General features: G+C 41.5%; 3 protein-coding genes across 3 annotated transcripts; 2 read left to right on the forward strand and 1 right to left on the reverse strand.

Moving 5' to 3' along the window:
- The first annotated feature begins 10,662 nt into the window (after positions 1–10,662).
- LOC100769061 (speckle-type POZ protein-like) lies at positions 10,663–11,754 on the forward strand. Its single transcript, XM_027399168.1, has one exon. The coding sequence runs from the start codon at positions 10,663–10,665 to the stop codon at positions 11,752–11,754; it is 1,092 nt and encodes a 363-aa protein (XP_027254969.1).
- A 21,620-nt stretch (positions 11,755–33,374) lies between these two features.
- LOC113833825 (speckle-type POZ protein-like) lies at positions 33,375–34,466 on the forward strand. Its single transcript, XM_035438920.1, has one exon. The coding sequence runs from the start codon at positions 33,375–33,377 to the stop codon at positions 34,464–34,466; it is 1,092 nt and encodes a 363-aa protein (XP_035294811.1).
- Positions 34,467–54,809: 20,343 nt separating this feature from the next.
- On the reverse strand, positions 54,810–55,582 carry LOC100769351 (speckle-type POZ protein-like). Its single transcript, XM_035438650.1, is given in 2 exon segments — positions 54,810–55,498; positions 55,501–55,582. Coding segments are annotated over 2 exon segments (771 nt in total).
- Between the last annotated feature and the right edge of the window lie 16,507 nt (positions 55,583–72,089).

Here is a 72,089-nt window from a genome sequence, read left to right on the forward strand (position 1 = left end):
ATCTCAATTATCTATTTTTCTAGTCCTAGGGAAAACTAAACCCTCTTATGGACTCCTCTGGTATATGGAATACAATTTCTACACAAACATCAATGCAAAGAGCATTTAAATAAATAAATAAAATTTAAAAGGAAGTACAACAGTCTTTTTGAGCTGTTTGCACATCTTTGAAAAGCCAAGTGTCCAGTGGATAGCTTATAGTAGGAGGGTAGTTAGCTTTTTCTAGGTTTGTCCCTGGTTCTAGGATGGTTACACACATGTGTATAAAGACATCACACACTGGACTCTGCCATTAAAAGAGTAAAATAAAAGAAGACATGAAGTTAAAAGAAGGTGGGGTACCTTGGCGGTGTTGAGAAGGAATAGGAATAGGATCAAGATTCATTGCATGCTTGAGTGAAATTCTCAAAGAATTAATAAGAATAGTATAGGGAAAAATAGTAATCAAAATAAACGAATGAGACTCCAACATGATGTTATGGTTAAATTGTCCTCATTCACTGCCTGCTACCATGTTGTCAACTCCTCTGTAAGTCATGGTGCTGACTACTCATCACAGGTGAGCACAGGTGATTCAGAGCTGTGGTTGGCTGTGGGATGAGAAACCTTATGGGCAGAGCCCATGGTTCTTCTCAGATGGACTCAGTTTCCCTGTGAGGGGCATCTTCCTGACACAACTCTCCAGGAGCTCAAGGGAGCACTGGGCTCACCCTTTAGCCATCTCTGTTGCAAATGGAGTGTCTGGAAGTGGTCAAACACAGATTTTTCAAATAACAGATTTGAGGTAGGAGGGACCTGAATGAACCTAACCCACCTGGTGAAGAGACTCAGATGACACTTTTCAGCCACCTTCAGGAAATCTAGGTAGAGAAACAAAACTGAATAACTCAAAACCAACTGATAGATGAATAGTTCTGAGGAATGAGCCAGAGTTATGGAGGGCTGCTTTGGCAATTTCTGAGCTGACTGAATCATTTATCATATATGAGGGTTTTCTAGGCATAGAGAGTCTCACAAAGACAAGAAGAAAGAGATGAAAGATGTGGGAACCATTTTACTATTCACTTTCTAGAAGGGGAAACATCCCTAAGCCTCTTATTTGATATCTAGAGGCTGTCCTGTACTGCCTGTACCGATCAGGCTGGCCTGGAACTCACTGAGATCCACCTGCCTCTGACTCCCAAATGTTCGGACTAAAGGTGTGCACAGCTACCACCTGGCTCATTCTGATCCTGAAGCCAGAAGACACACATTTAATTAGGCCACGCTTTCTTCTGAAAGCTTATAAAGGACACTGAAGAAGGAAGCTGTTGGTCTCTGCCTGTTTGCCCTCACTTTGCAGCAAGTCAATTTCTTCAGTGGAATTAGAGAAACTTCTTGGGGATTGCAGCAGATACCGAAGAGCAGGTGACAGGTCAAATCTCCTTGACTGATTAAATACTGAATTATTGAACTTTTACTTCACAGTTACACATTGTGGGATCAGCAGGACTGCAGCCATAAGTCATTCTAGTGAGTCTCCTTTCTTCATATATAGATTCATTTTATCTGTTATGTTACTCTAAAGAAACCTAGTACATTTTATATGAGTGTATAAAAGGTCCCAAATGATTCCACAGTTGTGTGTAATTGTCAAAACAGTTACCCATTGACCTAACATTCAATCTTGAAAAAAATGGAATAATGTAACTGTCCCAAATAGTGTAGACTGTCTTCTTTGAAACTAATACTGAAATATTAGAAAGAGAATTTCAGAGAGACTCATAGAAGCGAGAACAGAGGGGAAAACAGATACTAAATATCTAAAATGTGTCTGATTGTGTCCCACAGGGCAAAGAGAAAACAAATCCTAGTTCTTCATTTTGGATCCTGTCCAACATCCAAACTGCTACCTGCAAAAATGTCAGGGTCCAGGCAGTCAAAACTGAAAGAGATTCTCCTACAGTTGGGCCATCAGCCACTTCCTTTTTTCTCTGGAGGATATTCAGGATGCCATTAAAAGTCCAACTTTCTCATCAGGAGTCAATCACAAACTGAAATGGTATTTGAGAGTACACCTGAAGTGGTAGACAAAGAAAGCACAGGTTACCTGCCAGTTTACCTAGTGTTGCTCAGTTCTCCAGAGTGTTATGTTTGGGCAAAGTTCCAGTTCTGGATCATAAGCACCTAAGGAGAGAAAACCCGAAGTGTGATGAATCCAAGAGTCTTTAGGTCCTTTCCAGACTAACAGTGGGTATTCAGAAAAGTTCATCCTTCCAGATTTCCTCTTTTCCTATGCACATTGGCTTCATCCAGGTAATGAGCTTACCCTCCTCTACAAGAGGAACATGGTCCTGCATTTTTGGACTGAAAATGTCACCCAGATCATGGTTTCAAGTTGCTCGGCAGCAGATGAGCTAGCTGTGCTGTGGGAGAATTTCCTCTGCACAGAGTGCTGCCCTGTGGTAGCTGGCCAGGAATTCCAGGCACACCATGCCATCTTAGCAGCTCACTCTCTAGTTTTCAGAGCCATGTTTGAACATGACAAAGAGGAGAACATAAAGAACTGAGTTGAGATTCATGACCTGGAACTGAAAGGCTTCAAGGCAATGATGGGCTTCATTTACACTGGGAAGGCACCAGACCTCCATAGCATGGCAGATGCTGTCCTGCCAGCTGCTGACAAGTATGGCCTGGAGCATTTGAAGGTCATGTGTGAGGATGCCATCTGCAGGGTCCGCTCTGAGGAGAATGCTGCCCACCCACTCATCCTGGCTGACATCCACAATGCAGAGTATCTTAAAGCATAGTTACTGGATTTTATTACAGCTCATGCTTCTGAGGTCTCTGAGATCCATAGTGTACATTAACGGCTGGGTGACATCCTCACTTGCTATCAGAACCATACTGTTCCCTGGCATCTGGAGAAGTCTTGCCAGTGAACCTGTAATAGTGGCTATACCCCTTTGGGCAGGCAGGAAGCAGAAAGAGGGAAGCTTGAGGTGTGGCTTCTTTTCCTTCTTTTTTCGTCCTTCTGCTTAAATCAATGCCCTAAGGGATGTGGCCACCATTACAGGTTTACTGGGCAAACCCCTATAGGCATCTTCATTAGACCCTCTTCTGGATCTTCCTTTCAAATGTTTGAAGAGGTCCTAAAACCCTGGTTAGCTGTGGTCTATAGTTGGTTGGTTTTACACTTTGGTCTTTGTTTTTTGGGATTCTCCCACTCACACCCCAAATACGTGTAGTCGTATTCTTACTTATGAATGCCTGGGCTTAGCTTGGCTGGTTCCTAGCCAACTCTCATTAACTACCCATCCACTTTTTGCCTTTGGGCTTTTGTCTTTATTCTATATACCTTTCTTTACATATTACTCCATGGCTTGCTTTGTAGATGGGTGGAAGTACCCTGAGGTCCTCTCTCCTTTTCTCTTTCTTCTCTTCCCAGATTTCTCCTACTCTCTATTTTCTCTGCCTGACAGTCCTCCCTATTTCTCTTTCTGCCTAGGTATTGACCATTTAGCTCTTTTGTAGTCCAATCAGGTGTTTTAGACAGGTAAAGTATCACATCTTCACAGAGTTAAACAAATGTAATATTAAAGAATGCAACACATCTTTGCCTCATTAAACAATGTTTCACAGCAAAAACAAATGCAACAATCTTCAACTAAGATGTCATCTGCAACAGTGACCTTATATCTTCCAGAAGAACCAGCCAGTGTTTTTACCAATGACTCCTGGTAGGAAAGGGATCTCTGGATTGTATACACCAAATCTGGGGAAATTAATTATGGTTGTTCAGGCATGAATACAACTGTAAATGAATTATAATGGGGTTGGAGAAGAGGGCTGGGCTTAACTCTGCCGTAGTCAAACTAAAGTATACAAAACTCTACCCAAACTCATAAGAAATGAATAAAAAGTTTAAATCAGTTTATGGATTCCAGTAGTGTTTCTGTTTACAGAACCCTATTTTTGTCCTTCCATCTCTGTTAAGCTGTGCATGTGTGTGCAGACTCCTAACTGCCACACCAGCATCAGACAGCCTCTCTTCCTTCTTAGCACTTAATATTGGCAGAGTGCAACACACCCCATCACGTTCTTAAGAAAACTGAGAAGAGCATCTAAAAGTGGAGAGATCATACACCATCTGACATAGAGGAGGTTTTGGTCCAAGCTTGCCAAAGTCTCATTTGTAGTGAAAATGTTGCAGGGGATTGAGTGATGAATAATCCACAATCTCTAGACCAGAGGTCCTCAACCTTCCTAATGCTGGGATCCTTTAATAGAGATGCTCATTTCAGGTGACCCTAACATTATTTTCTTGCTATGTAGAAGTATAATTTTGCTACCATTGTGAAACATAAGGTAAATATCTGATATGTAGAATATGTAATATTCCATAAGAAAGCATTCTTAGATCCCCAATGTGCCGCAACCCACAGGTAAAAACCACAGCTCTAGACCATGCCTGCCAGAGGACATGGAGAGGTTTCTGCAGATCTTCCCTTCTCCCTGGGTTCCCTCAGCTTCAATGCCCAGTCCTACTCCCAGCTCTGTAATACAACACCAGCTGTGCCCTTCATTCCCTTGCCCCCCACCCAATCTCCTGTGGATTCCACAGACCATCCCCTTCTAAATTCCCTCCTCCTCTTTAGGAGGCACTCTTATGATAAATCTTTCCGCCAAAAGCCATGGAGCCCTCCTGCCACGTGGGAGCTTTATGCCAGCCGCCTGCCCGAGTTACATCCAAATGAATACACAGAAACTTGTATTAGGTACAATGCTGCTTGGCCAATGACTAGGATTCTCATCTGCTAGCTCAGTCTTCATTATCATAAATCTACATATTTTATAAGACTATTTTATCGGATGCCTTATTGATGTCCCTCCATGTCTGTGGATCACATCATGCCACTGGAACAGGAGCCCAGGGGAAAAGAGGGCCCTTCCTGTTTCTCCTTTGCTTCAATATGAGTTTCCTTGCTATGTCACTTCCTGTCTGGATCATTACTTCTCTACTACATTTCCCAGAATCCTATTTGACTCCTAGTCCTGCCTAACTTGCTATTCATTGGCCAAACCATATTTTATTTACTAGTCAATAAGTTAACATACACAGTACATTCCTCATCATCTCCTCTTTTTTTGTCTAAATAAAAAGAAAGATAATTATTTTTTACAATAACTGAGGAAAACTATAACCAAAACTATCTTCAACTCTATCAAAGACCATAGAAGGATAATATATAAACTCTAGAATTGACAGAGACTTCTCTCTACCTGGACAGTCACCCAAAGTTCCTCTTTAATGTTTGAGCATCTATCTTCAGCCTATAGGTCACAGTGTGTCTAGCACACTTCTCCATTTTAACTGGAACCCTTCAGTACTGTCTTGTTTTGTAAGTTCAGCAGTTATTTTCTTGTGGGTCCTGCATGTCCAGTTTATACAGCAACAAACAGTCCAGGCAAGAGCAGTTTCTTGCTCATATGGCTAATCTTGACATGTTGAAAGCAAACTCTATAATGAGTTTCTTCGATGCCCATCCTCCTTTCTGATGTAATTGGTGTGCCAGAAGCAGTTGTGTCTCACTGCCAAGAAAAACCCTAAACCATTTAAATGCCATATTTCTGCAGGTCTTTGAAATGTTTGAAGAATACCTATCATCTCAAATATATCTCTGTATATCTAGAAATCCTAACTAATCTAATTGTAAGTTTTGACTATTATTGGTAAAATATCTGTATAAACACAATACCTAAACAAGAGGAGACATATCACAAACTCCCTGATAGTCCAGATTAACCAATCCTGCCAGGGATGCAAGCAAACTTTCTACAGATTTCACCTTCTCCTTCTGTTCCTCTAGATCCAACCACAGTCTCATCTGCAATGCTATAGCAGACCTTCTGGGGCTATCTCTCTTCACTGTATCTTCCTATTCCAAGGAGACAAAATAAGCAGATTCTGGTACAACAGTGCTCTACTCCCTCCTATGATTCCTTCAGACCTCTATCCCAAGTCCATTTCTATGTGTCAGATGCCAATACTCAGAAACACTTTTTACCTAGAAGTCCAAGTTGCCAAAACTATCAAGTCCAAAGAGAAACTCCTACCAGAGAGCATAGAGCAATCAATCACACGCTTGCCAGAGAGAAAATGAACACCAACAGTCAGAACAGCTCTGCAACATGACAACTCCAGAAGCCAGTACCTAGACCTATAATCCCCGAAATCCCAACATCCCAGATGCCAGTGTAAAAGCAAAGCAAAGCATAAGAAAACTACACCCAGCCCCCAAAACCCGAAACAAAACTCAATAACAACCAGGTCATTGTGTCTTCACTAGAGGCTGATATTACACTACAGCAAGCTCTGACTATTCCAACACAGCTGAAGCACAAGTAAAAGTCCTTACAACCAACTTTATGACAATAGAGTCCCTTAACAAGAGGTACATAAATTCTTTAAAGAAACCAAGGATAAAGCAAACAAAAATAAAGTACATTAATAAATCCCATTTAAAAGACCTGAAAACAAACATTTGAAAGAATGAAATCAAAATGGTCCAAGACGTGAAAATGTAAGTAGAAAAAATAAAGTAAACAAAAAGGGAAGGAATGAAAAAAGTCAAAAATCTAGGTAAGCAAGCAAGTTTCATCAAGAGAATAAAAGAGACTCCTAACAATGAGAGCAGGGGATGTCTCTGCTCTGTTGCCAGCCTATGTGACTCTTTCTCCAGAATGTATCCCGAGTGCACAAATGGACATCAGGAGCCCATTTCCCATGGAGGGATACTCTCTTAGCCCAGAAACAAGGGGGGGCTTGACAGATTTTATGATTCCCTCATTGAAGGCCTCACTCTCCCTGGGGAGTGGATGGGGTATGGGATGGGGGGGGTCGGTGAGGGTAATTGCAGAATGGGAGGGAGATGAAACTGGGATTCATAGGTAAAATAAGATTGTTTCTAATTTATATAAAATTTGGAGAATTGCTTATGTACAGGAAGGGTTTTTGAACACGAATTCACTAGAAATGTGTCAAAATAAGTATGTTTTCTCTCTATATGTAATAAATGTGATATTCTAAGCACCCCTTGCTGACCTAGGCCTGCATTGGGAAACTGAGGTGGCAGAAATCTACTTAGTTTGATAGCTGTGTCTTTGGATACTAAATGAGATTCCCTCTACAAAACAAAGACAATCTCAATCAACCCCTAACCCAATGTCAACTCCTTCAAATATGACCCTGTCCCCAAAGGAGAGATTCTGAAGCAGGAAACACTGGTGTCCTGCTGTAAATTATATTCAGGACATAAAAGCAATCTTCAGTGGCTGCCTGGAATACTCAGGGAGTTTAAGTGGATCAAGGGAATCACTTATTTGAGATGAGGCTGATTTTTCTTTGAGTGACTTAATCTCTAAACACTAAAACAAACAAAAAATAAATAAAAGAAAAAGCACAATTTCAGTTTTGCATAATTTTTAGTCATAGTTGAGCAGAGACATGCTCATCAAGAGGAATATGTAGGTAATGAATAATGTGTAATAATTAATAAAATTCAGGGCCGAAGTAAAGTTGTCCTCCCAGCCTCTAGATCAACATTAAGAGTGTGTGTTTTCTTCCCTTAAAAGTAACCATTTCAAGTGGATCTGTTTACTTCAACTTAAGCAATGATTTCTCACAGGTGTGCTCTGCATTTTTGAGTATTGTTATTCCAGACATTGCCAAGTTGAGAACCAAGAATACCCATCTCAAGTGGGTTTACAATGAGTGCTGCTATAAACAGCATCAGGGAAGAAGGATTCTCCTGAGTAAGTCAGTGGTCTTAGTTTTCACAGTGTTGACATCAGATAAAGTGCCCATATATGGTGAGGGTGAAGCAGAACCAGGAAGTCCTTATGGTGGCTTTCCTCTTTCTTACCCTATATACTATCCAGAACGACAGTCCCCGGATGACTCCAACAAACTGTAGTGGTGGTCTTTTCCCTGCCTCTCAGATGATCATGCCTAAAAAAAGTATTTCAGCCCCATCTATGAGAGTCGTTAATGAATATCCTAAATCCTTCTCCTGTCAATCACTTACATTGAGTCTCAGTAGGTCATATACTCCCTTGTGGAGTGGAAGATTCTGTCCTGTTCAACCACAGAACTTCCATGCTTATTTTTTGGCCCCTAAAGTGAGAGATTATTCTAGTTTCCATGAAACGCAGACTCTATTCAACAGAAACGATGGAGGGAGGGGATTTAGATGGATTTCCTATTGTAGCATGTTGATCAAAATTCTCTGTACTTTTGATGTCTCTCCAGTTATCTTATCTTGGAGAGTATCTCTAAGCCTAGACTATAGGGAAATAGGTTCATTGATTGAATCAGCACAGCCATTCCCAGTCTGACTCTCTGTAAATCTGGCTACAACTCTACTTATCTGTCAGTAGAAGATAATTCAATCAATTGGTTTTGATTGTTTATTTTTTTAATTTGGTAGAATTATAGCAGGTGGTAATTTAATAACATAGGTGATTTTTCACTAGGTGGATTCAGAGTCAGGGTAATAGATATTCCATCTCAGAAAACATTCCTTTGAAGGGATTATATTTGTTAATTTCAAGACTCCATATTTGAAGGAAGAGGCAGTTCAGTAACTGTTGAATATATTCTGAACCCCTTGCAAACCAGAATGCTTTTACAATTTTAAGTCTAGCAGAGTAAACCTGGGAGGTCAAAGATTGAAGAAGACAGACTTACAAGTGAGGGATGAAAATTATGAGGTAATGAGAAGCTTTGTTCTGGTAACAAGCATGAGCAAAATAAGTGGCCTTTAGGGACTTCTGATAGCACACACTTAAGTGGATCAGAATTTGTGTTCAAGGAGGATTAACAGAAGAGGAAGGGCAAGACCACCAGTGAAATTTGGTGGAGCCATCCCTGGGACAGTGAGTTTGGATGGAATGAAAGGTAGAAAAGGTGACAGCCATTTTCACAGGATCCTGCTTGTCTCTGATGAATGCCCACCATAAATGGATTCTTCCATCCTGAGCTCCATATTGTGAACACTGACAGAAAAAAAGTCCTCTTCCTGGATCATGTTCATGGTAAGATTACTTTTTTCACAAACAGGGATTTCTGTGTAACAGCTCTGGTGGCTGTAGAACTATCTCTGGATACCAAGTTGTCCTTGAACTAACAGAGAAATGCCTACCTGTGACTCCTAAGTGATGGGATTAAAGGTATATGCCACCACAGTGGGACGGTAGGAATATTTAACAACATGAGAAGAGTAAATAACAACTGTGTAGGAAGTGAAATCATTTCTTTATTCATAGAAGAATAATTCGGTCAGGCAAAATGCACTTGTCATGGTTATACTTGCTTCCCAAATAGACCACCCCTGGAATTAACTAAAAAGTCCTAAAATGGATGGCATAACTGTGAGGAAAGTTTTGCATGAGTTAGAGTAGGAGATCCATTTGAAATACTGAATTTGAAGGTAGAAAACACAAGCATAAGAACAGAAGCATCAGGCCTAAAGACACACACCTTTATTCCAGATCTTAGGCTAGGAAACACACCCTAAATTGGGATACACCTTCTCCTAGAAGCATATAAAAGACATGCTAGAAGGAAGTTGCAGCACTCTGTCGTCTTGCACTCACCTTTCAGCAAGTCCATTGCTTCACTCCCATTAGAGAATGCTTATTTGAATTTCAGCATATACTGAAGATCACCAGACACGTACAATCTCCTGGACTGAGTAAGTAGTGGATTCTTATACTTTTCCTTCACAACTGACATTGTGGGATTAAAAGGAATGCAGCCCTAAGTCATTCTAGTGAATCTCCTTTCTTCACACAGAGAAGTTCATTCCGTATATTCTGTTGCTGTAGAGAACCCTGGTACAACACTTTTGGATACAAGTGTGTAAGATGTTCCATATAATTCAACATTTGAGTAAAATTGTCAACATAGTTACCTGTTGACGTAAGATTCAATCTATAAAAGAAATCTGAGTTATGTAACTTTCCATAGTAACCTAAACTCTCTTCTTTGAAACTAATTTTGAAATCTTAATGGAAAGTTTCAAAGAGATATCCAAGATTCCAGCCCCATAGACATGGGAACAGAGGGGAAAACAGAAATAAAAGACTAAAAGCTCTCTCTGGCAGTATAGATATAGCTTACAATTTCTGAAGCCACTGGAGATCAAAATAGGAAAGTACCCATATTAGTTACCCAGAGAAACCACACAGACACCTTTCTTCTGAGGACTCAGGAGACAAAGACAGATGGTTCTCTTTGTGTTCAAGTATACCCAGGACTACATGAGATTAAACCAAATTAAAGAAGTAACAGAGCTAATGTCTTTTATCCCAGCACTAGAGTATAATAAATTATGAGTGGCATCTTCAGTAGTCAGTCCTAGGGTTATCTCCAGTTAAGCTGAGGAGAGGCAGCAGTGTGATGTTTGTTGAGAGCTCATGGAGTCTGATGAGGAGGCAAGAGCTAGTGGCTTGACTGCTTTGCCTCGCTGTTCTTCATCTTAACGCTTGAACCCCAATATGAGTCTCTCAGGATTTGTTTTCCTTGTTACAGATCTCTGCAATTGTGACCCCAGGTTGAAGAAGAAAAAGTCCTATTTCTTCAGTTGGATCCAGGTTCACTTTCAAACTACCTCAGTAGGTATGATAGAAGACAGGGCAGCCGAAAGATGGGGCTACACAGAGATCAGTGTGCAGAAATTTTCCTACAGTTGGACCATAAGCAACTTCAGATTCTTGCTTCAGGAAATAGGAGAAGCCATTAAAAGTCCAACCTTCTCTTCTGGATCCAGTGTCAACGACAAATGGTGTTTGAAAGTACGGACAAACGGGATCGAGGAAGACAGCCAAGATTACTTGTCAGTTCACCTAACATTGCTCAGCTGCCCAAAGAGTCCAGTACGGGCAAGGCTCCAGTTTTGGATCAGGAGTGTCGACGGAGAGAAAACCAATGGTATGATAACCCCAGGTTTCCTCAAGTTCACGCCAAATCAACACTGGGGATTCACAAAGTTCATCCATCGAGATTTGCTCTTGAGTCTGGAGTCTTGGCTTCTCCCAGACAATGAACTCACTGTCTTATGCGATGTGGACCTGGCAGTCCAAGACTCCCTCATCAACTCCAAGGCTAGCAAGGTCCCAGGTATCCTGGTTCCCAGGAGCACGGTGGCAGATGACCTAGGACAGCTGTGGGAGAATTCTGTCTTCACAGACTGCAGCCTAGTGGTAGCTGGCCAGGAATTCGGGGCTCACAAGGCCATCTTAGCAGCTCGCTCTCCAGTTTTCAGAGCTATGTTTGAAAAGGACATGGAGGAGAGCAGAAAAAACCGCGTTGAGATCCTGGATCTGGAGCCGCAAGTTTTCAAGGCCATGATGGAATTCATTTACACCGGGAAGGCATCAGACCTCCACAGCATGGCAGATGCTGTCCTGGCAGCTGCTGACAAGTATGGCCTGGAGCATTTGAAGGTCATGTGTGAGGATGCCCTCGGCAGGGATCTCTCTGTGGAGAATGCAGCCCACACGCTCATCCTAGCTGACCTCCACAGTGCAGGGCAGTTGAAAACCAAGGCACTGGATTTCATCACTGCTCATGCTTCTGAGGTTCCTGAGACCTCAAGCTGGAAGAAAATGGTGGGCTCCCATCCCCACTTGTTGGCTGAAGCATTCAGCTCCTTGGCATCTGCTCACAGCTCTTTACTGGAGCCCCCTCCCAAACGCTTCAAGCAATCATAGGATTCTCTCAGCTGTGACCTACAGGTGTATTCCAGAAGCAGCAGCCAGCCAGGTTACCAAGGCCACCTGGGTAGACTGCAGAACCTCATTAGTGTATACAGAGTATCTGGGGAAAGACAGCATGGGGTCTCAGCCCTTTAATTTCCCTCTAAATGAGTTGAATCATGGGGATCAATGGATTCCCAGATACTGTCCCCAGTAACTGGACTGGTTTGCTTATTATCCATTGAATTGGATACTGAGATTCCATTCAGTTTCTTGCCCCAAGGACTTCCCTGCAGGGTTTCTTTGAGGAACCTGTCTGGACAAGACTGAGCAGATTATATGATGAAGGATTGAGAGCCAAGGATGAAACAGACATGCATGTTTGCTTACAAGAGACAGAGAAGAGAAAGGAGACAGTTTTTTTTCCAAACTCAGTGTGTGGGGACTGGAGGGTTGACTTTGATGGCCAAAGCAATTGGTGCTCCTGCAGGGGATCATTTCTTGAGTTCAGCTCTCTGCATCCATGGGTGAATTCTCAAACATCTGTAACTGGAGATCTGGAGGATTGAAGTCCTCCTCTTGTGTCTATGGGTGTATCCATCTCTGTTAACCAAAAGCAATATGAAGTGAATAAAAATTTCACATTCAGTTTGTGGATTCCATGGTTTTTCTGTTTGCAGTACCCAATTTTGTCCATCGAGCTTTGCTTGGTTGTGGAAGTATAGACAGAATTCTCAGGGCCACTCTTTTCTCAAGAGCTTTTCTGTTAGCCAGTGCTTTTTATAGGTGAGTAAATACCATTAATATTGAGGGATATTAATGAACATTGATTGTTCATTCTATTTTGCTTTGGATGTGTTGTTGGTTTGGAATTGTGTGTGAATTTCTACCCCATTTATCTTTTGGCTGTTGGTAAGCTGGGATTATCTCTTGCATATGTTTTTCTGGTTGTAGTTAAATTCCTTGGGTTTGAGTTTTCCTTCCAATATATTCTGTAGGACTAAATTAGTGGGTATGTATTGTTTAAATCTGCTTATATCATAGATTATTTTGTTTTCTGCATCTGTATTGATTGAAAATTCTGCTGGGTACAGTTATCTGGGTTGGCATCCGGGGTCTCCTATAGTTGTTCGAATATCTATCCAGGGCCTACTGACTTTCAGTGTTTTCAGGGAATAGTCAGTTATAACTCTAATAGGTTTGCCTTTATATGTTACTTGATGTCTTTCGTATTTGCTATTTATATTGCTTCTATGTTCTGTGTGTTTGGAGTTTTAATTATTGTGTGGCAATGGAAATTTTGTTTTCACTCTTTTTGGTGTGCTGTAGAGTTCCTGTACTTTCATTGACATGTCTTTCTTTAGGTTGGGCAAGTTTTCTTCTATGATACTGTTGAATCTGTTTTCTGCATTTTGAGTTGGGTCTTTTCCCTTTCTTCTATACCTATTATTTTTAGGTTTGGCCTTTTCACGTTGTCCCATATTTCCTGGATATTTTTTGTTATCGATTGTTGCTTAAACATTTTCTTTGATCAATGAGTCTATTTCTCTTAGTGTGTATTCAATGCCCGAGATTCTCTCTTCCATGTGTTTTATTCTGTGGTTTTACTTGCATCTATAGTTCGTGATCTTATACACAGCTTTTCTATTTTACTTCAGCCCTTGTTTTGCTTATTGTCTGCATTTAATTTTTCATGTTTGAACTATTTCCTTCATATGTTTGATTATTTTTCTTGGTTTTCTTTAAGAGAATTGTTTGTTTCTATTCTTTGGATTGTTTTTTTCTTCAATTTCATTAAGGAATTTTCCCATATTCTCTATGAGGGCTTCTATCATTTTCATGCAGTTGTTTTTACGGCCATTCTCTTCTGCTTCATCTGTGTTTGGATATTCAGGTCTTGTTAGTGTGGAGTCCCTAGACTCTGGTGCTGTCTTATTGCTTTTTCTGTTGTTGATTGTGTTTTTATATTGTGTTCTTCCCATCCCTTCTTCGATTGGGTGTAGAATGGGTCTAAGCCTCTCCTTGTGGATTAGCGAGCAATGTTTCTTCCAGTGGGTGCAAACATGTCCAATATTCTGATGTATTATGAGCCTATTGGGAGCATTGGAGGAAGGGGAATGGATCTAGGAGAATGAGAAGGAGAGTAGAGGTGGGGTGAGTAGGATATGAGCGAGCAGAAAGTTGAGTTTGGGGAAGAATAGAAGAAAACAAGAAAGGAGATACCATAATAGAGGGAGACATTTTAGGGTTACAGAGAAATCAGGCACTAGTGAAACTTTGGGAGATCTACAAAGATGGTTCTGGTTTTAGATGTTGGGAAAAAGATTTGGGATTATCTTGATTTTGCTTTTCTTTCTTCCCCTCTCTTTGAGAATTCAGTCTTTTGTGCAAACAGACTAATGGGTAGGTATCTACTCCTCACTTGTTCCCCTTTCACTCAATCCCTTTGCTCTCTTTTCCCCACTCCAATTTTCCAAATTAGTCTACAAGTGTAGAGTTTGGGGTTGAACCTCAGATAACAAGGAACAGCCAAGCTCCCCATTGTGTTAAGGACAAAGACCTGACACTGTGTGCTTGGTAGCTGGCTTTCGGTCATGTCACATGCAGTTTATAGAAATAAATAGACTTTCCTGGTTACTTTTCCTTTGTTTGTATATTATTTTGGGAAACATTGAGATTTGTTTGTGACAGTTAACTAACATAAATGAACCAATAGAAACAGAAACAAAAAGAAGAGGAAGTGTTATTATTATTGCTATTTGATGTAGCCCTTGAAAGAGACTTAGACTCACCAGTCATTTTTTTCTTGTTTCTTCTGTAAAATTAATTTTTATTTAAATTAAAATAATCTTATTTTAAATACAAATCCCAGTTCTCTCTCCATGCCATCCTCTATTCTCCACCCCTTCCTCCCCAACAAACCCCCATCCACTCCTCATGGAGGGTAAGTCCTCCCATAGGTGACCATCAATATCTGTTACATCTTTAGGGGCAGGACCTAGGCCATTCCATTGTATCTAGGCTGAGAGAGTGTTCCTTCATAGGGAATGGGCTCTCAAAGTCCATTTGTGTACTAAGGGAAAATACTGGTTCCGCTGCCAGAGGTCCCATAGACTTCTAGCCCCTCGACTGACACCTACGTTCAGGAGGCCAATAGAATCGCTACTCTTGATCAGCGACTCTTCCTGCAGGAAGGAAGTTCTAAATGTTAAATTTCCATTTTAATTTAACTTTTTACTATATTATTTTCATACACACATATATATATATATATATATATATATATATGTTCTGAGTGCTCAGATGTCAGTTAGACATGCAGATGTGGGGCTATGTGGGACTAAGATGGCCTGGGATTTTCTGGAAATAGACGTACAGATGGTTGTGAGCCCACATGTGGGTGCTAGGAATTGGACACAGGTCCTCTAAAAGCAGCAGTGCTCATAAAACAGAGCCATCTTTCCTGCCCTAGCATTAATCTTTCCTTTTGAAATGGTAAATAATTCCTGTTTGGGGGGAAAAGAGCAAGTGAAAATTAGGTAATTTACTTTAAGTAAACTAGTGATATGATGGGCCATGTCCCAATGAGATCTAGTGTCTGGAAATGACCTTACTACTAAATGTCTAAGCTGACTTTGTTGATGTCCGTTTATCATGATAGTTCTTTTTTCTATATATGTTTAATTTTTATTCATTCATCAATTTCTTGTCTGTTTGTTTGTTTTTAGGTAGGACTCTGGTAAGCCAGGCTGACCTCAAACTCACTGTTAAGGCAAGGCTGGGCTTGAAGTCCTGGTCTTTCCATATCTGATTCTACAGTGTTGAGGTCTTGAGATAAGATCATCTTGTGTGTTCTGTGAGTGGGATAATGGTGTCACAAGGGTCCTAATGACTTTGGAAGAGAAAACTAAAGAGTCAGAAAAAGGATCAACAGCCAAGATACTTTGACAATTTCGGTCTAAAAAAGGTCAAGGCAAGGATAGTGGTGCCCTCTAGCGGCCAAAACAGGTAAAGTCTCCAGTAGACTACTGGTGGCTCCATGTGAGGTCTTTGGAAACCCCAACCTTAAGTCATCTAAACTAATGAATTCCTGTGCCTCTAGGCTGTTATCCATTCATTAAAGCAGCGTTAGACAACTAATATATATATTTCTGGATGTTTGGTGATAAACTGTACTTTGGTCAGAACATATTCATGAAAGTTGTTAGCAAGTTCTGTGACTTTTGCTTTTTGTCTAGACAAGATGCTGTAATACAGTTTCAGAAGCAATGGATGTCATCATTTTGAATAGAAATTAGATAGGAAGGAAATTAGTCTTATATTAAGGACTTCAATTACAGAGTTCTATATAACACACAAAGTGGGCAACGAATGGCTGCAAGAATTTGCTGTTGATAGGCTGGAGAGATGGTTCAACCCTTATAGGCTAGGCTCCCAAACAAAAATATAAGAATTTGATATTTCTTCTAGTGCACCTTGGCGAAAGCTGGGAAGCTGGAGGTTGTCAGGTGGTACTTGTCATACGGAAAACCCACCTTTCCCCTTGAAAAAGACCATTCTAGGAGTCCAGAATCAGCTTCTCAGAGGAAACCATGGCTTGTAATTGACAGATATGTAATGAGTACACAGATCCATGGGACATCAATATTGTATCTGCAAAGTCTTGTAAGGCTGTCTGGAGTGTGTTTCAGTTACACTGACTTCTTCAGCAAATTGGACAGCTGCAAATCTATCCTGTGACACTTGGTTTCCCCTCTGTTTATCCGCAACTACCTGAAATACATTTCACTGATCTTTGGTGTCATCTGCCTATTTTGAGAGATGCTACAAGGTCAAATGGCATTGCCATGTGAAATTGCAAATATGTTTCATCTGTGTTCTCTAGAATCTCCTCCCCAAGAACTCAACAAATCATTTTCATGAGATAGTCATCTTAGAAACAGATGAGGGCAAGCTTCAAGTATCAGAACAAGAAGATCAGAGTCTTTTTTCTATTTTAAATTACATTATGGTGGAGACTTAACTAGGCCTTCTTAGAGAAAGTGCTTTACAGAGCTACAGATGCATAGCATGTATTGTTTTCTAAACTCTTACCTGCACACCTGCAATACTGTGAATCTTTCAAGTGTCAAGGTAGACACCAAAATACCCATTATTCCAATAAAAAATTGGGTACATATCTAAACACAGAATTCTCAACAGAAGAAACTCAAATGGCCATTTAATGTATTGCTCAACATCCTTAGTCATCAGGAAAATGCAAATCAAAATGACTGAGATATTCTTTCATGTATCAGAGTGGCTATGATAGAAAAAAAATAGAAGAGAACATTTGCTGGAGATGATGTGGAGTAAGGGGAACACTCTTCAATTATTGGAGAAAGTGCAATCTTGTACAGTCATTTTGAAATTCAATATGGTGGTTTCTCAGAAAACTGGGAATCTATCTACCTCAAGACATAACAATACCACTCTTGGGTATATGACCAATGGATGCACAATTATGTCAAAAGATATTTGCTCAACTATGTTCATAGCAGCATTATTAGTAACAGCCGGAATCTGGAAAAGACCTAGATGCTGATCATCTGAAGAATGGACAAAGGAAATGTGATACTTTTACACAATAGAGTATTACTCAGCCGTAAAAAACAATGACCTTATGAGATTTGCAATAAAATGGACAGAACTAGAAAAAAATCATCGTGAGTGAGGTAAGCCAGACCCAGAAAGACAAGCACTGTATGTATTCACTCATGAGTGGGTATTAGATGTAAAGGAAAGGATAACCAGACTACAGTCCACAACCCTAGAGAAGCTAGGTAAAAAGGTGGACCCTAAGAGGGACACACATGGAGGGCCCCAGGAAGGGAAAATAGTTAAGATCTCCTTGGTAAACTTGGAGGGTGTATATGGGAGGTGATGGTGGATGGAAATATAAGGGACCAAGAAGACCAAGTTGCTGGAGGAATAGAGGGGGAGAGCAATGAAAGAGATATCTTGATAGAGGGAGGCATTATGGAGTTAGAGAGAAACCTGGTGCTATGGAAATTCCTAGGAAATCAGAAGGATGACCCCCAGCTAAGACTCCTCCTAATAGTGAAGAGGGTTTCTGAACAGGCCTTTCTCTTAAACCATATTAGTGACTACCCATAGAGCCTACATCCAGTAACTGAAGGAAACAGTTGCAATGATCCACAGTCAAGCAGGGGGGCAGAGTTCCTGGAGTTCTGCTGAAGACAGGGTGGAGGGATCATATGAACAAGGGAAGTCAAGATCACGATGGGGAAAACCACAGAGACAGCTGACCAGAGCTAGTGGGAGCTCATGGACTATGAGACAATGGATTGACAGCTGGGGAACCTGCTTGGGACTGAACTAGGCCTTCTGAATATGGTTGAAGGTTTTGTGACTTGATCTGTTGGAGTGCGACTGGCAATGGCACTAGGACCTATCCCAGGTGCATAAACTGGCTTTTTGGGGCCCATTCCCTATGGTGGGATACCATGTTCCATCTTGATACAGTGAGGAGGTGCATGTTATGCAAATTTAGGAGGCCAGATTTTGTTGACTCACCAAAGTAGGTTACTCCCTGTGAAGAGTGTACAAGGGTGGGACGGAAACAGAAGATGCAGTGTGGTAGGAGAAGGGTGGGAGAGGGAACCTGGGTTGGTAAATAAAATGAAAAATAATATTTTTAAGTAAAGAACAGATAAAAATGCCGTAGGCAGATGTGGGTTCTCAGAACTCAGGAGGCAGATGCAGACAGATCTCTGTCACTTAGAGGCCAGATTAATCGGCATAGTGATATCAAGGATAGCCCCAGTTGTGTATAGAGAGTCTGTATAAAAAATTGGGGGGGGGGCTAAAAATGCCATAGAGTCAGTATATAGACAATCGGATGGAGGGTTTTCTTAAGTGACGTTCCATCTCCAGATGACCATAGCTTGTGTCAAGTTCATGCCAAGGCAGCTAGCACAGCTGCTTAGAGACCAGGTTTGTTTTAGTGACTGCCTAGTAATATATTGTGTGTGGGCTTATGAATGAGCTGGTTATATTCTAATTCTGTTTAGAGCACTGGCTGCTCTTCCAAACAACCAAGTTCAGTTCCCAGAACCCACATGGATGATCTCAATTATCTACTTTTCTATTCCTAGGGAAAACTAAACCCTCTTGTGGACTCCTATAGTATATGGATTACAATTTCTACACAGACATCAATGCAAAGAGCCATTAAATAAATAAACAAAATTTAAAAGGAATAACAACAGACATTTTGAGCTGTTTGTACATCTTTGAAAACCCAACTGTCCAATGAATGGCTTATAGCAGGAGGGTAGTTAGCTTTTGTAGGTTTGTCCCTGGATCTAGGATGGCTACACACATGAGTATAATGACAGCCCATACTGGACTCTGCTACTAAGAGAGTGAAATAAAAGAAGACATGAAGTTAAAAGAAGGTGGGGTACATAGGAGGTGTTGAGAAGCAATATGAATAGAATCAAGATTGATTGCATGCTTGAGTAAAATTCTCAAAGAAGTAATGAGAAAAGTATACGGAAATATAGTAATCAAAACAAACAAATGAGACTCCAACATGATGTTATGGATAAATTGTCCTCATTCACTGCCTGTCACCATGTAGGCAATTCCTCTGTAAGTCATGGTGCTGACCACTTATCACAGGTGAGCACAGGTGATTCAGAGCTGTGGTTGGCTGTGGAATGAGAAACCTTATGGGCAGAGCCCATGGTTCTTCTCAGATGGACTCAGTTTCCCCTGTGAGGGGTACCTCCCTCACACAACTCTCCAGGAGCTCAAGGGAGCACTGGGCTCACCCTTTAGCCATCTCTATTGCAAATGAAGTGTCTGGAAGTGGTCAAATACAGACTTTTCAAATAAAAGATTTGAAGTAGGAGGGACCTGAACGAACCTAACCCACCTGGTGAAGAGACTCAGATGACACTTTTCAGTCACCTTCAGGAAATCTAGGTAGAGAAACAAAACTGAATAACTCAAAACCAACTGATAGATGAATAGTACTGAAGAATGAGCCAGAGTTATGGAGGGCTGCTTTGGCAATTTCTGAGCTGACTGAATCATTTATCATATATGAGGGTTTTCTAGGCATAGAGAGTCTCACAAAGACAAGAAGAAAGAGATGAAAGATGTGGGAACCATTTTACTATTCACTTTCAAGAAGGGGAAACAACCCTAAGCCTCTTATTTGATATTTATAGGCTGTCCTGAACTGACTCTACAGACCAGGCTGGCCTGGAACTCACTGAGATCCACCTGCCTCTGACTCCCAAATACTGGGACTAAAGGTGTGCACAACTACCACTGGCTCATTCTGATCCTGAAGCCAGAAGACACACATTTATTTGGGCCACGCCTTCTTCTGAATGCATGTAAAGGACACCAAAGAAGGAAGCTGTCTTTCTCTTCTTTTTGCCCTCAATATGCAGCAAGCCATTTCCTTCACTGGAGTTAGAGAAACTTCCTCAGGACTCCTTCAGGTATTGTAGACCAGGTGACAGGTCAGATCTCCTTGACTGATTAAGTACTGAATTCTTGAATGTTTACTTCACAGCTACACATTGTAGGATTAGCAGGACTGCAGACATAATTCATTCTAATGAGTCTCCTTTCTTCATATGTAGACTCATTTTATCTGTTATGTTACTCTAAAGAAACAGTACATTTTTATATGAGTGTATTAAAGGTCCCAAATGATTCATCAGTTGTGTGCAATTGTCAAAAACCAGTTACCCATTGACCTAACATTCAATCTAGAAAAAAATGGAATAATGTAACTGTCCCTAATAGCCTAGACTGTCTTCTTTGAAACTAATACTGAAATATTAGATAGAGAATTTCAGAGAGACTCCTAGAAGTGAGAACAGAGGGGAAAACAGATACTAAATATCTAAAATGTGTCTGATTGTGTCCCACAGGGTAAAGAGAAAACAAATCCTAGTTCTTCATTTTGGATCCTGTCCAACATTCAAACTGCCTCAGGCAAAAAATGTCAGGGTCCAGCCAGTCAAAACTGAGAGAGATTCTCCTACAGTTGGGGCATGAGCCACTTCCTTTTTTCCCCTGGAGGATATTCAGGAAGCCATTAAAAGTCCAACTTTCTCATCAGGAGTCAATCACAAACTGAAATGGTATTTGAGAGTACACCTGAATGGGTTGACAAAGAAAGCACAGGTTACCTGTCAGTTTACTTAGTGTTGCTCAGTTCTCCAGAGAGTTATGTTTGGGCAAAGTTCCAGTTCTGGATCATAAGCACCTAAGGAGAGAAAACCCAAAGTGTGATGAACCCAAGTGTCTTTAGGTCCTTTCCAACTAACAGTGGGTATCCCCAAAAGTTCATCCTTCCCGATTTCCTCTTTCCCTATGCACATTGGCTTCATCCAGGTGATATGCTTACACTCCTCTACAAGGTGAACATGGTCCTTCATTTTTGGACTGAAAATGTCACTCAAATTCAAGGTTCCAAGTTACACAGTGACAGATGAGCTAGCAGTGCTGTGAGTGAATTCCCTCTTCACAGAGTGCTGCCCTGAGTTAGCTGGTCAGGAATTCCGAGCCCACCATGCCATCTTAGCAGCTCACTCTCTAGTTTTCAGAGCCATGTTTGAACATGACATAGAGGAGAACATAGGTAATCCTTTTCTCTATGTCTATAGAGAACCATATATGAGTGAGTACATACCAGGTTTGTCTTTCTGTGGCTGGGTTACCTCACTCAGGATGGTTCCTTCTAGTTTCATACATTTGCCTGCAAATTTGAAGATGTCATTTCATTTTCCTCATGAGTATGACCCGCGAGCTCTGTATTTTCTCGCCAGCAAGAAATCATACGCAGGACACTCGGATCCTTCTGCAGACAAGCTTTTAATGCATCTTGTGAGGGGAGAGCATAAGCTTACCAGAGCGGAGACACTGAACTAAGAAACCCATCCCTTAAAAAGGCTGACAAGCCGCCTGGGACGTGTTACCCTATGAATGGCTTCAGCTCCTCAGGCTAAATGAGCCACGGGATAGGCAGAGATCAAAGGAATGGAGATTACCCAGCGCCTGTGAAGTAATTTACATCTTGGTGTCTTCAGGCACCTATTATTGTAATGGATAATGCAGGAACCGGCTTCCTACATATCCCCCTTTTTTTATTAATTAATGAAAAGGCTTTATATTTTTACAAGCAAATAGGTCACCCATATGTTGAGGGATAGAGGCAGAGGTTGAACCTTCCCAAAATCAAACATTAAGACTGTGTACAAGAGTCGCCATCAGGCTGTTAGCTTGACCCGAAGCGCTCTTGACCTGTCCTCTGCCGTTTTTCTGGGAAAGGGATGCTCGGGCAGGTAACCCTTATGCAGGTCAACGTACCTCCCAGAGAAGCCTGCATAATAGGCAACTCTGTGCGATGCCTTTGCTCAGCATCCCTCATTGGGGCTGCCCAAACCAGACACTCTACCCTGTGCAATGAGCCTAGGCTCCGGGTGTGCAAGAGCTGTCTGGCCGGCGGCCTATTGCTTAAGCATAGTTAGCCAAAATATAAGCGCTTGGGTGATCTCTTGGTTTGAGCCCTGGAGCTTACATGCCAGCCAAAAGTAACATCAATCCGCAAACGGCTGCATCAAACAATTTCACCCCCACCTCTTTCTCATAGATCAGCCAGAGGTAACAGCAATCCACAAACGGCTGCATCAAACAATCCCACCCCCACCCCTTAAGCAGTGGCAATCTCTCCGCCAAGGACAGGAGTTAATCTGGATAACAATAGCGGCTCTCAACTCCCGGGGAGAGGGTGGAGTTCCGACTTTTGAAGGTCCGAAGAGGCTCTTCGGGTGAGTCTTTCTGGGATCCACAGAGGATTTTCTTCATCCTGTGAGAAAACACAATATCGCTCCCCTGGATCTTATGAGAATAGGATCCAGGCTTCTCCAAAGATCAGTTAAGATATCTTTTCATTTTACCATTTCCTTGGCCTTTTAGGTTTTGAGGTGAGACGCTTGGCCCGAGCGTCAATGTTTATGAGGCTTTAAAGTCCCAGGCATTCCAGGCCTTTAAGAAGTGTTGAATAGCAGGCATGGCCTTTTCCCCTATCAAAGACTGGGAAAGCCATCTGTAATTTTGTAGGGCAGAGGCTAGGTTTTGAGTCACCTAGCTGAGCTGTTTTCTCTAAAACTTTATCTCTTGAGCTTTCAGAGTCATCAGAGCTATTAAGATTTAAAGCTTTAAACTTATTTACAGAATCATCTAACAAATTATTCACTCCCTTGTCAGTAGACATCCCAGGAGGTCCTTTTTTCTTATTTATTGCTGTTTCTCTTAACAAATTATTCACTCCCTTGTCACTAGACATCCCGGGAGGTCCTTTTTTCTTATATTTTATTGTTAGGCGCGCCCCATCTCTCACCACATTCGGTTTCTGATATGTAATTCTGGACTTCTTTAAGATTGCTACAACAGTGAGAAAAGTCAAAATAGCTCCTAGTAAAAGCATAGAAGCCTCTATATTAACCTCCCACAATAGCAACATTCCCAAGCCAAAGTCCAGAAAAAACATACCTCTCCGAATTTACCACCCTGCAGTTCTGAATCCGCCTTGTAGCCAAGGGGTCTCCTCGGTGCCGGAGATGTTAAGCGTCCCGGGTTTCGGCACCATATGTCCCGCGCGCTCTGTATTTTCTCGCCAGCAAGAAATCATACGCAGGACACTCGGATCCTTCTGCAGACAAGCTTTTAATGCATCTTGTGAGGGGAGAGCATAAGCTTACCAGAGCGGAGACACTGAACTAAGAAACCCATCCCTTAAAAAGGCTGACAAGCCGCCTGGGACGTGTTACCCTATGAATGGCTTCAGCTCCTCAGGCTAAATGAGCCACGGGATAGGCAGAGATCAAAGGAATGGAGATTACCCAGCGCCTGTGAAGTAATTTACATCTTGGTGTCTTCAGGCACCTATTATTGTAATGGATAATGCAGGAACCGGCTTCCTACATGAGTAGTATGCCTTTTTGTAAATGTACCACACTTTCTTCATCCATTCTTGGTTGGGGGCCAATTAGGTTTCCTCCATGTTCTGGTTATTACAAATAATGCTGTGATGAACATAGATTGATTCTTATGTCAATAAGTAATTTTAACTATTATACACAACTGTTTAAATTTGGAATACTTTATACACTCTCATCAAAATTTTGTACAATGTATGATATAAATATTTTAAATTTCCAAATTCTGCAAAGTGAAAGATAGCCATCTGACAAACCTCATTTCTCTGAATGCCTGTAGGATTACAGCTTGTTGGCAATGGAGGTTGATTATAGAAGGAATAGGTTGGATGTTTTTTTTTTACTATCGCCTGGACAAATAATTTTTTAAACCTTTGTTATTTACATAGTGTTTCTTATGAAATTCTGATGTGTCTAGCATGCTTGCTACTAATAAACAATCAATCTCATCGTTGCCTTGTGATAGTGGGCCTGGTAGACACGTTAGTGATCTGATGTGTGTTGTATATTTCAGATTGGTACTGTTCCTGATTGTTTCTTGTACTTGTCTAGACAGTGAAGTTAATTCTGTATCATCAGGAATGAATTCAGCAGTCTTGATGTGTAAAAAATTATGTCTGCATATTGAAAATCAGTAACGATATTGAGAGACTCTGTAAAGTCCATAAGTACCACAAGAATACCATATAATAATTCTGCCTCCTGTACAGAGGTATTCAGACTTTGAACTACTTTACTTATCTCTCTTTCTTTATATCCCGATTTACCTGATTTGTTCACATCAGTGTAGAAGGTAGGGACTCCAGAAGTAGGTGTTTTCTTACAATAGATGGAAGAATGCAGATTGTCTTTTTGTATGAATTTAATTCTGTTAGTTTGGGGAAAATTGTAGCTAATTGTTCCCAAAAAGTTAGTACAAGGTGTCTGCCAGCCTTCATTGTCCTTTCCTAAGGAGGAAATTTCCTCATTTTTAAAGGAACTATGATTTCTGCTGGATCTCTTCCATCAGTGTATGCAGTCTTAACTTGCCTTTTAGAATCAAATCAGAAATCTTTACCATGTAGGTCTTTAGCTTATTATTCTGTTTACATGGCAGAAAATTTTCATTCCAATATAATATCTTCCCACTGCATCAGAATCCCTGAAGTGTATTCTCTGGATGGTAAAATAACAAGAATGCAGTATAAATTAGGGTCCACAATTGATTACATATGCGTTCAGCATTCTGTTTTTCACTCATTGTAATTGTTTTTCCACTTGAGCTGATAATATTTGTGGATTGTTTAACTCGTTGTCCTTTTTGAAGGCCGTTTTTAAGTGCTTTAAGTCATGTCCTTCTCCACCAATTATTGTCTGTAGTTGATAAATTTCCCCTGGAAATTTCTGCAGGTCATTAAGAGTTTGGGTTATAATAGTCACATCCACCCCAGTGTCCACCAAACCAGAAATAACTTTATTTATATTTTTACTTTCAACTGAGGCCTCTGATCCTTTAGAGAAGTTTGCCAAAATATTTGTTTTTTGTCTCCTCCAGTCACATTTGATTCCTCATCGCTAGCCAAACTACCATCTAGAGTGATACCATTCTTTACAATAGGCAATGTACTATCTATTTGTCCTGTGAGAGTTTGTCCTCCACGGTGACTGGGAATGACCAGACCTTTCTCATTGTGGGGAACCTCCAGAGACCCCTCAAGGAGTTTCCCAATTGTAACCGGTTTCCTTGTGTATCTACATTCATTGGTCCAGTGTCTGCCCTTACCACATCTCCTATATAATCCAAGAGGTGGAGGCCTTCTATATGAGATATTGTTGGAATTTCCTTGCCTACAATTTCTTCTAATATGTCCTATTCTGCCCAAGTTAAAACACCTATTATCCTGATGCCTTCTTGACCCTCTGGGAATTCCTCTTCTTACCAAAGTTCTTGTTTCACTATAGTTCCTGGCCTTTTGGTGGCTTGTTAGATATTTAGGGTTTGCTTCTTCTTAAAAGACTTCAAGCTTTTGAGTCTTGGACATTCGACTGGAGATTAGCTGTACGCAAGACCCACTCTTCCTGTGATGCTGATCTGAACTTTAAAGGCAAAAGTATTCTTTTGCATAGTGGATTTGCATTTTCATAGGCTAGACATTGTCTGAGTATTTTTCTAGATTTTAAATTTGCTGCCTGAAAATAGTCTTCATAAAAAGGATAGTCTTCATAAAAAGTCAGTGAACTGTTCTGTTTGTCTCTGTGGTATCTTAGTATAGGATTCTACTCTTTTCCTGCTTCATGAACCTTGTCCCAGTCATTTAAGGCTGCTATCCTGCATAAGGACAATATGTGGTTATCATATCCACCCTGAACCTGTGGGTCAGCATAAAGACTCTCACCAAGAATCTTACCTTGGGGAGCTTCATAACCTTTCTTCAGTCTTGCAACTCCAGGGCTATTTCTTCCTCCCTATATAAAGGCCTCCACTGTATTTGAGACAAATTTTCAAGCAGAACTGGTAATGAGCATCCCAATCAATCGGCATTACTCTATTAGAAGTAGCCCACAAATTTTATATTTCTTTGACATAAAGGCTATGGAGACTATATGAGACAACACTCCCCTTGAGAAAGATTTTAGTTCACAGAGAGACATGGCCATTTGATATTTTTTGATGGCAGTTTTTTGTCATAGTCACTGGGAAGACCAGTGGTATATGCATAACAAACTTAGGCAGGTTTTCCTGATGTTTGATTGGAATAGGTGCATCAGATTGGGAGGAATCCATTTCGGAGTCATCCAAGGCTTGCAGCCTGGCTTCCACCTTTTCAAGGACAGTTTGAATCTGGTAAATCATATAAGATTCTGAGAATTTTTTTTTTATTTATTTTTATTTTTTTTTATTTTTTATTTTTTTGTTTCTTTTTATTATTAAATTATTAATATTTTCACATGTACTTTCCCTCTCCCTCCCCCACCCCCATTCCTTCTCCCCCACCTCCAACCTACCCCCCACCCCATCCACCCGCCACTCCCCAGGCAGGGTAGGGCCCCCAACCAGGGCTCCACCAAGTCCACCAAATCTTCCTGTGCTGGGCCTAGGCCCCTCCCCATGTGTTCAGAGACAGAGCGAATCCCTTCAAGTGGGATGGGCTCTCGAAGTCCCTCCCACCCACCAGGGCAAAACGCCAGTCCACCTCCAGAGGCTCCCAGGAGAAGATTCTGAGAATTTTATAGAATCATTAATTTGTCTTTTTTTTCATTTATATATGCTTCTAAACCTTTAATATCCTCATCCTTAGATAGTATTTGAATGGCATGTAAATTGCCTTCTATATATGCAATCCTAGACTCCAGCTTTTGGCCTGTGGCAGTACATTCATGAGATATGGAGCAAATTGTCTGTGCCATTTTGGTAATCCTGTCCTGGTTCTTAGCTCTCTTTCCATTTAAGGCATCAGACATGGAACAAAATTTGAGTTCTGTTTGGCCATGAGTTTGTTCTCCCTGTGTCAGTAATGTAGCATGGCCAGACTTAATACCCTCAACTTCTTTACATAAACAATTCATGTCTTGCATTTCAGAGATCATGTTTTCCTTGATTGATTTTATATCTTGCATCCAACTTTCTAAGCTGCCCCAAATTCATACAGGTTCTTATTTCTTTTCCCAGTGTCTCAATCCTCTGGTTAGAGATATCACATTAGGTATGAAGCTTACTGCTAATATGGAATATAGGTACCTCTTAATCAGGATTTCTCCCTACAGGATGCAGTCCTGCTAATCCCACAATGGCTAGTTGTTAAGGGAAAGTCCCAGAATCCAGGGCTTACTCAGTCCAGAAGTTTGGATGTGTCCCCTGGTCTACAGTATGTGCTGGAATTACAACAAGTATTCTGTAATGCCACTGAAAGAATTGGGTTGTGGCAGGGTGATGGCAAGCAGGCAGGGTGCAACTGCTTCCCTCCTTCAGGTGCTTTTCTATGCTTCCAGCAGAAGGTGTGTCCAAATTTAGGGTGTGTCTCCCAGCCTCAAGATCTGGATTAAAGTTGTGTGTCTTTGGGCCTTGAGATCCAGGGTAAATGTTTTTGTCTTCCTACCTCAAGATTTTCTGTTTCAAGTTGACCTGCCTACTTGATCTTATGCAAAACATATGGAAGAGTTGCTCACTCCATTTTAGTATTTAGTTAATTCTGAATGGGGTTTAGTTGGCAACCAAGAATAACCATTACAAGTGCAGTTTGTTTGCTGGAGTGAATCTTCCATAAATAAAGGGATGGTGTTCTTTCCTACACAGTTGTTACTTTCTCGTCTCATATTGTTATGATTTCCTCCAAGATGGTGGCAGTGTTCCAAGCTTTTAATCCAATCACTTGGAGGCACAGGCAGGCAGATCTCTGTGAAATCAAGGCCACTCAGGTCTATAGAGGTAGTAGCAGGACATCCATACCTGTTACACAGAAAGACCTTGTCTTGAAAAAATTCCTCCAATTAACTTGGATAAGGAAGAGGTGCTTTTTGACCCTCAGGGGTCTCAGTGTTCAAAATAAGGAGGTCAGGGTGGAATAATTCCTAAAGGGTGGCAGGAAGCTGAGCCAGGCTGGACACTCTTTTAATAGCAAATTTGTCCTGCCATATATTCCAGAATCAGAGTCCCAGAGATGACTCCACCAAATTTCATTGATGGTCTTGCCCCTCCTTCTTGGTTATTCCTCCTTGGAACCACTCTTCCTTGAGAGTGTGCGATGAGAAGATCCTAAATACATCTCTTCCATCATGCTGACCTCCAAATTCAGCTTCTCATTACCTCATAATTTTAATCCTTCACTTTTGGGTTCTGTCCTTTAACTTTGAACTTGTAGGTTTACTGTGCTAGGTTTACAAGGGAGACAGTATTCTGGCTTTGAAAGGACACAGAATGTATTAAAGAGTTACTGAAGAATGGAATTTGAGATGGTTTCCCTTCCAATGTGATCTGTAAATGCTCCCTACTTCTGTCAACTCTCTCCAGGGCATGGTGTTTGGAGAGATACACTAGGCCTAAAGGACAGGAAAATAACCATGGTGATTCAGTCCAGTCAGTAATTCCCAGCCTAGGTCTCCTGAAAGTCTGCCCTGAAGCTGCTCCTTCCTCCATACAGGATAAATCAATCAATTGATGTTGATCCCTGAATTTTTGCTTTTTCACTTTCCAATCTATTATAGTTGGCTTTCTAGTAATATGAATGACTCTGCTATATGTGGGTTTACAGTCAGGGTGACAGATACCATTCCTTCAAGTGTGTCCTTTGACATGAAGGTAGTCACTGCAGGACCACACATTTGCAAAATAAGTGCTTTACATTGTCAGCCAAGAGCTCCCATGAGCATGGTCCTGGAGAGGAGAGCAGCTTTTCATGGGGAAACTGAGAACCTCCACCGAGGCTGCAGTACAGGAAATGTTTATAGGTCCTGACACTACCGGAATGGGACAGGAGGAGCTTTAATTTCAGGCATGTAGGTCTCATGTTGGCTCGTTGAGCCAACCTTGTCTATAGAGTGAGTCCAAAGACAGCCAAGGCTGTGTAAGGACACACCATTTCAAAAACAGTAAGAGAGAGAATGAAAATCAGGAGGAAAGTTATTTTTCATTATGTGTGTAGTGGTTAACACATTCAGTTTAAGATACACTTGAGACAGACTTGGGAGGATTGCTCATGTACAAGAAGATTATTGTGAACACAAATTCACTAGAAATATGCCAAAATAAGTATGTTTTCTCTCAGTATGTAATGAATGTGATATTCTAAGCATCCCTTGCTGACCTAGGCCTGCATTGGGAAACTGAGGTGGCAGAAATCTACTGAGTTTGATAGTTGTGTCGTTGCATACTAAATGAGATTCCCTCTACAAAACAAAGACAATCTCAATCAACCCCTAACCCAAAGTCAACTCCTTCAAATATGACCCTGTCCCCAAAGGAGAGATTCTGAAGCAGGAAACACTGGTGTCCTGCCGTAAATTATATTCAAGATATAAAAGCAATCTTCAGTGGTAGCTTGGAATACTCAGGGAGTTTAAGTGGATCAAGGGAAGCACTTATTTGAGATGAGGCTGATTTTCTTTGAGTGGCTTAATCTATAAAAACAAAAACAAAGAAAACATAAATAAAAGAAAAAAATAAGACTTCAGTTTTGCACAATTTTTAAACATAGTTGAGCAGAGACATGCTCATCAGGAAGAATATGTAAGTAATGAATAATGTGTAATAATTAATAAAAGTCAGGGCTGATGTAAAGTCCTCCCAGCCTCTAGATCCAGATTAAGAGTGTGTGTATTCTTCCCTCAAAAGTAACCATTTCAAATGGATCTGTCTACTTCAACTTCAGCAATAATTTCTCACAGGTGTGTTCTGCATCTATGAGTATTGTTAAACCAGAAATTGAGGGTTGAGAATCAAGAATAGTCATCTCAAGTGTGTTTACAATGAGTGCTGCTATAAACAGCATCAGGGAAGAAGGGTTTTCCTGAGTGTTTCAGCAGTCTTAGTTTTCACAGAATAGACATCAGATAAAGAGCCCATAAATTTTGAGAGTGAAGCAGAGCCAGGAAGCCCTTATGGTGGCTGTCCTCTTTCTTACCCTATATAGTATCCAGAACCACAGTCCCCGGATGACTCCAACAAACTGTAGTGGTGGTCTTTTCCTTGCCTCTCAGATGATCATACCTAGAAAAAGTATTACATCCCCATCTATGAGTGTGGTTAATGAATATCCTAAATCCTTCTCCTCTCAATCACTTACATTGAGTCTCACAAGGTCATATACTCCCTTGTCTTCTGGTAGGTTCTGTCCTGTTCAACCGCAGAACTTCCATGCTTATACTTCTGGTCCATAAAGTGAGATATTATTCTAGTTTCCTTGAAATGAAGACTATATTCAACAGAAACCATAGAGGAAGGATATTTAAATGGATTTCATTCTGTAGTGTGTTGATCAAAATTCTCTGTACATATCATGTCTCTCCAGTTATCTTATCTTGGAGAGTAGCTCTAAGCCAAGACTACAGGGAAATAGGTTCATTGATTGAATCAGCACAGCCATTCCCAGTCTGTCTCTCTGTAATTCTGGCTACAACACTACTTATCTATCAGTAGAAGATAATTCAATCAATTGGTTTTGATTGTTCATTTTTACTTTTTTTTTTTTTTTACTTTGGTAGAATTATAGCAGGTGGGCATTTAATAGCATAGGTGATTTTTCACTAGGAGGATTCAAAGTCAGGGTAATAGTTATTCCATCTCAGAAAACATTACTTTTATAGGATTCAATTTGTTAATTTCAAGGCCCCATATTTGAAGGAAGAGACAGTTCAGTAACTGTTGAATATATTCTGAACCCTTTGAAAACCAGAATGCTCTTACAATTTTAAGTCTAGCAGAGTAAGCCTGGGAGGTCTAAGATTGAAGGGGACAGACTTACAAGTGAGGGATGAAATTATGAGGTAATGAGATGCTCTGTTCTGGCCACCAGCAAAATGAGAGCAAAATGAAAGGCCTTTAGGGACTTCTGATAGCACGCACCTAAGTGGATCAGAATTTCTGTTCAAGGAGGATATACAGAAGAGGAAGGGCAAGACCACCAGTGAAATTCAGTGAAGCCATCCCTGGGACAGTGAGTTTGGATGGAATGAAAGTTAGGAAAGAAGGTAACCATTTTCAGAGGATCCTGCTTGGCCCTGCTTAATGCTCTCCATAGAGGGATTCTTCCATCCTGAGCTCTATATTGTGAACACTGATAGAAAAAAAAGTCTTCTTCCTAGATCATGTTCATGGGAAGATTACTTTTTTTCACAAAGAGGTATTTCTGTGTAACAGTTCTGGTGGTCCTAGAAATTCTCTGTATACCAAGCTGGCCTTGAACTAACAGAGAAATGTCTACCTGTGACTTTGAGGTGCTGGGATTAAAGGTATATAGCACCAGAGTGGGGCGGTAGGAATATTTATCAACATGAGAAGAGTAAATAACAACTGTGTAGGAAGTGAAATCATTTCTTTATTCATAGAAGATTAATTCCAGAAAGCAAAATGCACTTGTGATGGTTATTCTTGCTTCCCAAATAGACCACCCTGGAATTAACTAAAATATCCTAAAATGGATGGCACAATTCTGAGGAATGTTTTGCATGAGTTGGAGTAGGAGATCCATCTGAAATACTGAATTTGAAGGTAGAAAACCCAAACATAAGAACGGGATCTCCAGGCCTGAAGACACACACCTTTAATCCAGATCTTAGGCTAGGAGACACACCCTAAATTGGGATACACCTTCTTCTGGAAGCAAATAAAAGACATGCAAGAAGGAAGTTGCAACACTCTGACTGCTTGCGCTAATCTTTCAGCAAGTCCATCACTTCACCGCCATTAGAGAATGCTTATTTGAATTTCAGCATATACTGAAGAACACCAGATAGATCCTACCTCCTGGACTGAGTAAGTACTGGATTCTTACACTTTTCCTTCACAGCTGAAATTGTGTGATTAACAAGAATGCATCCCTATGTCATTCTAGGTTAGTCTCCTTCTTTACCCAGAGAGGTTCATTCCATATGTTCTGTTGCTCTAGAGAACCCTAGCACAACCCTTTTGGATATAAGTGTAAAAATGTTCCATATGTTTCAACATTTGAGTAAAATTGTCAAAATAGTTACCAGTTGACCTATGATTCAATCTAGAAAAGAAATCCGAGTGATGTAACTTTCCATAGTAGCCTAAACTCTCTTCTCTGAAACTGATTTTGAAATCTTGATAGAAAATTTCAGAGAGATATCCAAGTTTCCAGCCCCATAGAAGTGAGAACAGAGGGGAAAACAGAAATAAAAGACTAAACACTATCAGTGGTAGTACAGATACAGCTTACAATTTCTGAAGCCACTGGAGATCAAAATAGGAAATCACCCATATTAGTTACCCAGACACCTTTCTTCTGAGGACTCAGGAGACAAATGCAGATGGTTCTCTTTGTGTTCAAGTCCACACAGGGCTACAAGAGATTAAACCAAATTAAAGGAGTAACAGATCTCATGCCCATTATCTCAGCACTAGAGTGTAATAAATTAGGAGTGGGGTCTTCAGTAGTCAGTCTTATGGTTATCTCCAGTTAAGCTGAGGAGACGCAGCAGTGTGATGTTTGTTGAGATCTCATGGAGCCTGATGTAGAGGCAAGAGCAAGTGGCTTGGCTGCTTTGCCTCGCTGATATTCACCTTGAAGCTTGAACACCAATATGATTTGTAGGGAGACACCCTAGCCCCGCCCAATAGTCCTGGGAGAGGTACCAGGTGGAATCCGGACTCGCCCATAAGGGCGTGGTGAAGGAAAGCCAGGGTGACCTAAGGGAGCTTCTGAAGGGGCTGCATGTGGGGACCCTGGCACCCTTTTAGTTTTGGCCGCGCTTGCTGGGTTATATAACCTAGCTCTGGAATGTGTTTTGCCCTGGTGTCTTCTTGAATAAAGAGACTTTAATCATAATAATGATTCTCTCAGGATTTATTTTCCTTGTTACAGATCTCTACAATTGTGACCCCAGGTTGAAGAAGAAAAAGTCCTATTTCTTCATTTTGGATCCAGATTAACTTAAACTACCTCAGTAGATATGACAGAAGACGGTGCAGCCGAACGATGGGGCTACACAGAGATCAGTGTCCAGAAATTTTCCTACAGTTGGACCATAAGCAACTTCAGATTCCTGCTTCAGGAAGTAGAGGAAGCCATTAAAAGTCCACCCTTCTCATCTGGATCCAGTGTCAACGACAAATGGTGTTTGAAAGTACGGACAAACGGGATCGAGGAAGACGGCCAAGATTACTTGTCAGTTCACCTAACATTGCTCAGCTGCCCAAAGAGTCCAGTACGGGCAAGGCTCCAGTTTTGGATCAGGAGTGTCGACGGAGAGAAAACCAATGGTATGATAACCCCAGGTTTCCTCAAGTTCACGCCAAATCAACACTGGGGATTCACAAAGTTCATCCATCGAGATTTGCTCTTGAGTCTGGAGTCTTGGCTTCTCCCAGACAATGAACTCACTGTCTTATGCGATGTGGACCTGGCAGTCCAAGACTCCCTCATCAACTCCAAGGCTAGCAAGGTCCCAGGTATCCTGGTTCCCAGGAGCACGGTGGCAGATGACCTAGGACAGCTGTGGGAGAATTCTGTCTTCACAGACTGCAGCCTAGTGGTAGCTGGCCAGGAATTCGGGGCTCACAAGGCCATCTTAGCAGCTCGCTCTCCAGTTTTCAGAGCTATGTTTGAAAAGGACATGGAGGAGAGCAGAAAAAACCGCGTTGAGATCCTGGATCTGGAGCTGCAAGTTTTCAAGGCCATGATGGAATTCATTTACACCGGGAAGGCACCAGACCTCCACAGCATGGCAGATGCTGTCCTGGCAGCTGCTGACAAGTATGGCCTGGAGCATTTGAAGGTCATGTGTGAGGATGTCCTCTGCAGGGACCTCTCTGTGGAGAATGCAGCCCACACGCTCATCCTAGCTGACCTCCACAGTGCAGGGCAGTTGAAAACCAAGGCACTGGATTTCATTACAGCTCATGCTTCTGAGGTTTCTGAGACCTCAAGCTGGAAGAAAATGGTGGGCTCCCATCCCCACTTGTTGGCTGAAGCATTCAGCTCCTTGGCATCTGCTCACAGCACTTTACTGGGGCCCCCTCCCAAACGCTTCAAGCAATCATAGGATCCTCTCAGCTGTGACCTACAGGTGTTTTCCAGAAGCAGCAGCCAGCCTCGTTCCCAGGACACCTGTGTAGACTACAGCACATCATTAGTGTATACAGAGTATCTGGGGAAAGACAGCATGGGGGCTCAGCCCTTAAATGCCCCTCTAAATGAGTTGAATGGGGATCAGTGGATTCCCCAATACTATACCCTTTTGCCGGACTGGTTTGCTTACTATCCAATGAGTTGGATACTGGCATTCTACTCAGTTGCTTGACCCGAGCCCATGGCAGCAGGGTATCTTTGGAGGAACCTGTCTGGACAAGACTGAGCAGATTATATGATGAAGGATTGAGAGCCAAGGATGAAACAGACATGCATGTTTGCTTACAAGAGACAGAGAAGAGAAAGGAGACAGTTATTCCCTCCAAACTCAGTGTGTGGGGACTAGAGGGTTGACTCAGTTGGCCAAAGGAATTGTTGCTCCTGGAGAGGAACAGTTCTTGAGTTCAGCTCTCTGCATCCATGGGTGAATTCTCAAACATCTGTAATTGGAGATACGGTGGGTGAAGTCCTCCTCTTGTGTCTATGGGTGTATCAATCTCTGTTAACCAAAAGCCATATAAAGTGAATAAAAATTTTACAATCAGTTTGTGGATTCCATGGTTTTTCTGTTTGCAGTACCCAATTTTGTCCATTGAGCTCTGCTTGGTTGTGGAAGTTTAGACAGAATTCTCAAAGCCACTCTATTCTCAAGAGCGTTTCTGTTAGTCTGTGCTTTTTAAAGGTGAATAAATACCATTAATATTGAGCGATATTAATGAACATTGATTGTTCATTCTATTTTGCTTTGGATTTGTTGTTGGTTTGGAATTGTGTGTGGATTTCTACCCCATTTATCTTTTGGCTATTGGTAAGCTGGGATTATCTCTTGCATATGTTTTTCTGGTTGTAGTTAACTTCCTTGTGTTGGAGTTTTCCTTCCAAAACATTCTTTTGGACTACATTAGTGGGTATGTATTGTTTAAATCTGGTTATATCATGGAATATCTTGTTTTTCTGCATTGTATTGATTGAAAATTCTGCTGGGTACAGTTATCTGGGTTGGCATCCGGGGTCTCTTAGTGTTGGTAGAATATCTATCCAGAGCCTACTGACTTTCAGTGTTTCCATGGAAAAGTCAGGTAGAATTCTAATAGGTTTGCCTTTATATGTTACTTGATGTTTTTCCTTATTTGCTCCCCAACTAACCCCCATCCATTCCTCATGGAGGGTGAGTCCTCCCATAGCGGATCATCAATATCTGTTACATCTTTAGGGGCAGGACCTAGGCTATTCCATTGTATCTAGGCTGAGAGAGTGTTCCTTCGTAGCGAATGGGCTCCCAATGTCCATTTGTGTACTAGGGGAAAATACTGGTTCCACTGCCAGAGGCCCCATAGACTTCTAGGCCCTCGATTGACACCAACATTCAGGGGGCCAATAGAATCGCGACTCTTGGTCAGCTCCTCTTCCTGCAGGAAGGAAGTTCTAAATGTTAATTGTCCATTTTAATTTAACTTTTTACTATTTTCTTTTCATACACACACACACACACACACACACACACACACACACACACACACACAAACACACATATATATGTTCTGTGTGCTCAGATATCAGTTGGACATGCAGATGTGGGGCTTGTGGGGCTAAGATGGCCTGGGATTCTCTAGAAGTAGACGTACTGATGGTTGTGAGCCCACATGTGGGTGCTAGGAATTCTACACAGGTCCTCTATAAAAGCAGCCAGTGCTCATAACACAGAGCGATCTTTCCTGCCCTAGCATTAATCTTTCCCTTTGAAGTGGTAAATAATTCCTGTTTTTGGGGAAAAGAGGAAGTGAGAATTAGGTAATTTACTTTAAGTAATCTAGTGATATGATGGGCCATGTCCCAATGAGATCTAGTGTCTGGAAATGACCTTACTGCTACATGTCTAAGCTGACTTTGTTGATGTCCGTATATCATGATAGTTCTTTTCTCCATACATGTTTAATATTCATTCTTTCATGAATTTACTTGTCTGTTTGTTTGTTTTTTGGTAGGTCTCAGGTAAGCCAGGCTGACCTTAGCTCCATATTGTGACCCTGATAGAAAAACAGTCTTCTTCCTAGATCATGTTCATGGGAAGATTTTTTTTTCACAAAGAGGTATTTCTGTGTAACAGCTCTGGTGGTCCTAGAAATTCTCTGTATACCAAGCTGGCCTTGAACTAACAGAGAAATGTCTACCTGTGACTCATAGATTCTGGGATTAAAGGTATATGGCACCAGAGTGGGGCGGTAGGAATATTGAACAACATGAGAAGAGTAAATAACAACTGTGTAGGAAGTGAAATCATTTCTTTATTCATAGAAGATTAATTCCAGAAAGCAAAATGCACTTGTGATGGTTATTCTTGCTTCCCAAATAGACCACCCTGGAATTAACTAAAATATCCTAAAATGGATGGCACAATTCTGAGGAATGTTTTGCATGAGTTGGAGTAGGAGATCCATCTGAAATACTGAATTTGAAGGTAGAAAACCCAAACATAAGAACGGGATCTCCAGGCCTGAAGACACACACCTTTATTCCAGATCTTAGGCTAGGAGACACACCCTAAATTGGGATACACCTTCTTCTGGAAGCATATAAAAGACATGCAAGAAGGAAGTTGCAACACTCTGACTGCTTGCGCTAATCTTTCAGCAAGTCCATCACTTCACTGCCATTAGAGAATGCTTATTTGAATTTCAGCATATACTGAAGAACACCAGATATATCCAACATCCTGGACTGAGTAAGTACTGGATTCTTATACTTCTCCTTCACAGCTGAAATTGTGGGATTAACAAGAATGCAGCCCTATGTCATTCTAGGTTAGTCTCCTTCTTTACTCAGAGAGGTTCATTTCATATGTTCTGTTGCTCTAGAGAACCCTAGCAGAACACTTTTGGATATAAGTGTAAAAATGTTCCATATGTTTCAACATTTGAGTAAAATTGTCAAAATAGTTACCTGTTGACCTCAAACTCACTTTTAAGGCAAGGCTGGGCTTGAAGTCCTGGTCTTCCCATATCTGATTCTACAGTGTCAAGGTCTTGAGAAAGATCATCTTGTGTGTTCTGTGTGTGGGATTATGGTGTCACAGGGGTCCTAATGACTTTGGAGAAAAAACTAAAGAGTCAGAAAAAGGATCAACAGCCATGATACTTTGACAATTGTGGCCTAAAAAGATCAAGGCAAGGGACGTGTTGCCCTCTAGTGGCCCAACCCCTCTAGTGGCGCAAACAGGGAAAGTCTCCAGTAGACTACTGGTGGCTCCATGTGAGCATTTTTGAAACCTGACATTAAGTCATCTAAACTAATGATTTCCTGTGCCTCTAGCCTGCTCTCCATTCATTACAGCAGCATTAGAAAACTATTACATATTATTCTGGCTGTTTGGTGATCAACTTTACTTTGGTCAGAACATATTCATGAAAGTTGTTAGCAAGTCTGTGACTTTTGCTTTGTGTCTAGAGAGGATGTTGTAATACAGTGTAAGAAGCAATGGATGTCATCATCTTGAAAAGAAATTAGATGGTACGGAAATTAGTCTTGTATTAAGGACTGCAATTACAGAGTTCTACATGAACACACAAAGTGGGCAACCAAAGGCTGCAAGAATTTGCAGTTGATAGTCTAGAGAGATGGTTCATCCATTAAAAGCTAGGCTCCCATACAAAAATATGAGAATTTGATATTGCTTCTAGTGCACCTTGGTGAAAGCTGGAAGCTGGAGTGTTGTCTGGTGGTACTTGTCATACGGAAAACCCACCTTTCCCCTTGAAAACAACCATTCTAGGAGTCCAGAATCAGCTTCTCAGAGGAAACCATGTCTTGTAATTGACAGATATGTAATGAGTACACAGATCCATGGGACATCAATATTGTATCTGTAAAGTCTTGTAAGGCTGTCTGGAGTGTGTTTCAGTTACACTGACTTCTTCACCAAATTGGACAGCTGCAAATCTATCCTGTGACACTTGGTTTCCCCTCTGTTTATCCGCAACTGCCTGAAATACCTTTCACTTATCTTTGGTGTCATCTGCCTATTTTGAGAGATGCTACAAGGTCAAATGGCATTGCCATGTGAAATTGCAAATATGTTTCATCTGTCTTCTCTAGAATCTCCTCCCCAAGAACCCAACAAATCATTTTCATGAGATAGTCGTCTTAGAAACAGATGAGGGCAAGCTTCAAGTAACAGAACAAGAAGATCAGAGTCTTTTTTTCTATTTTAAATTACATTATGGTGGAGACTTAACTAGGCCTTCTTAGAGAAAGTGCTTTACAGAGCTACAGATGCATAGCATGTATTGTTTTCTAAACTGTTACCGGCATACCTGCAACACTGTGAATCTTTCAAGAAAGAAACAGGAATGTATGGTCACTTTGAAGGCTGTTCAGTGCACCACTACAGAAATATCACTTATAACACAGGCACACACTAATAAAGATGATACTAAAAGAAGGAACTGTGTGAGTGCAACCTTCCATATTTTTACACAATTTCCATGTGAGGTAAAAGTTGCTCCTTTGCATTAAGGAAATAAAACATGATATCTATACACAGTGCAGTCCACACATCTGCAGGTAGGGGATTCTGGGAGCATGGTCCTAGTGATAGTAATAATCTGAATAGTAATCAATCAAAAGCTTCAATAAGCTTCTGATACTCTTTACATGTTCAAAGGAAGTGTTGTTTTCTCTTCTTCTTTGGAGTGGATGAATGTATGTGTATGTGTTGGCATGCGAGCCTGTGTAAGGCTTGTTGGAGACATAAGTCAGTACCTTCCACCTACTAGAATATTTCTCTACACCTGAGCTACATTGTCATCTCCCTGTCTTTCTCTCGTATTTCTTCTTTTTTCATTGGCTTCCCATAGAAACCCAGAATCTTCAAGAAGCCATCCCATTTCATGTGTTTCTGTGACAAATGTTCAAAATGTTAGGGTGTTCCATATATATGAATGACAGTTATTACCTTTCCATATAATTTGTAAAACACCAAAGTGCAAATCTCCTGATGTGAAAAAGTCATGAACCTTTCTTAGTCTGTGATTAAATTTCTTGAGTCTTCTGTCTTAATTTGTTCTCCATTGCCGTTATGAAACACCATTACCAAAAGCTACTTTGAAAAAAAAGGCATTGTTTCAACTTTCAGCATATAATGCACCCCAAGATGATGTTAGGGCAGGAACTCAATCAGTCAAGGAACAGGCACTGAAGAGTGCTGCTTACTGGCTTGCTTTATTATATACCCAGGGAGTAGCTAACAAAGGGTGTCTCTGCCCCCAATAGACTATGGACTTCTATATCGATTGTAAGTCAAGAGACTGCCTTAGCAAAGCATATGGTCAATAAGACAAAAGGGCAGGCTACAGATTGGGAAAAGATCTTCACCAAAACCACATCTGACAGCAGATGGATCTCCAAAACATATAAAGAATTCAAGCAGCTCAACAACAAAATACCCAATAATCCAATTAAAAATGGAGTACATATGTAAATGGAGAATTCTCAACAGAAGAAACTCAAATGGCTATTTAATGAAAAGCACATCATCCTTAGTCATCAGGGAAATGCAAATCAAAATGACTGAGATATCATCTTACACCTATCAGAATGGCTTAGATACAAAAAAAAAACCCTGATGAAAGTTTATGCTGGATAGGATGTGGAGTGAGGGGAACACTGACTCCTGACTCCCTTCGCGGGGTCCTCGGATTCCTCCTCTTCCCGAGGGCGCCGTTGCAGGCCGAGGCTCAGCCGGGAATAGCAGCGCCCGCGCATAACCGCCGCCGCCCGGACTTCTGACTCCCGTGGCGGTATTTCCAGCGCCCCATCTACCTGCCGGATTCCTCCGCTTCTCGCGGAGCGCCGGTGCACGCCGCGGCTCAGCAGCGAACAATAAGGCTCTTGCCTAATCGCGCCACTGGGACTTCTGACCCGCCGCATGAGAGCTGCCCGCCTGCAGGAGACCCGGCCTGGCTTTGTCTGGCCCTCCGGCTACCTGGGAGAATTCTCCCGGGCACTCACTTTAGATAGCTACCTGTGTGCGCTTAGGGCTAGAACGCGCAGCCCCTGCGGGCACAGGGAGGGTTTTCAGCTTTCATTTACAGGGAAAGCACCCCTCTGTTCCCGCTTGCCTGCCTACACCTGCTGCCTCCGTCTGCGGCCAGACCCTGGCAGGGTAAGTCTTTCAACCCTAGCCGTGGGCACAGCCACCTGCCTGACGCAAATACCCACAGGTAAGTTCTAAAAAGTTCCTTAGCGGCTAAAGCAGAATTCTGTGAGTCAGATCCTACTCTAGATAGACGCGCTGCGCCACCTGCTGGCCGGCATGTGGTTACTACAACCGGAAATGAAATTACCAATAAATATGGCTACATTTCCTTTGCAGTTAGACATGTATAACATCTCTTATGCTTACATGCATTCACTGCTGGAGGAGCAGGCTGACTTACAAAATATGGGCTTACATGTTTTGTTAGCTGTGACTTTCTTGATTCACGTGTCGTTGATCCTCAAGAACAGAAGGAAGGTTGATCTCTCTACCCACTTGCAGGACATACAAGCCTTACGTAGCCAAGCTCTAAATGAATCAAAACTTACCTATTCATCGATTCTTGAGCTGTTAGAACAAAAACTGGACGATGGGCTCCGTTCAATGTTCTATAAGATACAGACAGATCTATCTACTACTCAAGCTGAAATGCAGCATATTTATAACAACATAAAAATAGACAGATGCTCCATCAAGTCTTTACAAGCCGATCGGGCAAAGGATCGTGATGAGACTCAGGAATTTATTCAGACCTTACAAATTAAACAGGTTAAAGACCATGAGGGACTGACATCTAGTTTAGGAATGCTGCAAGCTAAACAGACTAAAGACCATGAGGAACTGACATCTAGTTTGGGAATAATGCAAGGTAAACAGACTAAAGACCATGAGGAACTGACATCTAGTTTGGGAATAATTCAAAGTAAACAGGGTACAGACCATGAGGAACTGAAATCTAGTTTCATGATGCTACAAACTAAACAGGTTACAGACCATGAGGAACTGAAATCTAGTTTAGGTATGCTACAAACAAAACAGGCTACAGACCATGATGCCTTAATGGCTAGGCAGGCAGCAAACTGTGAATCGTTGGAGATGGTATGCAACCACTTAGAAACTCAGCTAGGCTCTCTCTCTTATTCCTTTGTTACTAAGGTACAAGAAACCCAGAATAGGCTTCAACAATCAGATAATGCCACTAAGTCAATAGCTGGGAAATGTGAGAAGGACTATAATGAACTTAGAACTGAGCTTCGAAGCTTACAGGAGGAGTTACAGACCAGGGTTGCCAAACTGGAAATGTCTACCGAGTTCATGGCAGAGATTAATCGCAACCTTGACTATAAATTTCAATCTCAGGATGGCTATTTCCAGGCCACCCAAATGCTAGCCTGGGATGAACGTATTACTCGTCTAGAAAATCTTACAGGAGAATTGTTGAAGCAAATCGAGGATTCCGCATCACGCCTTGAATCCTTCATGGTGGATGAGATTAAAGCCTCTTGTGAGGAAATTCTGACCCGGCTGACGTATCTTGAACAAGAAGACACTAACTCACTCCGATCCGAGATGCACAATTCGAGAAGGTATTTCAATCACCCTAAAGCGGTTACACACACACCTTTAGTATACCCGGCCATGGTGGTGGACAGGCAACCATCTAAAAAACACTCCCAGGGGCAGACAGCATATGCGTGGCAACCAACCCAATTAAAGGATCTTAGGCATATTAAGGAATCGGTTGTCTCGTATGGTCTTCATAGCCCATATGTAAAACAGCTGTTGCATTCTTGGACCACTTTTAACAGGGTGAGGCCCGCAGATTGGGTGGGATTGGCATCAGCTGTCCTCGATAATTCCTGCTTAATAGAATGGAGAGCATTGTTCAGGGAAGAAGGGGGGGATCCTAGAATGGCAAGCCGCCAGGGACGGAGTTGATGCACCCCTCCAAAAAATCCTAGGAGAAGGTATTTATTCTGACCCACAGATTCAGGCTGAATATGACGACCATACACTGTCCCTATGCAGAACAGCAGCACTAAATGCATGGGACAAGGTTCGTGAATCAGGAGAACAGCTAGAAGCCTTTACAAAAATAGAACAGGGACAAACAGAACCATTTAAAGACTTCTTAGACAGATTGACCAGAGCAGTAGACAAGCAGGTAACAGATCCAACAATAAGACATCCAATTGTATATAGTTTAGCTTATCACAGTGCAAACCCAATGTGCAAAAGAATACTTTTGCCTCTGAAGATGAGATCAGCTCCACTAGAAGAATGGGTTTTGCATACTGCCCATATTGACTGTAACATACAAGATACTGGAATCTGGGCAGAAGAAGCTGTCCCAAGAGGTTTCAACAAACAAAAGGAGATTAGAAGAGATAGTAACAGAAGGACTTGGGAAGGAAGAGCACCTTACAGGGGCTCACACAGGTACCGTGAGGCCAGTGTTCATCGCCAACTTGACTCAGAGCCTCACATGGGAAGAGCACGCTCCAGAAGTCCATGGAGGCGTCAGGAGAATAGATGTTTCAGCTATGGTAAAATGGGACATATAAGGAAAAATTGTAGACAGAGAAATTCACGAGACAGGTCGTTGCCCTCTGGATTCTGTAGGAGATGTGGTAAGGGCAAACACTGGACTAATGAATGCAGATCAACTAGGGATGTTCAGGGAAAATTATTGGCACCGGGAAACTCGGAAAAGGGCCTCGAGCAGGCCCCTGCCCTGAGAACAGTTCGATCATTCCCAGTAACAGTGGAAGACAATCTCTCACAGGACGAATAGATAATTCCTTGCCTATGGTGGAAAATGATACTGCTCTAGAGGGTAGCTTAAATAGTGATGAAGAATCACATGTGACTGGTGAAAATGACAACCGCGTATTTTGGCAAGCTTCTATTAATGATAAAAGGCCTCAGTTAAAAATTAAAATTCACAATAAAGTTATGTCTGGTTTGGTGGACACTGGAGCTGATGTGACTATTATCACTCAGAAATGTTGGCCTAAGAATTGGCCACTTAAAGAGGCCAATGTACAATTTTTAGGAATTGGAACTCTATCTAGAGTTCGACGGAGTGTTAACTCGATGGTTTGTATTGGACCGGAAGGACAAAAAGGAATATTGAAACCTTACGTAGCAGATATTGCTATAAATTTATGGGGTCGTGATTTATTACAGCAGTGGAATACTCAAATTAACATCCCTCCAGTGTCAGATACGAATTCTAGACAACCGCGGGATAGTAGAAAAGATCGGGTAAGATGCCATGGAAAATGGTTACCAACTATCCGGGCTGTACAGACATTAAATACAAATGACAGGCCTTCAGAGGAACCAAAGGCCCTGCCATTAAAATGGCTTACAGACGAACCGGTCTGGATAGGGCAATGGCCTTTGACCTCTGAAAAGCTTGAGGCTCTAGAAAAGTTAGTACAGGAACAGCTAGAGGCTGGTTACATAGAGCAATCTACCAGCCCTTGGAATTCTCCTGTATTTGTCATCAAGAAGAAGTCAGGTAACTGGAGAATGCTGACAGACCTGAGAGCCATAAATAAGGTAATTCAGCCTATGGGCGCTCTGCAGCCTGGAATGCCATTGCCTTCCTTAATACCTAAAGGATGGCCAATCATAGTAATTGACCTTAAAGACTGCTTTTTCTCTATACCATTACAAGAAAGTGGTAGAGAAAAGTTTGCATTTACGGTGCCAACTCTTAATAATTCACAACCAGTTCGGAGATACCAATGGAAGGTTTTACCTCAGGGGATGCTAAATAGCCCTACCTTGTGTCAACAATTTGTACAACAACCTTTGGAAATAATTCGTAAACAATTTCCACAATCTCTTGTTTATCATTATATGGATGATATTCTTTTAGCAGATTCTAGTGAGGAAACTTTAGAACGTATGTTTAATATGGTGAAGGAGGTTCTGCCTAGATGGGGTTTACAAATTGCCCCAGAAAAGATACAAAGAGGAGATTCTATTAACTATTTAGGATATAAGATAGACTTACAAAGAATCAGACCTCAAAAGGTACAAATTAGAAGGGACCGTTATCAAACTCTTAACAGTCTTCAGAAGCTACTGGGAGAAATATCTCAATTACAGACGATTATTGGTGTGGAAGGACATGACTTAAAGCATTTAAAAATGGCACTAAAAGGACTTAAACAGTCCACGAATATTATCGGCTGAAGCAGAAAAAGAGCTACAATGGGTAGAAAACAGAATATTGGAAGCGCATGTAGATCGGATAAACCTTGATCTAGACTGCATTCTGGTCATCTTGCCATCCAGAGAATACCCTTCTGGGATTCTGATGCAGAGGGAAGACACTATATTGGAATGGATATTCTTGCCACATAAGCAGAACAAAAAGTTAAAGACGTATATAGAAAAGATTTCTGATTTGATTTTAAAGGGCAAATTAAGACTTCGTCAGTTGACTGGGAAAGACCCAGCAGAGGTTATAGTACCCTTAACTAATGATGAGATTTCCTCCTTATGGAAGGATAATGAATACTGGCAAATAGCTCTCACCGACTTTTTGGGAACAATTAGTAACAACTATCCCAAAACCGACAGAATTAAATTCATAAAAAAGACAGTTTGGATTCTTCCACGCATTGTAAGACAAACTCCCATTTCTGGAGTTCTTACCTTCTACACTGATGCTAACAAAACAGGTAAGGCTGGTTATAAAGCAGGTGAGGTAAGTAAAGTAGTTCAAAGTCCATATACATCTGTACAGAAAGCAGAATTATATGCAATTCTTATGGTGCTTATGGATTTTACAGAACCTCTTAATATAGTTACTGATTCCCAATATGCAGAAAGAGTCGTCTTCCACATAGAGACTGGAGAATTTGTCCCTGATAATACTGAACTAACCTCGTTGTTCTTGCAGTTACAGGAAACAATCAGAAACAGAAGTAACCCACTGTACATTACGCATATCAGATCCCATACGGGTCTGCCAGGCCCACTGGCACAAGGCAATGATGAGATCGATCGTTTATTGATTGGCACTGTGCTAGAAGCCTCGGAATTTCATAAAAAGCATCATGTAAATAGCAAGGGTTTAAAGAAGGGCTTCTCCATCACTTGGCAACAAGCCAAGGAGATAGTGAGAAACTGTCCTACTTGTTCCTTTTATAACCAAACTCCACTGCCAGCAGGATGTAATCCTAAAGGCCTTCGGAGGAATGAGATCTGGCAAATGGATGTTTTTCACTTTACAGAATTTGGAAATTTGAAATATGTGCATCATACCATTGACACATTCTCAGGTTTCCAATGGGCTACTGCTCTCAACTCTGAAAAAGCTGATTCCATTATTACACACCTACTGGAGGTGATGGCACTTATCGGCATACCGGCACAGATAAAAACTGACAATGCTCCAGCATATGTCTCCACAAAAATGGAACAGTTTTTCAAATATTATAACATTAAGCATGTCACAGGTATACCACACAACCCTACAGGACAAGCAGTCGTCGAAAGGTCTAACAGGACACTTAAGGAGATGCTCCATAGGCAAGCTGGTAAGTCAAAACCCCCCAAACATAGATTGCATAATGCTTTATTAACGCTAAACTTTCTTAATGCCAATGACAGTGGGCAGACAGCTGCGGAAAGACACTGGACTATGGAAAAAACTGCTGAACTGAACCAACCAGTGTATTACAAAGATGTGCTGACCTCGGTATGGAAACCTGGACATGTATTACGTTGGGGTAGAGGTTTTGCATTTGTCTCCACAGGAGAAGAAAATCTTTGGATACCATCAAAATTGATCAAAATTCGAGTTGAGGGAGACAACCCCCTCGACAAGGATGACTGACAGGTATTTTCTGAGGAACCCCCCTCTAGAAGTCAAAGGACACTACATGTATGGATACTTAAGGAAAGAATGTAGCTATAACCATCGAACAAAAGGAACGTGCCATACGGTAAAATTTACAGCTGTCTCTCTAATAACTCTATGTCTATTCATTTCCTAGTCCCTATTCAACTAAATCGAGACTGGATTTAGAGTTGGATTTGGCTTCCCTACTCTAAAATCCAAGCATGTTATTTAACAACATTTAAAAGTTTCTGTGTTATATCAAGAAGCCAATTGCTATAATACAGAATAAATGAAGAATAAGAGGACTATCTTTGTCTTTTCTTGGCTTTTCTTTTACACCCTCTCATAATCGTTGTTAGTCAAGGTTCGTCAAGGTACCTTTTCCGGTACACATACATAAACAAGCGAACATTTCTCTGATGACACTTATGTTTGAGTCCCATACAGCCATCAAGACCCAGCCTGACAGCAATCCCTGCATGCTCTGGAAAAGGAATTGGACTACACCTCCCCAACTACACTGGATTCAACTCACTCCGTTTCGACTGACACTCCAACCAGAACCTCGAGTAACGACTTCAATCAAGTTGAGGATTTCAACGTAGATCTTCAATCAAACAAATCTCATCTAACATGGACTAGACATAACTCATTAGAGACTTTCCCTGTACTGGCATTTTTTTTTCCACAGGGCCCCCACATGACCATCATCGTCCCATTTCAGCAGGAAGTAACCTAGAAGATGCTACGCCCCCGTTCCCCATTATTGTGTATTAGGGTAGTGTAAGCCTAGTTAAGAATGACCTTCTTATTGTTTAGAGTTGGGATTGGAAGAAGGTGTTCAAGTTAGACACTTTTTCCACATGACTTTAAGACTTAGCTAGAATAGACATAGGATGTACCATAGCAGATTATTGTATCTTCTTGTATTTCACCCTTATGATTGTTAGTTTTGGATAGTTTACACTATGAAGTTTTAATCCTCTTTTAGACTAAAAGGGGAATTGTAGGGAGTCACCCTAGCCCCGCCCAATAGTCCTGGGGCAGGTACCAGGTGGACCTGGGGACTCGCCCAGAGGGGAGTGGTGAAGGAAAGCCATGGTGACATAAGGGAGCTTCTTAAGGGGCTGCACATGGGGACGCGGGCCCCTTTTGTTCTGGCTGCGCTGGCTGGGTTATTAATCTAGCTCTGGCCTGTGTTTCACCCTGCTGTCCTCTGAAATAAAGAGAGCTTAATCCAATAATGTGGTTTAAGAGAAAGGCCTGTTCAGAAAACCTCTTCACTATTTCTAGGAGTCTTAGCTGGGAGTCACCCTTCTGGATTCCTAGAAATTTCCCTAGCACCCTGTTTCTCTCTAACCCCATAATGCCTCCCTCTATCAAGATATCTCTTTCAGTGCTTTCCTCCTGTGTTCCCCCACTACTTGGTCTTCTTGATCCCTGATATTACCATCCAACATCACCGCCCTTCTAACCCCTCCATGTTTACGCAGGAGGTCTTAACTATTTTCCCTTCCTGGGGCCCTCCATGTGTGTCCCTCTAGGGTCCACCTTTTTACCTAGCTTCTCTGGGGTTGTGGACTGTAGTCTGGTTATCCTTTCCTTTACATCTAATACCCACTCATGAGTGAATACATACTGTGCTTGTCCTTCTGTGTCTGGATTAACAAACTTAGGATTTTTTTTTTCACCATCTAATCACCATGGGACAACAACTAACAATCCCCTTAAGTTTGACTCTAGATCATTGGGGAGATGTTTGGGACTGAGCCAATAACAAGTCCCTGGACATCAAGAAGAAAAAATGGCAAACTTTCTCCAGTTCTGAGTGGCCAACATTTAATGTTGGCTGGCCTCGGGACGGTTCTTTTAATCTTAAAATTATTTTACAGGTAAAAGAAAGGGTGTTCAATTCTGGACCCAAATGACCCCCCTGACCAGGTTCCCTACATCATAACCTTGGAAGACCTGGCCCACAATCCTCCACCTTGGGTGGGCCCATTCATTCTAACTAAAATTCGGATGCAGCACCCTGCCCTGATCCTTCTACAATATGTAGATGACCTCCTGCTGGCAGCCCCTACTGAACAGGACTGTAAACAAGGTACTGGGCCCTTTTGGAGAAGCTAGGGACCCTGGGGTACCATGTCTCAGCTATAAAGGCACAGATTTGTCAACAGAAAGTCGTAAAAGTGTCAGAGAAGACTGTAAACTGTTTACTATGGGCTCTCATATCTATTTATAATAATAATACAGGTTAAAAATTTTGACCACACCAGGTTAATTATGTTTAAAAGTTTTAAAAATTAATTCTATATATTTGTTAAAAGGTTCTATCTATGATTTCTGGTATAAACTTAAATTTTATTATAAGCCAAAAGCCAAAAAAAATCCCAAAAATGGTTCAAATATTTTTATTGTCTAATTCCAACAGTAGACAGTTATTTATGGACATAGCTCAGAATTTATCCCCCAGCCCTAGTCATTAAATTTGGGTTATCAGGAATTCAAATGGCTTTTTAATAAAAATAATGTTAAAACTGCTTCATGCTTAAATCTGTCAAAAAGTTAAAACTAGTTACACTGGGAATTGACAACATAAATTTAATAGTCACCAATGATAATGATTTTAAACACATCAAGGGTGCTTTATTTTTGATGTTCTTACAAAAAGACATTAAAATATTTTTAATTGTTCAAATTTATATGGTTATAAGATATTTATGCTTCTATTATATTATTAGTATTTATGCTTAAATCAAGAGAGCTAAAATTTAAGATCACAGCCATAAGATCCATAAGTTAATAACAACTAGCTTCTTGTGTTGGTGAAGCACTGGAGACAGCCAAAGCTCAAGAGGCCCTATCCTATCCGGGGAGTCAACTTCAGCTTGGCAGTTCAGTAGGTCACTCAGATCACCCTTAGAGGCATAAATGACAATATAATACCCAGTGCATACACCATTATTTTCCTGACCCTGAAGAGCCATTGGTCAGCCTGGACCTTGTAGCAGGATCTCTATGGACTATAAGTCCTGCAGCACTTCAGCAATAGGACCGCTGGTCCACAGGCAGTCAGGCCAGGGAGAAAGTAGCTGTGGTCTGTGAGACAGCCCGTCTTGATGGAGTCTCTCAGCCTCATAGGTTAACAACAGCAGGATTGCTTTACATCAGGAGGAGCTTCCATTTCTCATGAACATAGATATCTATTCCTCATACATGAAGGCTTCTCATCCTCCCCAACAGTGAGGCTGTGCTTCCCTAGAAAAACAAGGTGGTCAAGAATTACTGGTTTCTCCTGACTATTCTTCTCAATTTGAATATTCATTAATCTAAACAGATTAGTTACAGACACAAGTTAGCAATTAATGAGTTATTTTTCATTTTTTAAATTTTTATTCTTAAAAACAAATATTTATATTATGTCACTGAAAGGGTTTCCATGGTAGGGATGACTTCATTATCGCATTAGCAACCAGTTGAATCCTTCTTCAATGAGTCGAAATCCCCTTCACAGACAAATAAGGAAAAACTGTCAAAAGTGCTGCTGGTATTGGGGAAGCCTGGACAGATGTTTCTTCACCCACTGTTGGATCCCCTCTGTCTCCTCTGCCTTTGGCACAATAACTCCTGCTTGCTGAGCCTCTTTGAGGCCCTATTTCTTTTCTTCTTTTTTATTTGAATTACAAAATGATTGAATTACAAACAAGTTTGAATTACATGACAATCCCAGTTCCCTTCTAACTCCCTTCCTCCCCTACCAAACATCCAACTAATACCCTACCTATCTCATATTTTTTTTCTAATCTACACCTGACTCAAACTTTCTGCTCCCTCATGATCTCTGCATCCTTCCTCTTCTTCCCTTCTCATTCTCTAGTTCTCTCCCCCCTCTTCATATGCTCTCAATTGGCTCAGGTTATCATGACCCTTTCCCCTTCTCCAGGGGACAAAGTTTGTCTCTTTTAGGTTCCTCCTTGTTTACTAGTTTCTCTGGCAGTGTGGATTATAGGCTGGTAACCATTTCCTCTATGTCTAAAATACACATACAAGTGAGTACATATCATGTTTGTCTTTTTGTGATTGGGTTACCTCGCTCAGAATGGTTTCTTCGAGTTCCATCCATTTACCTGCAAATTTCAAGATTGCATTGTTTCTTTGTGCTGAGTAGTACTCCTTTGGGTAAATGTACCACATTTTCTCTATCCATTCTTTGGTAGAGGGGGATCTAGGCTGCTTCCAGTTTCTGTCTATTACTAAAAGTGCTGCTATGAACACCATTGAACAAATGTCTTTGTTGTATGAATGTGTTGTGTGAATGTTGTATGAATCTTCTTTTGGGTATATGCCTAGGATCGGAATTGTGGGATCTTGTGGTAGACTGATTCCCATTTTCTTACAGAGTCACCATACTGATTTCCAAAGAGGCTATACAAGTTGGCACTCCCACCAGCAGTGGAGAAGTGTTCCCCTTTCTCCACATCCTATCCAGCATAAACTGTCATTGGTGTTTTTGATTTTAGCCATTCTGACAGGAGTAAGAAGGTATCTCAGAGGTGTTTTGATTTGCATATCCCTGATGGCTAAGGATGTTGAACACTTTCGTATGTGTCTTTCAGCCATTTTAGATTCCTCTATTGAGAATTGTCTGATTAGTTCTGTATCCCACTTTTTAATTGGATTGTTTGGTGTTTTGAAGACTAGCTTCTTGAGTTCATTGTATATAATAGAGATCGCCCTCTGTCAGATGTGGGGTTGGTTTTACTTTTTTCTTCCATTTCTTTAAGGGATATTCCCACATTCTCTCTGAGGTCTTCTATCATTTTCATGAAGTTGTTTTCACAGTCATTCTCTTCTGCTTCATCTGCTTTGTGATGTTCAGGATTTGCTAGTGAAGAGTCCCTAGACTCTGGTGCTGTCATATTGTTTTTTCTGTGGTGAATGTTTTTTTTTATATTCTCTTATTCCCATCACTTCCTCGATTGGGTGTAGAAGGCGTCTATTCCTCTACTGGTTGATACTGGACCCAGGTTTCCTTCCATTGGGTGCAAGCATGTCTATACCCTGATGTCTCTCCTCATCCAGTGCAGGGTGGCAGGACTGGTACTGGGGACTTGAAAGTCTCTGAGTGAGGTCGATCCCACAGGGCTGGGATCAGTAGTGAGCAGTGCCAGTGAGATCATTTATTTCTAACACTTCTAGTTAAAAACTCAGGAAATAAGCTATTTTTTAATGTAAAAGGAAAGTATATTATTATCGCTTCTTAATTGAAAACTCCCAGCTCAGGAAGGCACACCCTAAATCCGGGCACACCTCACCCTTGTACCCCCTATGCTCTATGCCGTTCACCTGCAGCTTGAGGTAAGTCTGGGAGCTGCTCTGCCCCCAATCTCCCCCATTACCTTCTGCTCGATTCCTCTTGAGATTCCCTCTGGTCAGGAGTGTACTCGCCCATATCAAAAGGCCCATGTTGAGTGCGGACGCACCTCACCCTTGCACGCCCAATGCCCTCTGACTTCGCCTGGCACTTGAGTTCCCCCACTGCTCTGTGCCTGCTGCCTGTGAGAGGGAGAGACCTCACCTGCACCCACTGGAAGAAGGGATGGGATGACTACAGAATAAGAACACTCTCAACAACATAGAGACCAATATGACACCATCAGAATCTAGGGATTCCACACCAACACAGAGAATAAAGAAAAATTGACCTGAAAAATTATCTTATGGAGATGATAGAGACAATTAAGGAGGAAACAAGAAATTACCTGAAGAAATAGAAGGAAAAACAAGCAAAAAATTGCATGAAATGAAGGAAAAGAAAGGATTTTATTTTCCCTGTTACAGATATCTGCAATTGTGGACCCAGGTTAAGAAGAGTAAGTCCTACTTCTTCACTTTGGATCCAGGTTAACTTTCATGCTACCACAGTAGATATGTCAGAAGACTGGGCAGCAGAGAGATAGGGCTACGCAGAGATCAGTATCCAGAAATTCTCTTCTGTTGGACCATAATCAGCTTTAGTTTCTTACTTCAGGAAATGAGGGAAGCCATTAAAAGCAAAACCTTCTCATCAGGAGCCAGTACAATGAAAAATGATGTTTGAAAGTACTCATGAATGAAACTGACAAAGAAAGCAAAGATTACTTGTCTCCCTCTATTATGGTATCTGCTTTCTTATTTTCTTCTATTCTTACCCCTATTCAACTTTCTGCTCGCTCATGTCCTCCTCACCCCACCTCTTCTACCCTTCTCATTCTCCTTGCTCACCCCTTCCTACTGTGCTCCCTATTTGCTCACATAACATCAGAATATTGGACATTTTTGCATGCACTGGAAGGAAACTTCGGTCCCTTAATGACCTGGAGAGTAATAGATCCCTTCTACACCCAATAGAAGAAGGGATGGGAAGAAGACAATATAAAAACACATTCAACAACAGAAAAAGCAATGTGACAGCACCAGATTCTAGGGACTCCACACTAACAAGACCTGAATATCCAAATACAGATGAAACAGAGGAGAATGGCCGTAAAAACAACTTCATGAAAATGATAGAAGCCCTCAAAGATAATATGGAAAATTCCTTAAAAAATTGAAGAAATAAACAAAACAAAAAATACAAGAAACCAACAATTCTCTTAAAGAAAGCCAAGAAAAAATATTCAAACATATGAAGGAAAACGTTCAAACATGAAAAATTAAATACAGATGAGAAGCAAAACAAACACTGGGGTAAAAATAGAAAAGCTGTGTATATGATCAGGAACTATAGATGCAAGTATAACTACAGAATACAACACATGGAAGAGAGAATCTCAGGCATTGAAGATACACTAGGAGAAATAGAATCATCGATCAAAGAAAATGTTAAGGCACCCATTCCTAACACAAAATATCCAGGAAATATGGGATACCATGAAAAGGCCAAACCTAAAAATAATACGTATTGAAGAAGGTGAAAAAACCCAACTCAAAATGCAGAAAAGAGCTTCAACAAAATCATAGAAGAAAACTTTCCCAACCTAAAGAAAGACATTCCAATGAAAGTACAAGAAACCTAGAGCACACCAAATAGAGTGAAAACAAAGTACCATTGCCACATAAAAATTAAAACTCCAAACACACAGAAACAATATAAATAGCAAATAAGGAAAAACAACAATTAACATATAAAGGCAAACCTATTAGAATTCTACCTGACTTTTCCAAGGAAACACTGAAAGCCAGAAGGCCCTGGATAGATATTCTACCAACAATAAGATACCACGGATGCCAACCCAGATTACTGTACCCAGCAGAATTTTCAATCAATATAGATGCAGAAAACAAGGTATTCCATGATAAAACCAGATTTAAACAATGCATATCCACTAATTTACTCCTAATAATGTTTTGAAAGAAATACTCCAACCCAAGGAAATTAACTACAACCAAAAAACATATGCAATAGATAATCCCACTTTACCAACAACCAAAAGATAAATGGGGTAGAAATCCACACACAATTCCACGACTAACAACAAATCCAAAGCAAACAAGAATAAACAGTCAATAGTCATTAATATCCCTCAATATTAATGGTATTAACTCACCAATAAAACACACAGGCTAGTAGAAAGCCGCTTGGGAATAGAGTAGCCCTGAGCATTCTGTCTAAACTTCCACAGTCAATGGGAGCTGGATGGACAAAATTGGGTACTTCAAACAGAAAAACCATGGAATCCACAAACTGATCGTAAAATTTTTATTCACTTTATATTGCTTTTGGTTAACAGAGATTAACACCCATAGACACAAGAGGAGGACTTTACCCACCGTATCCCCAATTACAGATGTTTGAGAATTCACCCATGGATGCAGAGAGTTGAACTAAGAACTGTTCCTCTCCAGGAGCAACAATTCCTTTGGCCAACTGAGTCAACCCTCTAGTCCCCACACACTGAGTTTGCAGGGAAAAACTGTCTCCTTTCTCTTCTCTGTCTCTTGTAAGCAAACATGCATGTATGTTTCATCCTTTGCTTTCAATCCTTCATCATATAATCTGCTCAGTCTGGTCCAGACAGGTTCCTCCAAAGAAACCCTGCTGCCATGGGTTTGGGTGAAGCAACTGAATAGAATGCCAGTATCCAACTCATTGGATAGTAAGCAAACCAGTCCGGCAAAAGGGTATAGTATTGGGGAATCCACTGATCCCCATTCAACTCATTTAGAGGGGCATTATAGGGCTGAGCCCCCATGCTGTCTTTCCCCAGATACTCTGTATACACTAATGATGTACTGTGGTCTACACAGGTGGCCTGGTAACGAGGGTGGCTGCAGCTTCTGGAATACACCTGTAGTTCACAGCTGAGTGGATCCTATGATTGCTTGAAGCATTTGGGAGGGGGCCCCAGTAAAGACCTGTGAGCAGATGCCAAGGAGCTGAATGCTTCAGCCAACAAGTGGGGATGGGAGTCCACCATTTTCTTCCAGCTTGAGGTCTCAGAAACCTCAGAAGCATGAGCTGTGATGAAATCCAGTGCCTTGGTTTTCAACTGTCCTGCACTGTGGAGGTCAGCTAGGATCAGAGTGTGGGCTGCATTCTCCACAGAGAGGTCCCTGTAGAGGGCATCCTCACACATGACCTTCAAATGCTCCAGGCCATACTTGTCAGCAGCTGCCAGGACAGCATCTGCCTTGCTATGGAGGTCTGGTGCCTTCCCGGTGTAAATGAATTCCATCATGGCCTTGAAAACTTGCGGCTCCAGATCGAGGATATCAACGTGTTTTTTTCTGCTCTCCTCCATGTCATGTTCAAACATAGCTCTGAAAACTGGAGAGCGAGCTGCTAAGATGGCCTTGTGAGCTCCGAATACCTGGCCAGCTACCACTAGGCTGCAGTCTGTGAAGACAGAATTCTCCCACAGCTGTCCTAGGTCATCTGCCATCGTGCACCTGGGAACCAGGATACCTGGGACCTTGCTAGCCTTGGAGTTGATGAAGGAGTCTTGGACTGCCAGGTCCACATCGCATAAGACAGTGAGTTCATTGTCTGGGAGAAGCCAAGACTCAAGAACAAATCTCGATGGATGAACTTTTTGAATCCCCAGTGTTGATTTGGCGTGAACTTGAGGAAACCTGGGGTTATCATACCATTGGTTTTCTCTCCGTCGACACTCCTGATCCAAAACTGGAGCCTTGCCCTGTAGGGGAAGCTGTAGCCATGCCTTCTTAGAGGCTGGCTACAGGAGTACCTGACCAGGCTTGTGAGGGCGTGGTCAGAGTGAGTAGGGAGACTGCGTTTCAGTTTCGGTTTCTCTCTTTGCTTCTTGCTGTACAGACTACCACCACCTGGCTGGTTCGCTCTGTAAGTAAGGCTTTTCCCTATTAAATACCCTTATATTTCTACCTGACTCCATATTGGTAATTTCCTACTATATCTGGTTGTCAGAAACAGGATATTGGAAACCTACACCCCTTTTGGGACAGGCTGTGGGTTCCATTGGGCCGCAGCCTAGGCCCGGAAAGCGCCCTCTCTCCACAGGCGTTCCCGGCTAGCAGCTGACCCATTGCAGCTGAGCTGCTCAGAACCATCCACCCAGTTTCTAGGTGCCCAGAGGTGAGTAAGCCTCGGCTTTCAGCAGAGGCTTCCCCTGGCCTCTGCTGCAGGAAAGCCCCAGCCGAAAAGCCATATACTCTCTAAGATAAGCTCAGATGCTTTTGTGACCTCTCTCCACCGCTGACCGACTGCTGCCAAACGCCTCGGAATAACTGAAGACCTGTGCTACCGGCTGGTCAAATATATTTACTGCATCTGGAGTAGAAATCAGGTAAAATTATGGCGGAATATTTATCATTTGCTAAAATTGGTTATGTTTTTGCTTATTACGTGAATTCACTGTTTGAGGAGGATGCTAATTTGCCAATTACTGGCCTATATGCTGTAATGGCAGTTAGCTTGCTGGTACAAATAGTATTACTAGCCAGAGGACTCAGGAACAGGGACAGAAATAACCTCACCACCTGCTTGCAGGAAATAACAGCTTTACACAATGAGGTTTTGGAAAACAGATTAGGTCAGACCACAATTGTGCAGCAAGTGGAACAGAAATTGGATGATAAGCTTGGCTCTGTGTCCAATACACTAAAGACAGAGCTGTCTGATGAGATGCAGTGTATTTATGATAAGATAAACACAGAGAGATCCTCCATGTCTGAGGCCTTAGCGGCTAGGTTGTCAGAAGACCATGACCAGCTAAAGAGTATCTGTAGCCAGCTAGAAACTCAGAAAGGCGCTGTTACTCATCAACTAGATGCAACAGTGCAAAATACACAGCATAGCGTTGAAGAATTGGACAATGCCATTCAATCAGTTATTGAAGCATCCAAGGTAGCAGATAAGAAATTTGAGTCTAGATTTGAATGTTTGGAAGATAATTTACAGTACAGGGCTTACAGATTACATAGGTCCACACGGTCGATTGCTGAGGAATCAAAATCAGCAAATCATGACCTGGAATCTAGACTCCAATACCTAGAAGGCAGTTTCCATGCCATCCAGATGCTGTCTAAGGATGATCGTATGAAGGACCTAGAAAAACATGTAGATGAGCAGTTAGAGCAATTTACAGATTCACTAACGTGCTTGGAATCTTTTATGTTTAAGGAGATTGAAACTTTTCAAAATGATATCATTGCTAGGCTTAAAGATCATTGGGATGCCTCAGAAGCAGAATCACTCCAATCCCAGGCACCTACTCCACCCAGGTATCGTGACTATTCTTCTAAGGTTGTTACTCGTACACCATTAGTGTACCCAGCTACCATGGTAGAAAAGCCAGCTTCTAAGAAACACCCTCATGGACGAATGGTTTATGAATGGCAACCTATACAGCCCAAGGATCTTAAGAATATTAAAGAATCAGTTGTCTCATATGGTCTCCATAGCCCATACGTAAAACAGCTGTTACATTCATGGGCAACCTTTAATAGGGTGACACCCACAGATTGGGAACTATTGGTAACAGCTGTACTTGAGAATTCATGTCAAATCCAGTGGAAGGCATTGGTAAGGGAAGAGGCAAAGCTCCTTGAACGTCAGGACATAAAGGAAGGTTTTGAAGCCCCTCTAGATAAGCTTCTTGGTCAGGGTATTTATGCTGACCCACAGGTTCAGGCTGAATATGATGACGATATACTGTCTCTATGCAGGAAAGCAGCATCAAATGCCTGGGATAAGGTTCGTGAGCCAGGAGAACGTCTAGAAGCTTATACCAGAATAGAACAGGGACCTACAGGACAGTTCCAGGACTTCTTACAAAGGTTAACAAGGGCAGTAGAATTACAGGTAACAGATCCGGAAACAAGACAATCAATTATATATACAATAGCTTATGAAAATGCAAACCCTATATGCAAAAGAATACTTTTCCTTTAAAGATCAGATCAGCTCCGTTAGAAGAATGGGTTTTGTATGCAGCCAACATTGACTATAATGTGCAAGATACTGGAGCTTGGGTAGGAGAAGCCATCTCCAAAGGTTTAAAACGGCAACAGGAAATTAAAAGTTCTAGAGGTGAGGATGTAAGGGCTTGGCAAGGAGAAGCACCTTACAGAGGTCAACATAGGTACCAAGAGGCTAGAGGTTACTACTACTATGAACCAGAACCTTGGGGAGGAAGAGCCTTCCCCTTGAGACCACGAAGGCACCAGGAACCTAGATGTTTCAACTGTGGTAAAATGGGACATACTAAGAGAAATTGTAGACAAATGAATTCTAATAATGCCTCATATGGAAGTCCACTGCCTTCTGGATTGTGTAGAAGGTGTGGTAAGGGCAGACACTGGACCAATGAATGTAGATCGACCAGGGACATACAAGGAAACCCCTTAAGGTTGGGAAACCCGAGGGGGGACTCAAGAAGGCCCCCACATCGAGAAAGGTCAGGTCATTCCCAATAGCAGTGGAAGACAATCTCTCACAGGAACAATAGATAGTTCTTTGCATATTGTGAAAAAAGATATTGCTCTAGATGGTAGTTTGAATAGTGATGAAGAATCAAGTGTGAATGGACAAAATGAGAAACGCATATTTTGGCAAGCTTCTATTAATGATAAAAGGCCTCAGTTAAAAGTGAAAATTAATAATAAAGTTATTTCTGGCTTAGTGGACACTGGGGCGGATGTAACTATTATTATTCAAAAGTCTTGGCCTCATAAATAGCCTCTTAGAGAGGCAAATGTACAATTTTTAGGAATTGGAACTCTATCTAGAGTTCAACAGAGTGTTAACTCAGTGGTCTGCATTGGACCGGAAGGACAGAAAGGGATACTGAAACCATACGTGGCAGATATAGCTATAAATCTCTGGGGTCATGATCTCTTACAGCAATGGAATACTCAGATTAATATTCCTCCAGTGTCAGATACAAATTATGTACAATCTTTAGATAGTAGAAAAGATCTGGTAAGACGCTATGGAAAACGGTTACCAACCATCCATGCTGTACAGAAACTAGGTACAAATGATGGACCTTCAGAGGAGCCAAAGGCCCTGCCATTGAAGTGGCTTACAGATGAACCAGTTTGGGTAGGACAATGGCCTATGACCTCTGAGAAGCTAGAGGCTTTAGAAAAGTTAGTACAGGAACAGCTAGATGCTGGACATATAGAGGAATCTACCAGTCCTTGGAATTCTCCTGTATTTGTCATCAAAAAGAAGTCAGGTAAGTGGAGAATGCTGACAGACCTGAGAGCTATAAATAAGGTAATTCAACCAATGGGCTCTCTGCAACCTGGAATGCCATTACCTTCCTTAATACCTAAAGGATGGCCTATCATAGTCATTGATCTAAAAGACTGTTTTTTCACAATACCGTTACAGGAAAATGATAGAGAAAAATTTGCATTTACTGTACCAACTCTTAATAATTCACAGCCAGTTAGGAGATATCAATGGAGGGTTTTGCCACAAGGAATGCTAAATAGCCATACTTTGTGTCAACACTTTGTATAGCAACCTTTTGGAATAATTCGGAAGAAATTTTCACAATCTCTTGTTTATCATTACATGGATGATACTCTTTTATCAGATTCTAATAAGGAAACTTTGGAACGTATGTTTGAAATGGTGAAGGAAGTTCTGCCTCGTTGGGGATTACAGATTGCACCAGAAAAGATACAAAGAGGAAATTCTATTAACTATTTAGGTTACAAGATAGACTTACAGAGAATCAGACCTCAAAAGGTACAAATTAGGAGAGATCGGTATCAAACTCTTAATTCTCTTCAGAAATTATTAGGGGAAATTTCTCAATTACAGACAATTATTGGTGTAGAAGGACATGACTTAAAGCATTTAAAAATGGCCCTTAAAGGTGATAAGGACCTAAACAGTCCTAGAATATTATCTGATGAGGCAGAAAAAGAGTTACAATGGGTAGAAAACAGAACATTGAATGCACATGTAGATCAGATAAACCTTAATTTAGACTGTATTCTGGTTATCTTGCCATGCAGAGAATCCCCTTCTGGGATTCTGATGCAGAGGTAAGACACCATATTGGAGTGAATATTTCTGCCACATAAACAGAATAAAAAGTTAAAGACATATATAGAAAAGATTTCTGATTTGATTTTAAAGGGTAAATTAAGACTTCGCCAGCTGACTGGAAAAGATCCAGCAGAAATTATAGTACCTTTAACTAATGAAGAAATTTCTTCCTTATGGAAAGATAATGAATATTGGCAAATAGCTCTTACTGACTTTTTGGGAACAATTAGCAACAACTATCCCAAAACTGACAGAATTAAATTCATAAAAAAGACAGTCTGGATTCTTCCACGTATTGTAAGACAAACTCCCATTTCTGGAGTTCTTACCTTCTACACTGATGCCAACAAATCAGGTAAGGCAGGTTATAAAGCAGGTGAGGTAAGTAAAGTAGTTCAAAGTCCATATACATCTGTACAGAAGGCAGAATTATATGCAATTCTCATGGTACTTAAGGATTTTACAGAACCTCTTAATATAGTTACTGATTCTCAGTATGCAGAGAGAGTCGTGTTACATATTGAGACTGCAGAATTTGTTCCTGATAATACAGAATTAACTTCTCTGCTTTTACAATTACAGGAAACTATCAGAAACAGAAGTAATCCTATGTATATTACACATATCAGATCCCATACGGGTCTGCCTGGCCCACTAGCACAAGTCAATGATGAGATTGATCGTTTATTAATTGGAAGTGTGCTAGAAGCCTCAGAATTTCATAAGAAACATCATGTAAATAGCAAAGGTTTGAAAAAGGACTTCTCCATCACTTGGCAACAGGCCAAGGAGATAGTGAAAAACTGTCCTACTTGTTCCTTTTATAATCAAACTCCATTGCCAGCAGGTTGTAATCCTAAGGGCATTCGGAGAAATGAGGTTTGGCAGATGGATGTCTTTCACTTTGCAGAGTTTGGAAATTTGAAATATGTGCATCATACCATAGACACATTCTCAGGGTTCCAATGGGCTACTGCTCTTAACTCTGAAAAAGCTGATTCTGTTTGTCTGTACTTTCAAACACCATTTGTCGTTTAAACTGGATCCAGATGAGAAGGTTGGACTTTTAATGGCTTCCCCTACTTCCGGAAGCAGGAATCTGAAGTTGCTTATGGTCCAACTGTAGGAAAATTTCTGGACACTGATCTCTGGGTAGCCCCATCTCTCAGCTGCCGGGTCTTCTGTCATATCTACTGTGGTAGTTTGAAAGTTAACCTGGATCCAAAATGAAGAAATAGGACTTTTTCTTCTTCAACCTGGGGTTACAATTGTAGAGATCTGTAACAAGGAATATAAATCCTGAGAGAATCATATTGGGGTTTTAAGCCTCAAGCTGAAGATCAGCGAGGCAAAGCAGCCAAGCCACTAGCTCTTGCCTGTACATCAGGCTCCATGAGCTCTCAACAAACATCACACTGCTGCCTCTCCTCAGCTTAACTGGAGATAACCATAAGACTGACCACTGAAGACCCCATTCCTAATTTATTACACTCTAGTGCTGGGATAATGGGCATGAGATCTCTTTCTCCTTTAATTTGGTTTAATCTCATGTAGCCCTGTGGGTACTTGAACACAAAGAGAACCATCTGCCTTTGTCTCCTGAGTCCTCAGAAGAAAGGTGTCTGTGTGGCTTCTCTGAATAACTAATATGGGTGCTTTCCTATTATGATCTCCAATGGCTTCAGAAATTGTAAGCTATATCAGTACTACCACAGATAGCTTTTAGTCTTTTATTTCTATTTTCCTCTTCGTTCCCACTTCTATGGGCTGGAAACTTGGATATCTCTCTGTAACTTTCTATCAAGATTTCAAAATTAGTTTCAGAGAAGAGAGTTTAGGCTACTATGGAAAGTTACATCACTCGGATTTCTTTTCTAGATTGAATCTTAGGTCAGCAGGTAACTATTTTGACCATTTTACTCAAATGTTGAATCTTAGGGAACATTTTATACACTTGTATCCAAAAGTGTTGTACTAGGGTTCTCTAGAGCAACAGAACATATAGAATAAACCTTTCTGGGTGAAGAAAGCAGATTTACTAGAATGACTTAGGGCTGCATTCCTGTCAATCCCACAATGACAGCTGGAAGGAAAAGTATAAGAATCCAGTACTTACTCAGTCCAGGAGGTAGGATATGTCTGGTGTTCTTCAGTAGATGCTGAAATTCAAATAAGCATTCTCTAATGGCAGTGAAGTGATGGACTTGCTGTAAGGTGAGTGCAAGCCGTCAGAATGCTGCAACTTCCTTCTTGCATGTCTTTTATATGCTTCCAGAAGAAGGTGTATCCCAATTTAGGGTGTGTCTCCTAGTTTGAGATCTGGATTAAAGGTGTGTGTCTTTAGGCCTGGTGATCCTGTGCTTATGCTTGTGTTTTCTAGCTTCAAATTCAGTATTCCAAATGGATCTTCTACTCAAACTCATGCAAAACATTCCTCACACTTGTGTCATCCATTTCAGGATATTTTATTTAATTCCAGGGGTGGTCTATTTGGGAAGCAAGAATAACCATCACAAGTGCATTTTGCTTTCCCAAACTATTCTTCTATGAATAAAGAAATGATTTCACTTCATACACAGTTGATATTTACACTTCTCATGTTATTAAATATTCCTACCACCCCACTCTGGTGCCATATACCTTTAATCACAGCAATTAGGAGTCACAGGTAGGCATTTCTCTGTTATTTCAAGGCCAGAGAATTTCTACGACTGCCAGAGATTTTAAACAGAAATTCCTGTTTATGAAAAGAAGTAATCTTCCCATGAACATGATCCAGGAAGAGGACTTTTTTTCTGTCACTGTTCACAATATGGAGCTCAGGATGGAAGAATCCATTTATGCTGGGCATTACCATGGCCAAGCAGGATCCTCTGAAAATGGTTGTCGTCTTTCCTAACTTTCATTCCATCCAAACTCACTCTCCCAGGGATGGCTCCACCAAATTTCACTGGTGGTCTTGCCCTTCCCCTTCTCTTAATCCTCTTTGAACACAAATTCTGATCCACTTAAGTGTGTGCTATCAGAAATCCCTAAAGGCATCTCATTTTCCTCTCATTTCACTGGTTTTCAGAACAAAGCATCTCATTTCCTCATAATTTTCATCCCTCACTTGTAAGTCTGTCCCCTTCAATCTTTGACCTCCCAGGCGTACTCTGTTAGACTTAAAATTGTAAGAGCATTCTGGTTTGCAAAGGTTTCAGAATATATTCAACAGTTACTGAACTGCATATTCCTTCAAATATGGGGTCTTGAAATTAACAAATATAATCCTATAAAAGGATTGTTTTCTGAGATGGAATAGCTATTCCCTGACTCTGAATCCACCTAGTGAAAAATCTCCTATGCTATTAAATTACCACCTGCTATAATTCTACCATAGTAAAAAAAAAAGTAAAAATGAACAATCAAAACCATTGATTGAATTATCTTCTACTGATAGATAAGTACTGTTGTAGTCAGATTTACAGAGAGTCAGACTTGGAATGGCTGTGCTGATTCAATCAATGAACTTATTTCCTTGTAGTCTTGGCTTAGAGGTACTCTCCAAGATAAGATACCTGGGGAGACCTGATGTGTACAGAGAATTTTGATCAATGCTCTATGGAAGGATATCCATTTAAATCCCCTCCCTCTATGGTTTCTGTTGAATAGAGTCTGCATTTCATGGAAACTAGAATAATCTCTCACTTTAGGGACCAGAAGAATAATCATGGCAGTTCTGCGGTTGAAACTACCAGTGGACGAGGGAGTATATGACCTACTGAGACTCAAAGTAAGTGATTGACAGGAGAAGGATTTAGGCAATTCATTAACCACACTCATAGATGGGGCAGAAATACTTTTTCTATGCATGATCATCTGAGAGGCAGGGAAAAGACCACCACTACAGTTTGTTGGAGTCATCTGGGGAATGTGCTTCTGAATAGTATATAGGGTAAGAAAGAGGAGATCCACCATAAGGACTTCCTGGCTCTGCTTCACTCTCACAATTTATGGGCTCTTTATCTGATGTCTATTCTGTGAAAACTAAGACCTCTGACATACTCAGGAAAACCCTTCTTCCCTGACGCTGTTTATAGCAGCACTCAATGTAAACACACTTGAGATGACTATTCTTGATTCTCAACCCTCAATACCTGGAATTAACAATACTCAAAAATGCAGACCACACCAGTAGAAATTATTGCTGAAGTTGAAGTAGACAGATCCAATTGAAATGTTACTTTTGAGGGAAGAATACACACACCCTTAATCTGGATCTAGAGGCTGGGAGGAAACTTTACATCAACCCTGATTTTTATTAATTACTATACATTATTCATTACTACACATTCTTCTTGATGAACATGTCTCTGCTCAACTATGTTTAAAAATTGTGCAAAACTGAAGTCTTGTTTTTTCTTTTATTTATGTTTTGTTTGTTTTAGTTTTTTGAGAATAAGCCACTCAAAGAAAATCAGCCTCATCTCAAATAAGTGCTTCCTTTGATCCACTTAAACCCCGAGTATCCCAGGCAGCCACTTCTTTCTTTCTTTCTTTCTTTCTTTCTTTCTTTCTTTCTTTCTTTCCTTCCTTCCTTCCTCCCTTCCTTCCTTGTTTCCTTATTTCCTTCCTCCCCCTCCTTCCCTTTCTTTTTCTTGAGTATTATGTAGGGAGACACCCTAGCCCCGCCCAATAGTCCTGGGACAGGTACCAGGTGGACCCAGGACTTGCCCATAAGGGCATGGTGAAGGAAAGCCGGGGTGACGTAAGGGAGCTTCTTAAGGGGCTGCACGTGGGGACCCTGGCCCTTTTTGTTCTGGCCACCCTGGCTGGGTTCTATAACCTAGCTCTGGCCTGTGTTTTACCTTGGTGTCTTCTGGAATAAAGAGACTTTAATCCTACACGTGGCGCCCAACGGAATTTCACGACCCTGAAGAGCCAACGGGCACCCAGGAGAATCAGTGAGTTCCTTCCGCCCCGCGCAGGCATTCCCTCCCCCGCCCTCTCCTCCCCTGGGCCGGGTGCGGCGCTCGTGCCACTGGGACTTCTGACTCCCCCGGCGGTATTTCCACACCGCTTCATAATCCCGCGTGCCCATCCACCTGCTTGCGGGCCGGACTCCTCTGCCTCCCGAGGGCGCCGGTGCAGGCCGAGGCTCAGCCGGGAACAGCAGCTGTGCCTAATTGCGCCACTGGGACTTCTGATTCCCGCCTCGGAAAACTGCCGGTGTGAGAGCCGACTGCCCACAGGAGACCCGGCCTGGCTTTGTCTGGCCCTCCGGCTATCTGGGAGAATTCTCCCGGGCACTCACTGTAGCTAGCTACATGTGTGCGCTTAGGGCATGAACACAGAGCTCCTGCGCGCACAGCGGCGGGTTTTCAGCTTTCATTCACAGGGAAAGCACCTACTCCCTCTGTTCCGGCCTGCCTGTCTACACCTGCTGCCGCCGTCTGCAGCCAGAGCCTGGCAGGGTAAGTCTTTCAACTCCAGCCCTGGGCACAGCCACCTGCCTGACACAAATACCCAACAGGTAAGTTCTAAAGAGTTCCTTAGCGGCAAAAGCAGATTTCTGTGAGTCAGATCCTACCCTAGATAGATGCTGTGCCACCTGCTGGCCGGCACGTGGTGACTACAACCAGAAATGAAATTATCAATAAATATGGCTGCATTTCCTTTGCAGTTAGACATGTATAACATCTCTTATGCTTACATGCATTCACTGCTGGAGGAGCAGGCTGACTTGCAAAATATTGGCTTATATGTTTTGTTAGCTGTGACTTTCTTGATTCACGTGTCATTGTTCCTCAAGAACAGAAGGAAGTTTGATCTCTCTACCCACTTGCAGGATATACAAGCCTTACATAGCCAGGCTCTAAATGAATCAAAACTTACCTATTCATTGCTTCTTGAGCTGGTAGAACAAAAACTGGATGATGGGCTTCGTTCAATGTTCTATACAATACAGGCAGATCTGTCTAATACTCAAGCTGAAGTGCAGCACATTTATAACAACATGAAAAGAGACAGATGCTCCATCTTAGAGTCTTTACAAGCCTATCAGGCAAAGGACCGTGATGAGATTCAGGAACTTATTCAGACCTTACAGACCATGAGGAACTGAAATCTAGTTTAGGTATACTACAAACAAAACAGGCTACAGACCATGATGCCTTAATGGCTAAGCAGACTATGAATCGTTGGAGATGGCATGCAGCGCTTAGAAACTCAGCTAGGCTCTCTCTCCTATTCCTTTGTCACTAAGGTACAAGAGACCCAGAATAGGCTTCAACAATCAGATAATGCCACTAAGTCAATAGCTGGGAAATGTGAGAGGGACTATAATGAACTTAGAATTGAGCTTCAAAGCTTACAGAAGGAGTTACAGACCAGGGTTGCCAAACTGGAAATGTCTACCGAGTTTATGGCAGAGATTAATCGCAACCTTGATTCTAAATTTCAATCTCTGGATGGCTATTTCCAGGCCACCCAAATGCTAGCTAGGGATGAACGTATTACTCGTCTAGAAAAATCTTACAGGAGAATTGTCAAAGCAAATCTTGGATTCCGCATCACTGTCAAAGCAAATCTTGGATTCCGCATCACGCCTTGAATCCTTTATGGTGGATGAGATTAAAGCCTCTCGTGAGGAAATTCTGACCCGGCTGACATCTTGAACAAGAAGACACTGACTCACTCCGATCCGAGATGCACAATCCGAGAAGGTATTTCAATCACCCTAAAGCGGTTACACACACACCTTTAGTATACCTGGCCATGGTGGTGGACAGGCAACCATCTAAAAAACACTCCCAGGGACAGACAGCATATACATGGCAGCCAACCCAATTAAAGGATCTTAGGCATATTAAGGAATCGGTTGTTTCGTATGGTCTTCATAGCCCATATGTAAAACAGCTATTGCATTCATGGGCCACCTTTAATAGGGTGATGCCCGCAGATTGGATAGGATTAGCCTCAGCTGTCCTGGATAATTCCTGCTTAATTGAATGGAGAGCATTATTCAGGGAGGAAGGAGGAATCCTAGAACGGCAAGCCGCCAGGGACGGGGTTGATGCACCCCACCAAAAAAATCCTAGGAGAAGGTATTTATTCTGACCCACAGATTCAGGCTGAATATGACGACCATACGCTGTCCCTATGCAGAACAGCAGCACTAAATGCATGGGACAAGGTTCATGAATCAGGAGAACAGCTAGAAGCTTTTACAAAAATAGAACAGGGACAAACAGAACCATTTAAAGACTTCTTAGACAGATTGACCAGAGCAGTAGACAAACAGGTAACAGATCCAACAATAAGATATCCAATTGTGTATAGTTTAGCTTATAACAGTGCAAACCCAATGTGCAAAAGAATACTTTTGCCTCTAAAGATCAGATCAGCTCCACTAGAAGAATGGGTTTTGCATACTGCCCATATTGACTGTAACATACAAGATACTGGAATCTGGGCAGAAGAAGCTGTCCCAAGAGGTTTCAACAAACAAAAGGAGATTAGAAAAGATAGTAACAAAAGGACTTGGGAAGGAAGAGCACCTTACAGGGGCTCACACAGGTACCGTGAGGCCAGTGTTCATCGCCAACTTGACCCAGAGCCTCGCATAGGAAGAGCACGCTCCAGAAGTCCATGGAGGCGTCAGGAGAATAGATGTTTCAGCTGTGGTAAAATAGGACATACAAGGAAAAATTGTAGACAGAGAAATTCTAACAATTCCCCACGCGACAGGTCGTTGCCCTCTGGGTTATGTAGGAGATGTGGTAAGGGCAAACACTGGACTAATGAATGCAGATCAACTAGGGATGTTCAGGGGAAGTTATTGGCGCCGGGAAACTCGGGAACGGGCCTCAAGCAGGCCCCTGCTCCGAGAACAGTTCGATCATTCCCAGTAACAGTGGAAGACAATCTCTCGCAGGACGAATAGATAATTCCTTGCCTATGGTGGAAAATGATACTGCTCTAGAGGGTAGTTTAAATAGTGATGAAGAATCACATGTGACTGGTGAAAATGACAAACGCATATTTTGGCAAGCTTCTATTAATGATAAAAGGCCTCAGTTAAAAATTAAAATTAACAATAAAGTTATTTCTGGTTTAGTGGACACTGGAGCTGATGTGACTATTATCACTCAGAAATGTTGGCCTAAGAATTGGCCACTTAAAGAGGCCAATGTACAAATTTTAGGAATTGGAACTCTATCTAGAGTTCGACGGAGTGTTAACTCGATGGTTTGTATTGGACTGGAAGGACAAAAAGGAATATTGAAACCTTACGTAGCAGATATTGCTATAAATTTATGGGGTCGTGATTTATTACAGCAGTGGAATACTCAAATTAACAACCCTCCAGTGTCAGATACGAATTCTAGACAATCGCGGGATAGTAGAAAAGATTGGGTAAGATGCCATGGAAAATGGTTACCAACTATCCGGGCTGTACAGACAGTAAATACAAATGACAGGCCTTCAGAGGAACCAAAGGCCCTGCCATTAAAATGGCTTATAGACGAACCAGTCTGCTCTCAACTCTGAAAAGGCTGATTCCATTATTACATACCTACTGGAGGTGATGGCAGTTATGGGCATACCGGCGCAGATAAAAACTGACAATGCTCCAGCATATGTCTCCACAAAAATGGAACAGTTTTTCAAATATTATAACATTAAGCATGTCACAGGTATACCACAACCCTACAGGACAAGCAGTCGTCGAAAGGTCTAACAGGACACTTAAAGAGATGCTCCATAGGCAAGCTGGTAATTCGAAAACCCCCAAACATAGATTGCATAATGCTTTATTAACGCTAAACTTTCTTAATGCCAATGACAGTGGGCAGCAGCTGCGCAAAGACACTGGACTACGGAAAAAACTGCTGAACTGAACCAACCAGTGTATTACAAAGATGTGCTGACCTCGGTATGGAAACCTGGACATGTATTACGTTGGGGTAGGGGTTTTGCATTTGTCTCCACAGGAGAAGAAAATCTTTGGATACCATCAAAATTGATCAAGATTCGAGTTGAGGGAGACAACCCCCTCGACAAGGATGACTGACAGGTATTTTCTGAGGAACCCCCCTCTAGAAGTCAAAGGACACTACATGTATGGATACTCAAGGAAAGAACGTAGCTATAACCATCGAACAAAAGGAACGTGCTATACGGTAAAATTTACAGCTATCTCTCTAATAACTCTATGTCTATTCATTTCCTAGTCCCTATTCAACTAAATCGAGACTGGATTTAGAGTTGGATTTGGCTTTCCTACTCTAAAATCCAAGCTTGTTATTTAACAACATTTAAAAGTTTCTGTGTTATATCAAGAAGCCAATTGCTATAATACAGAATAAATGAAGAATAAAAGGACTATCTTTGTCTTTTCTTGGCTTTTTCTTTCACACCCTCATAATCGTTGTTCGTCAAGGTTCGTCAAGGTTCGTCAAGGTACCTTTCCCGGTACACATACATAAACAAGCGAACATTTCTCTGATGACACTTATGTTTGAGTCCCATACAGCCAACAAGACCCAGCCTGACAGTAATCCCTGCATGCTCCGGAAAAGGAATTGGACTACACCTCCCCAACTACACTGGATTCAACTCACTCCGTTTCGACTGACACTCCAACCAGAACCTCGAGTAACGACTTCAATCAAGTTGAGGATTTCAACGTAGATCTTCAATCAAACAAATCTCATCTAACATGGACTAGACATAACTCATTAGAGACTTTCCCTGTACTGGCATTTTTTTTTCCACAGGGCCCCCACATGACTACCATCGTCCCATTTCAGCAGGAAGTAACCTAGAAGATGCTACGCCCCCGTTCCCCATTATTGTGTATTAGGGTAATGTAAGTCTAGTTAAGAATAACCTTCTTATTGTTTAGAGTTGGGATTGGAAGAAGGTGTTCAAGTTAGACACTTTTTCCACATGACTTTAAGACTTAGCTAGAATAGACATAGGATGTACCATAGCAGATTATTGTATCTTCTTGTATTTCACCCTTATGATTGTTAGTTTTGAATATTTTACACTATTAAGTTTTAATCCTCTTTTAGACTAAAAGGGGAATTGTAGGGAGACACCCTAGCCCCGCCCAATAGTCCTGGGACAGGTACCAGGTGGACCCGGGACTGGCCCATAAGGGCGTGGTGAAGGAAAGCCATGGTGACATAAGGGAGCTTCTTAAGGGGCTTCACATGGGGACCCTGGCCCTTTTTGTTCTGGTCGCGCTGGCTGGGTTCTATAACTTAGCTCTGGCCTGTGTTTTACCTTGGTGTCTTCTGGAATAAAGAGACTTTAATCCTACAGTATTACTCTCTTATAATTGCAGAATTATATTCTTTTCTTTCTATTTCTACTCCTTCTTCTTTGACAGGGTCTTACTTGTAACTTTGGGTGACTTGGAACTTGCTATGTAGACCGGGTTTGCCTTGAATTCAGAGATCCTCCTGCCTCTGCTCCTCAAGTGCTGGAATTAGTGTCGTGTGCTACCATGTCCCAGAGAATTATATTCTTGTTGCTATTGTATAAGAACCATTCTGATTGCCTTGAAAAAGAGATAGCTTTGGTTTGGTTTGTTTTTTCAGTGTTGCTGGGCATCAAGCCCAGGACTGCATATATAACAGGCAAGTGTCCTACCATTGAGCTATGTCCCTACCTTTGGGGGATCTTCGACCTTCACAGGCAGCAGAGAGAATGAGACCAGGAAGCAGAAAGCAGTTCGACATAACACAAATCAGTAACTAAATGTTGGTTCAAACTTCAGGAGTCCGACCCCAAGCAGTTTTGTTTTAGGCACATATAAGCATGGACAATATGGTAAAAACTATTCTTGGGATTAGTAACTCAATTCTGAGCCCATCGAAAAGTGTACCTAAATCTCTTTGAGGAAAAAGTAAGCTAAATACAGTTCAGAAATGACTACATTGAAACTCTGTGTAAAGTACAACCTTCTATAAATATAGGTTCTATAGATTGACCAAGAAAAGCAATTTTTTTTTTGGTTTTTTGAGACAGGGTTTCTCTGTGTAGCTTTGGAGCCTATCCTGGCACTCGATCTGGAGACCAGGCTGGCCTCGAACACTGCCCGCATACCAGCAGAGGGCACAAGATTTCATTCAAGGTGCTTGTGAGCCACCATGTGGTTGCCGGGAATTGAACTCAGGACCTCTGGAAGAACTGTCAGTGCTCTTACCCGCTGAGCCATCTCTCCAGCCCTGAAAAAGCAAACTTTAAAGCATCAAAAATGGAAATGATTGACCAGGCATGGTGGTGAATACCTTTAATCCTAGCATTCAGGAAACAGAGGCAGGGAATCTCTGTGAGTTTGAAGCCAGCCTGGTCTATGTAGGGAATTTCAAGCCAGTTAGGGTTTCACCATGGGAACCTGTCTCAACAGAACAAAGCAAAGACCCCCCCCATGTGTTAAATGATTTGCTTGTTTATTTAGCTATTTTTGTTTAGCTCCAAGTGGCTATATAGCTAAGGATGGACTTGAGCTCTGTATCCTCCTGCCCCTTTCTCCCAAGTGTTAGGATTACAGGCTTGTGCTACCATGCCCAGCTCAATTAATGGTTTACAAGCAAGCTGGTTTTATGAGATGTTCTGTACAAACTTTGATGTAGTGCACAATGCTTTCATGCACTTGCAAAGCTCTTTTCTAACCTGCACATACATACCACAATGATAACATGGTACATACACACATATAACAATAAACAGCATTTCCCCCAGAGGGACATGGGTGACAGCTCATCCTCACCTCACCTCACCAAGAAACTACTAGAATTCCTATGGGATCAAAGTAGAATTTTATAAGAATATAATGGATCAAGAGGAGAAAACCTGTGGTGGCTTTGAAGCTCCTGATGCCATACATGTCAAACTAATATCTTCTAGTTGGGTTTGGTGGTACACTCTTTAATCCCAGCACTCTAAGGCAGAGATAGGTGGATCTCTGGTAGTTTGAGCCAGCCTGTTCTACATTGTAAGTTCAGGACAGCCAGGGGTACATAGTGTTAAGTTGAAAGTGCTCCCCCAAACAAAACAAAACAAAAGGGCAGTGCTGATGATAACGTCCTAAACAGTACTTGGTCAG

This window comes from Cricetulus griseus, chromosome 2 (assembly GCF_003668045.3).
Source record: "Cricetulus griseus strain 17A/GY chromosome 2, alternate assembly CriGri-PICRH-1.0, whole genome shotgun sequence".
Taxonomy (NCBI): domain Eukaryota; kingdom Metazoa; phylum Chordata; class Mammalia; order Rodentia; family Cricetidae; genus Cricetulus; species Cricetulus griseus.

Coding starts and splice junctions, on each gene's coding strand:
- LOC100769061 (XM_027399168.1), top strand. CDS start 10,663: ATGATAGAAGACAGGGCAGCCGAAAGATGGGGCTACACAGAGATCAGT.
- LOC113833825 (XM_035438920.1), top strand. CDS start 33,375: ATGACAGAAGACGGTGCAGCCGAACGATGGGGCTACACAGAGATCAGT.